Here is a 72089-nt window from a genome sequence, read left to right on the forward strand (position 1 = left end):
AACGTTCACCAGAGACCTCGAAAAATCCCAAATTTTGCATTAGTCAATACAAAACACACTGACTTTGTCAGAATTTCTCATACAATTGTCCTCTTCGCAGCCCCTGTTACAGCTGTGAGAATGCGAGGCGCTAAAACGCTTGACGGGAGACAAACACTGGACGCTGGAGTTGGTAGGTATGTCGTGGTCACGTGTTCTACAATGGCGAATCCGGACCCGGTGTTCCGGTGGCATTTGGGGACAGGACAGCTCCCCATTGCAATTAAGGCTAACAAGAGCGACCCTAGTTCCAGATCAGTACGTTTCCCTGTTACCAGAGACATGGACGGGACGACAGTAGAATGTGCGGCAAAAAACGATCTGGGAGATTGGGTGAAGGAAACAGCGTATTTGAGAGTGCTTTGTAAGTCTGACGGGTATTATCCCATTTTTATGCACTTTCAAATGTAATCACTTAAAAGGAGATATAAAAAGGTAACATAAAACGAACAGTATGGTTTAAAGAAAATAAAGAAAGATATGGCACAAGAAATGTATAAAAAAAGTCATTTATGAGGCATTTTTTAAATTCTTAATAATCCCTCTATTTCACTGCATACTCTCCGTCATTGGTCGGAAATATACGAAAATGACGTCATTGATGATCATACTTGGAGCCAGTTTAGCGCCCCGAATTCGGTCTCTCCACCAGCAAAGTTGTTTTAACAGTTATCACAGCTGTAGGCTGGACAGCAGGTTTCAGACTGACCACTGGGGCCTCAGAAAAACTGTAGTTTAAAGCCATTTTACGAGGAAAGTTGAGACGCTTATTTTGTGTTTTTATATGATGTATAAACCAAGCTGTTCATGTATCATTTATGTTGAGCATAAAATTATGATTTCTGAGCAATGATGGAATAGATGATTTTGGTATAGCATTCTACCCAGCTGTTAGTTGGAGCCGTGTTAAATAGAGATGACTTTTCAAACAACATGTCACGCAACACACCGGCCGGTACATTTACCTCCCTGATTAATATCATTTCATGCTGTTTATATCCACAGATAAAAAAAAACTGAGTTTGTTTACTTGTTATATTTGCTTCGTGATTTATGTAAAGGTGAACTATCAGAATTTCGTTCAATGATAAAATTTTTATTTCGCACAGTTTATAGATATCGCTTTTGTTTTTATAGTTTTTATAGTTTACACCCAGACACCATGACGTTAAAAAAGAAACATTAGTTTCCGGACATTCCGATTTGAACCCAGCAGTATGACGTCACAATGCATGTACAGTAAACTTTTACATTTCTACGTCACGCAAACAATAAAACACGACGTCATACGTACGTAGCTTTAACGTATCTAGGTCAGCTGTTTTGACCTAAGTTTGCCGTTGATCGGTTTAAAACGCATGATCTCTGTGGAGGGAGAAAAACAGAATGGCAGCGAGAAATATGCATTTTTTGCCACATTTTCATCGTTTTTGGGGCGTAGAATAGACCTTAACACCTTTTTCGTACCTCGTCAAATGCTACCTATTCTCGGGACTTGACTCGGTACGAAACAAGCTTCGAGTTAAACAACAAAACACCGCTATTACCGCAAGAACAACACCAGCAAAAGTATTGCGTTGCCATTACAGAACAGGTCTCTCTTATATAGCATAACCATCTGTAGCTGTAACAAAACCTGTTCTACTATGATTCAGAATTCGTAGTATTCTCTCGGTTTAACAGAATGGTTTTTAAAGCGCGGTGTTCTTGCGCCTTAAGCTCAAAACTGGTACATTGCTATATTATTATACACTTGCTATTCTGTCACAAGTGGACACCTGGTAGTCTTGATTTAAGATATGCCATTTAGCGTAACAGAATCACTATGGCATAAAATTTCTTTGGTTGTCGTTTTTTTGTTTGTTCTTTCTTAAACTGATAACTAACATTTTGTAGAGACGTTGTAAAGCCATTTGCACCAAAGGCACAAACTTTTTTCTGCAGATGCCCCAACAAATATCTCTATATCGGTTAAACCCAAAACTCTGACCGCTGTGGAAGGCGAACGCGTAATTTTGAGCTGTGACGCTAACGGAACACCGTCACCGGTCTACATCTGGGTGGCACGTGGAAAAGATGGCAGACGCAATCAGACAGTTTCTAATTCGCCCATCTACACCATACGATCCATCCGAGCATCGCAGGCAGGGATCTATCAATGTACAGCAATAAACAGTCAAGGGCTGGCAACACAAAGAGTCAAGGTCACAGTATTACGTAAGTCTTTCCAACCACGAGACACGGGTTCAATTCCGGTCTGGGACATGGAAGTTACAGATTCCCTCGCTCTCACTCTTCGTAGGGGCTTTCCGAAGACTTGATACTTTCGTTCAAGAGCATTTGTCTTCCACCAATATCGTGTGCTTATCTGTATGCGACATGTGGCAAAGTTCGTCTGTAACTTGCCAAAGGTCGGTGCTTTACCTCTGACCACACATGTTTCCTTCACTAATAAATGTGACCACCATCGTATACATAAAATATTCGTGAGTGTGGCGATAAATAATGGTCAAATAAGTAAATCAAATGTATAAATGTTCAATTTAGTGGTAGATTTTGCGGAGGCATGGTTTACAAATGCGGGGCTTCCGTGGCTCAGTTGTTTAGCTAGCGCAGCATAATCACCCAGGAGCCTCTCACCATTGCGTTCACTGTGAGTCCAAGTGCAGCTAATGCTGCTTCCTCCCCGGTCGTAAGTGGGAAGGTCTGTAAGCAAACTGCGGATGGTCGTGGATTTTCCCCGGGCTCTGCCCGGTTTCCTCCCACCATAATGCCCGCCGCCGTCGTATAAGTGAAATATTCTTGAGTACGGCGTAAGACACCAATGAAATCAAATAATAATAATACAAATGCATGTTTACAAGGTTTACTTTGGTGTTCAATTTGTCGCTATAATCGAAAATGTTCTCCTGTCAGAAATATTTAGCAACCAAATATCAAACGGTTGTTGTGCCTTTTTTCTGAAAAAACTGTTGATTTTATACACCAGTGCATAGTTTTAATGTACAGATGTATCTTTTTAGCTTTGCTGATTAGTTGGTTTATTAATGTTGTACACTTAGGTGTCATTCTGCGATAATTATTGTAGATCTGCTTTAACCGTTGTACCTGGATACTTGTATGTTGCTATTATTTAAACTGTTTGTGACTATTTGCCAATGATCACACTGCCTTTCATGTAGTTTTAGTCTCCATTCTGTAATCTGATATTATTTTGATTTTACAGACCCTCCCAAAGTTAACGTCACGTATGACAACACCACGAGAACGCTGACGTGTACAGCAGACGGAGGCCCCCTGGCGGTGCAATTCAGAGACTGGAAACAGGAGCTTGACGGCAAGATTGTTTCCACACATCCTGGGAGAATCCAGGGGCAGACAACCGAACTCCATCTTTCTTCTCTGACGTATCAAGACACTGGGTACTACGTCTGCACAGCAGCCAATGCCATCAAAACCGCACAGACAGCAAAGGTTTATGTCCAGCCCAAAAGTAGGTATTATGTTCATACAATTGTTTAAAAAATTGCTTTAAATTACTGTTAATTATAATGTATAGTTTTAAAGCGTGGACATTTTGCAATCATGACAAATCAAAAAGTCATGACACATTGCCTTACTACAGTGTTTTCATAGATGGTAGATAGATTTTGGTTGTTATGCTATGAAGAAGTTGGGGGGTGGGGTCCAGTTCAGTTCTGCCCTGAGATGAAGAAACGTGGGCTAATAAGGAATACAGTTAGGTTGTTCGTCACGATTAATTCATGTCCGTGTATCGTTCTTTTCAAGAGAGTTCTCAGTTTTATTAATTAACTGCCTATATATTTAAAGACACCGAACGCTACCAGCTGTGGCTCATTTATATGAAATATCCCTGACGTGGTTTGTAAAATTTGTATCTTAGTTGTCTCTTGTTAAGTAGAATAACACGAATCCCCGATAACACCGCATTGCCTTGCTGCAAGGGAATGGAGTCCATGGAGGCTGACAGCTAAATGTTTCATTCACAGGTACACGCTAAATGTTCCATACATACATGCACGCTAAATGTTTCACACATACATGCACCCTAAATGTTCCATACATATATGCACGCTTAATGTTCCATACCAACATGCATGCTAAATGTTTCATACATATATGCACGCTAAAAGTTTCATACATACATGCACGCTAAATGTTTCATACATACATGCACGCTAAATGTTTCATACATATATGCAGGCTTAATGTTCCATACATACATGCACGCTAAATGTTCCATACATACATGCACGCTCAATGTTCCATACATACATGCATGCTAAATGTTTCACACATATATACACGCTAAAAGTTTCATACATACATGCACGCTAAATGTTTCATGCATACATGCACGCTAAATGTTTCATACATATATGCACGATAAATGTTTCACACATACATGCACGCTAAACGTTCCATACATACATTCAATCTAAATGTTCCATACATACATACATACATACATGCTAAATGTTTCATACATACATGCATGCTAAATGTTTCATACATATATGCACGCTTAATGTTCCATACATACATTCAGGCTAAATGTTTCATACATTCATGCACGCTAAATATTTCCTAAATATATGCACGCTAAATGTTTCACACATACGTACATTTATGTATGTACTGAAAATTTAGCAGTCTACCAACAGCTAACTTACAGATCTCATCGATGTACACATCTGGTAGCAGAATTACTTTACGTTAAGACAATTCACCCCAAGACACAACTTGCTTAATTCAGTTCCTTCACTTATAGAGGGAGACAGCTTAAATCGTAGACAATGTTCCTACGCAACATGCGACATGCGAATAAAGACAGAGGCTATCAAACATTTGCAAATGTATAGCAAAGAGGAGTTGATGACATGAACGATAGCAATATATTTATACCTATAAGTAAGACCCTTGGTTGACAGAGCCGCCCTTTCATGTTTGGAACAAACAAGGCACAATTTAAATTCTCTTCTAAAAGAGAAACTGCCTGCTATGGATTATAGATGAAAACCGATATTGCCTAATGTTTTAAAAACTTTTAAAGTAAAATTCAACCATGCTTAAGTGAAGTTGAATGTTACGCTTAATATTGTTTTTCAACCAACCTCGTTTTGTTTTTAAAATGGTTTATGAATCTAGAACAACTTGAGAAATCACGTGATTTCGATCAACCTAAATTTCAATATACAAGGGGCGTAACTCGAAGAGGAAGTGTGCCTGCGACTTGGATCTTACGATTCCAGTATCAAAAATGTGGAGTACGTCCACATATGCGTACATTTTGGAGAGGAAAGGATTTCCGTAGGGTTTAATCGCTAGTACATGCAAACACACATCCTGGAGATAGATGTATGAGACTGTAAGAACTGTCACATGACGTTGTTCCAATAGATGTTAAGGTGGATTGAACAATAAAGTAATAGATATTTTCTTTTTATCATTGATTTTTTTCTATAGCTGCCTTGCATGAATTCATAGCCATGTATCACGGTTTGTCGTTTTAGCTAAGCCGGTGTTTCCTGTGGATCAGCCCACTAGCTACAGCGCTCGCCTCACCCAGCCTCTGGACGTCTCCGTTCACTACTACGCACATCCTCAACCTTCTATCGTCAGGTGGGACAAGTCTCGCGTGAACGGTATCTCAGATCGAGCAAGCCGACAGAAATATAGACAAAGGCAAGAGTCAGCAAACGTCACTCTGTCATTCCACGGCACCTTGGTTAGCATCCAAGGAACGGCCGCCATTTTCTCCTTCCGGAAGTTGAAGAAATCAGACGCCGGAAGTTACACGCTCACCCTCGGGAATTCTGGGGGACTTTCGGTGTTTCGGTTTTCTGTTTCAGTCACACATCCCAGACACGGTAAGCAAGAGGTGCTATTCTCATTGTCATGCATCATTTTATCCAAACAGACTGAACTGTTGTTAAGTACGACGTTAAACACTCACTCACTATTATCCAAACCGCTAGCGCAGCGTATTGACCCAGGAGCCTCTCACCAATGTGGTCACTGTGAGTTCAAGTCCAACTCATGCTGGCTTCCCCTCTGGCCGTACGTAGGAACGTCTTCCAGCAACCTGCGGATGGTCGGGGGTTTTCCCCGGGCTCTGCTCGGTTTCCTCCTGCCATAATGTTGGCCGCCATCGTAGAAGTGAAATATTCTTGAGTACGGCGTAAAACACCAATCAAATAAATAAATATGATCCAAACGTGTCACTGTTTGCGAATTCATTGAGATAGCTTTTTTTAAATATACTGCAATCTGAGTTTGGGAATTTTCTATAGAATCAAACAAACTGCTGTTTCAAATACAGGTTTTGAGTTTCATGACAGATAATGAACATACATGTGTACGATATGAGGGTGCAGCATTTCCCGCCTTAACTAGGTGATTCAAGTGAACGAGTGCTTAGGGTTTACCACCGTACGTAACAATTTTTCAGTCAGATGGCGACAAAGCAGTCCTTAGAGTGCAAGTAATGTGCCTCCTTGTTGCAGGCCGGATTTCCAGCGCTCGTTTTATCTAGTGCTGCTGCACTAAGATGACTTACCGAAGGCAAGTAAGCCACCCCATTCGAGCCACTATACTGATACGGGTCATCCAGTGGTTGCGCACTATTCCCTTAATGCTGAACACCAAGTAAGGAAACTATAGCTACTGCCCAGGATTGACCCTGGATCTACCGGCGCTGAAGCGTAGGCGATTAGAGGCTCCTGTAATACAGCTGTGCATCCGCTTCTTTGTTTTGCGAGCACAAAAATGCAGAAACATTGGCGCATTAGAGACAAGAACATAAAACCATGTTATACCGCTTGAACTGATTTGAGCCGGTGATGTTCCCCATTATTAACAATCGTCTTAGTGCCAAGAACGAGAAAATTCCTTTAAAAAGATAACTAAAAAAATCTTTGAGCGTAGTTATTTGCCGATGCTCTATTTCATCCCAATACCTCAATTTGCCTGGAGCGGAAGGCCTCCGTAGCCTGGTGGTTAGCGTACTAGCAGTAGCCTCTCACCAATGGGGTCCCTCTGAGTTGAAGCCCAGCTCATGTTTGCTTCCTCTGCGGCCTAACGTTGGAAGGCCTGCCAGGATTTCTTTCCACTATAATGTTAGCCGCCGCCGTATAAGTGAAACATACTTGAGAGTGTCGTAAAACACCAATTCTTTGAAAATTTAGTGTTCCTACTCTTTTCCACACAGGTTCGTCTGAGGAGGTCCCTGTGAGTCGCCTGGTAACTTACGCCCTGGCAGGCTTGGGTGCAGCAGTCCTCCTTATCGTTGTTGTTGTACTACTTTCTGTATGCGGAGTTATACCATGTCCAGGTATGTGAATATAGGGCCTGCGTGGTAAAAAAGAAGTACCCTCTCTCGGCTTGAACTTCATGGGTGATTATCTGTAGCATTCCTCACGTTTGCTATTTTGTTGCCAGATATTTTAGACAAGCGGATAGTTACTACGATGCAAATTATGTCTTTGACATGGCTTGCCACATGGCTATTTCAAGGAGGGTTTAAACTTGCTTACTGTGACGTCATTTTAGGAGCGGTGTGTATTCCAGATTGGATTTCAATCACAACTAGGTGAGCTGGGATACAGATGTTCTATCGCTGATGGTTAAAACCGTTACTAGAAATAAATGGTCGGTTTTATGAGGTTGTATTCAAGGCTTTTCTACAAAGTAACCATACCGGATTACGAATATTAGGCCCTCTTCCAGTCTAAAATTGATTGTTACCTATAAAAACCTGACTTTATCCTGTTGCGATTTAGATATCTTACATTTTATAATTGTTTGTAAAAGTAGTCCCCAAAAAACGTATATTTTGGTTTAGGTGCCTGAACATTGCGGTTTTGAAGGTAGTTAGGTGCCTGAACATTCCGGTTTTGAGGGTAGTTAGGTGCCTGAACATTCCGGTTTTGAGGGTAGTTAGGTGCCGGAACCTATCGGTTTGGGAGTAGTTAGGTGCCTGAACACATCGGTTTTGGGGGTAGTTAGGTGCCTGAACATTGCGGTTTTTAGGGTAGTTAGGTGCCTAAACATTGCGGTTTTGGGGGTAGTTAGGTACCTGAACATTCTGGTTTTGAGGGTAGTTAGGTGCCGGAACCGAGCGGTTTTGGGGATAGTTAGGTGCCTGAACTCATCGGTTTTGAAGGTAGTTAGGTGCGTGAACATATCTTTTGTACAGATACACCTATAAAGCATTATAAATATTTCAATAAATACAGCTTTCCCAACTGATGGAAAATATAATGACCAACCTGATAATATGTAAATGATTTATATCAATTTTTAATGAAGGTGCAATCGTAAAATCAAAGAACCTGAAATAGTTCTTAAATAAGTTTTATTTTTGTTTGCAGGTCGGAAATCGAAGTCAAGGTAAGATACAAAAATCTAAATCAATCGTTGACTCGAAAGTAGAATTTTGAATTTTATAGTATTATGAAGTTTCTTAGCCAAACCTTTAATTGTGTATTTGAAGTAAGTCATGCACTTATTCATTTTCTTTCAGACAAAGCTATTCTCCCCCGACGGCGAAAGCTAACCAAGATGCCTTGGTGGATTTGGTTAGACCACCTAAAGACGGTAAGAATATTAATTTATTTGATTTATTTATTTGATTGGTGTTTTACACCGTACTCAAGAATATTTCACTTATACGACGGCGGCCAACATTATGGATAGGGGAAACTGGGCCGAGCCTGGGGGAAACCCACGACCATCTGCAGGTTGCTGGAAGACCTTCCCACTTACGGCCCGGTAAGAATAGCTCACGTACATCTGGTTTAGTAAAAGCCTAATCTCTGTCTACTTTATGCTTCGTTAGCGTTTTATGCTGCACTACCGAACATTTCACACAAACGACAAATGTGAGGATTATGAGCGACGTAAAGCAGATAAAACAGCTCCCAAGTATTTGACAAACTTTCTGGATTGTGAGAGAGAGTCTCATATTGAGACAGTAATATGAGAGGCGTTTGTTGTCAAAAGAAAGGACAGCACTAGGCCAAAAGTATATATGCGCCGATAAAGTATCTCACATAAAGTGGTTTTAGTGATCATTACCGAGACATAAAAGTTCAAAGTAAGTAAAATTGAGCACAATGAAAAACTGAAGGTGTTTTCATGTTGTCACGTACTTTTAACCAATGGGGTACCTGCAGATTTTCCTCTCACAAAAGGCAGCTCTGGTGTGACATAGGACTTGCACAAGTCACAAGTCTTTTCTTGCGCGCCTCGAAACATGTTGTGTGCTAGGGTTTCATCTGTGTCGTATTTGGTCTGACCACTGTCACGTCGCACTGATGACGCTGCAGTGGAATGTCCAACGTCACTGAAATGACGTAAAACGTCCCACTTCGAACTTCTGCTTCGGTATCCCATTGGACGCGAGTTCTTTGTGTAACCTATGAACACAGCTCTTTCCGCTGACGTCACCTGAACCCTGTTTTACGTGAGATACCAATGACGAGACATCCTGTTTCCGATTTCTAACATGCCGCGCCACACGGCCTCATAAGAATTCTAGATTAAAGATGATGTGTAGAGTTACAAAACATGTGAGAAAAAAAATGACTGTGGCTATTAAGGGTTTCTTCCACCACTCGGCATAACTGAGGTTGTATCGTTTGTTGTCTTTTCTTTTAATGGGCCCAAGCCCTTGAACGAGGAGACCTAATGTCAGGAGGTTTCTTAGTTTTCAGATGAAGGGCGGTGGTTTCATCTAAGTTGTTTTCCGATTTGGAAGAAATAAGAACAGAAGAAAACATTGTTAAAGTTGTTATACCGTAGATTTTGAACAAAAACTCGATCAGCGCAAATTCAACTGAATTTTTGCCATTTATTGTTGAATAGCCTAAATAAGAATCGCTTACGAAATGTCAGCCCCGTATGTTCAAGTGTTGCCGTTCAAAATTTATAATCTGGGTGGCTTTATAACTTTTTCAAACTTTAGAATCATTTTAACACTATGAATAGTACAAGTTCGAATCTGACATTTGCAATAGTTTGAGCTGATCTTGGTGCATAGAGAAAATATGTTTTTGGCCAAAATTCTCGGGTATAGACTCTTTAAAGTTTGTAAATTATTGAGATTAGCGGGAAAATAGAGACATACTCTAACTACATGTACACAACGAACTGAGACATAATTCATTTTCTTTTTTTTTTCAGATACATTCCACGGGCTATACGTAACAGACTCCATGTTAAAAGGTGAGACTTAATGAAAAAAAAAACTCTGACGATTTAATGATTTTAAACAATCATGGAATTCATTAAAATAATTGGAATACCCAGTTATGGCCCGTGACCAAAATGGCCCGTGACCAAAATAAACATAGCACCAGCGGGATGTGATTCAAAGGGGGATAACTCGGTGGTATAAACCAGGCGCTATATCACTGGATAAATCGCTACATCAGCGAGTTATGTTACGTTATACACCATCTAGGAGGAACTTTGCCTATCTTGATTATAAGGCCTCCGTGGCTCAGCTGATTAGAGCACTAGCGCAGCCTGTTGACCCAGGAGCCTCCCACCACGGCGGTCGCTGTGAGTTCGTCCAGCTTATGATGGCTTCCTCTCCGGCCGTACATGGGACGGTATGTCTAGCCTGATGATGGTCGTGGGTTTCCCCGGGCTTTACCCGGTTTCCTCCCACCATAATGCTGGCCGCCGTCGTATAAATGAAATATTCTTGAGTACGGCGTAAAACACTAATCAAATAAATAAATATCTTGATCATGGGCAACAACTCAGTTATCTGGATACGTCGGTTTCATATGGACAGATCGTCAAGAGCCTCTGGTGCTCTGCTTCATGATTGTGTCTAATTCCACTTAACTCGGGGCTAGGGGAAGCATCGTGTTGAATTATATCGCCACGTTGAATATACGAACAGTTGCAATCCAAGCGCAGTTGAAATACGTATCTTGTGATCGACTACTGATAGTATTTGAATACTTATTTCACTCCGTGGCCTAGAACATACTTTATATCGTTCCAACATCATTGAAAACCGTTGACTGCTTTCTCTTTGCATGATTCCGTCCTGTTTTTGTACTTTATATATTTTCTTAGTTCTATGTTAGTTTTGTGTACACGTCGTTTATGGGAATTGGCCTTGCGATTATTGACCTGGAACGTCCCTGTGGTTGACGGCGGGTATACGAATATCTATCGACGCATAGAGTCATACAATCTTGCTAGGTTATGGGACTGTGACTCTTGATTCGTTTGTTGTTTTTCCTCTTCCAGACGACGTAAATGAAAACCATCAGCTGTAACGAAGACACCCGAAGTTATTCGTTTGTAAGTGCAGATGGTCTTTTGTGTTACTGTCAGTCAGCTATCGACTAAGCTTACACTCGTCCACGTGATCAGCTGACATCTGAACACTAACTGACCACAAGGTCCGTTATCAATGCTCATCTATCTCGTTCCATAAGAACTCCAGTCAGTTAGAAGCCATTGCCTTTGCGCACATTCTACTTTTAACTTACGTTTGCTATTGCTTAGCAAACGTGATTCCTGGTCTCCATACCTGGCCACTGAATTGTTGTAAAAGACTTAGGACAAGTCTCAAGTCGTAACCACGAGGATCTCCGAGAGGACTTTGTATTGTCGCAAAGGAAACTAAGACAGGCCTCGATTAATACGTTATCGGTACTACTGTATTGTCGCACAGGAGTTTGAACAGGTCTCAATATGTAACCACTGTATTGTCGCACAGGAACTCTGACAAATTTCAGTACGTTACCATTGTGCTGTCTCACAGGAGTTTGGACAGGTTTCAATACGTAACCACTGTATTTTCGCACAGGAGCTCAGACATGTGTAAACACGTAACCACTGTATTGTCGCACAGGAACTCGCACATGTCTCAATACGAAATCATTGTATTGTCGCACAGGAACTCCGATTAATAGGGGTGGTTTTCGATAACATCGAGAAGATCAACTGAGACGAACATCTTTGTAAGTAAATCTGTTTACCAGGTTCATCGGGTATCTTATATGTATCTCTAGTAGAGATCGCCAATGTAGTATTATCGCCATAGTTTGTTCTCATCTATGTGTATTTTTCTCTTCGCCATTAAATTTACTTGCATCTCTTATAGAGATCGTTCATGTAGTATATTATCACCATAGTTTGTTCTCATCTATGTGTATTTTTCTCTTCGCCATTAAATTTACTTGCATCTCTTATAGAGATCGTTCATGTAGTATATTATCACCATAGTTTGTTCTCATCTATGTGTATTTTTCTCTTCGCCATTAAATTTACTTGCATCTCTTATAGAGATCGTTCATGTAGTATATTATCGCAATAGGTAATTCTCATCTGTGTGTATTTTTCTGTTCACCATTGAATTACAGTCATGTATCTCTTGTAGAGATCGTCCATGTATGGTGCCAGGCTAATTCTAAACTGTGTATTATCACGACAGTGAATTCAAATACATGCATAGGTGTATCTTTCTGTTACCCGTTGTGATACACAGTTTTCGAGGTACATCATTGCAACAAAAGTGTGAGCTCCCAGCCAAAAATGACGTCGACACTGTACGACACGATAAGGCCCATCTTCTAACATGACAGTATTTGTGTTTAGATATTGTAAACATCTCTGGCAGAAATATCATTATTTTTGCAATGTTTGACACCGAAACTCACATATGAGTATAATTCAGAAAATTGATCTAATCTTCTTTAATTAGTTTGCTATATTTTATGTACCACCCCCCTATTAAACCTAAAAGATTGCCCTTATCGTTTCGTAAGACCACGACTCCACGACACAGAGAGATAGGATGTGCATCGTATCGCAAAACCTGCGTACCGGTATCGTTCCCAATTCTTGTAAAGAGCGTGCCTTCGGGCTTTCGAACTTTCTCCAACCGACGGCTGTCGACATATGTCCTACTTATCTTGTGATGGCGTCAAATTTCAATCAACTTCAATGTCATAGATCAATATATTCTGTCTTATATTCCATGAATAATGAATCGTTTAATACTATGTCGACCCTCCGGGTAAAGTCAGTGTTTCTTTTTGTGGTTGTCAGTTACTTGCCAGGACATCTGAACAATTCTTAGCAAATTACGGTAAAGTCTGCGTGTAGCTCCAGATTGCAAATGTTTTTTACTTACATGTTAATATCGTGTCTGTTGTTCAGCAGTCTAAATCAGCAAGCTCAAAAAATCTTCCATAATCTGCGTGTTGTTGATCTACTTGGGATGCGTTACTCTTCTAAACTGAATGTTCTGGACATTTTTTTCCCTACGTTTTAACTAATACCCCTCAAACACACCTAATTGCTTTGGATATGGTTTTAAGTCATGAAATTTGTCTGGCTGGTTATCTCCCCCTGACGTCAGATGGCGCTAAATGCTCTACATTCAAGGTGCCGGTACGCAGAATATGTCAAGGAGTGAGTGAGTGAAATTATAAATTTGGCGTTTTCCAAGCCCTGAAAAGGGATGATGCACGCCACAATATGTCAAGGAACCAGACTGGAGATTCTTTATGTAGGACTATACGTGGAGAAGAACGGTGACCACTTCCGGGCACTCCTGTTTCCCCCTGTCCATAGACGTTGCCGCCATAACAGCAGTGAAAAATTCTTTGGGATGCTATAAAAAAAACTCCAATTCCTAAGTTATAGCACAACATCTTCCTTTAAAATATGTCAGGCTGATATGATTAATTTATTTATTTGAATGGTGTTTTACGCCCTACTCAAGAATATTTCACATACAAGATGGCGGCCAGAACTTTAGTAATAGGATACCGGATAGATCCCGGGGAAAATCCACGACCCACCGCAGGTTGTTGCCTGACCTTCCCACTTACGTCCGGAGAGGAAATGCAGACATGATTCTGTTTCAAAAGGGGCAACAGCTCACCAGTTAAATGTAACACACACATATATTTATTGTTTCCAGTCTTTATTACGAGGAAACCATATCTGATTACCCTTAATTTTGTATTACACTCGCGAGGTAAATTTATTGGTAAACCAGCCTCGTGCTGACACATGCACGTACAATACAAGTACATAGTATTGTTCTCTCTCTCTACGACAGACCCATATAATCTTATGGTTCAGGCTCTATGGAAAGACACCTGTTTTTCTGGTACAAGTGGTAATTGACACAATCATTGTTAGCCTATAAGCACTCTCTACAAACTGAAAGCCTTCGCAGAGGCTACAAATTTTCATTGGTAGTGGAGGTGTGGCTTCATTAATATTTATGATTGACCAAGAAGTAAGACGTTGACCACTGAACACTAAATTAAATAAACTCATAGAGAAGCTGACGTAATTGTTTGTGAGAAATTCAGGGTTAAACAACCTGTGCAAACATCGGAGATAAAGTGTTCCAGGCATATTTTTCACGGAAAAGACATTTTATTTATCAATTCCGCTGAAGACAAAGTGAGTGAGTGAGTGAGTGAGTGAGTGCTTGGGGTTTAACGTCGTACTCAACAATTTTTCAGTCATATGATGACGAAGGAATCCTTAGGGTGTATATAATGTGCCTCCTTGTTGCAGGATGGATTTCCAGCGCTCTTTTATCTAGTGCCGCTTCACTGGGACGACTTACCGAAGGCAAGTAAGTTGCCCCGATCGAGCCATTATACTGATACGGGTCAACCAGTCGTTGCACTATCCCCTTCATGCTGAACGCCAAGCGAGGACGTTACAACTTCCTCTTTTAAAATCTTAGGTGTGACTCGACCCAGCTGAAGACAAACCAGAAAGCTCCTCTGCTTCACGGCACTGCAGAATATGGTAGTTTCAGCATTAGCAAACCCTCTTCTAACACACATGTAATCCAGTCGTTCAAACTTTTCAAGCCGACTTCTGACATGAAACAACAACAACAACCTTTTTTCGGCTCGGGGTTAGTAGGTTTATTTCCATTGGTGGATTAGCGATCTCCAGATCCCCCGTACAAGGATTTGCACGGTGTTTCAGCAGAGGTTGGTAGACTGTAAGGCCACGGGCTCTGCCTAAGAAGAGTAAGTATATAGCTGCTCGGGGTAACATTCCAAATGTATAAAATGTAATGAAGATACGTATTCATAGGCCGGAAAAATGCACTTCTTGGAAATAATTACTTCTCGCGTGACTCTATCCTCAGTCTAATGCCATTTTCAGGTAGTAAGAAGCTACCCTTTTTCATCTTAAGCGGGACCTGGAAACAAAAAGACAAATTAATACGTTATAAAATGAACCAAATTGAACCAAACTCAGCTTAACACTGCCAGTTTCACAAGTCTTCATATGGCAGAGCGAAGTGGCATTCACTGATATGACAGGGTTTCTTTCGGGAACGATGTCATCTTAAATGGCTATAAACCTATACTACAGAGACTGAATATATTAAGGAGAATATATTCGCACAAAGCTTGAACTTCATGGTATCGTACGCTTGCTATCAAAATGTGCTTGTCCAAGAATGGTGTGGTAAGGTTCAGCTCTCCCTCCAGAAAACAAAACAATTACGGTACTACAAATTATATTACATATTGTCAAAAATACTCTAGTCTAAAACAATTGCTTATTAAAGCTTATACAACCCAGGAACGGGAGAAATATGTCTAATGTGAAGGGGCGCACAAGTTAATCTAACCAACATGGCGTAAATACGTTGCCATAGGTAACAGACCAACAAAAATATATACTCTATCACTGGGATCAGGAACATACATGTACCTGTTAAGGGAAATTTTCAAAGAACTGTTCAACACATGAAATCAGCCAGCTAAATTAAAGAGAACGTACCTCAGAGTTTTAGCTATATCTACCAGTGCAAATCCAACTGAATATTTGCTATTATATTAGAATAGCCCAAATAATTACTTTCACAAAAATCCCCATCGTCTGTGAACGCGTTACCAATCAAAATTGGTATTAAAAGTCTTACAGTTACAAAAAGTCTTACAAAAATTTTACAGTACAGTTTCAAGCTTTAATTATCTTAAAGGTATAAATGATACATGTTAGAGTTGGTATTTACGGAAAGGCAATGATACATGCAATTCTTGATAAAGACAAAAAATTTGATTTCATTAGCTAATACGGATTTTTTGCCAGAAATCTCCAATATGGCCTCTTTAACGAACACTTTTCCTCACCTCCGTGTCAGGTGCTCGGATAAAACGGAATCTTTGTAACATAGCAACAACCGACATCTTGGCTTCCAACTGCGCGAGTCTCATACCCACACAGTTCCGGGGACCAGCGCCAAACGGAATTGATACGTATGGGTGGCGCGCAGCTTTCTGTTCCGGGGACCATCTGCAAATATCACATGTACACAGGTTGAAGAAAGGCTTAAGCGAATTGATAGATTATGTGGCATGTCTTTAGGTACGTTTCATCAATGATTCTCCGGATATGGCCAGTATGTCTCGTTGTGGAGGAGAGCGTATCCCATCAGTGACACAGTTGTTAGGAGGAATGTCCCACATCTCCAAGTGGGACCTGTACATACCCCAAGTCCCCGTCGCCTTTCTCCAAACACTTACCTCTCCGGGTCAAACTTCTCGGGATCTGGCCAGTAGGTCTCGTCGTGCTGGAGAGCGTAACCCATCAGCATCACGCTGGTATTGGCCGGGATGTAGATCCCGTTAATTGTTATAGCCTCTCGAGACATCCGAGAATTCCTGGAGAGAAATACACAGAAACAATAATGGTAAAATTCTGCCTTCAGAAGCTGTGGTGCATATAATTTCAAGTATGCGAATACGACTAGGACATGCCGACACCCACGACAAGAATAAGCTCGGGCCCACTCACCCACAAACAGGAATAGGACGGGCAAACTCACTCAGTCTCACGAACAAGATTAGGACGAACTGACTCACCCACGGACAGGATTAGGACGGGATTACTCATCCATGAACAGGATTGGACCGGGCAATCGCACTCGCGAACAGGTTTAGGACGTGAATACTCACCCACGAAGAAGATTGGGACGGGCTGACTCACCCATGAACTGGATTTGGATGGGCAGATTCACCCACGAACCGAATTAGGACGGGATTACTCACCCACGAACAGGATTAGGATGGACATACTCACTTACGAACAGGATTAGGAGGGGATTACTCACCCACGAACAGGATTAGGGCGGTTGGACTCACGCCCAACCTTGGTTAGGACAGTCAGACTCACCCACGACAAGCATTAGGACGGCATGACTCACCAACGATCGGGATGAGGACGGACACTCACCCACGAACAGGATTAGGACGGACACTCACACACGAACAGGATTAGGATGGGCAGACTCAGCCACGAATAGGATTAGTACGTTCAGACTCACCCACGAACAGGATTAGGACGGACAGGCTCACCAACGAACAGGATTAGGACGGACAGACTCACCAACAGGATTAAAGCGGGCCTACTCATCCATGAACAGGATTAGGATGGGCCAACTCACACACGAACAAATTAGGACGGTTGGATTCACCCACAAACAAATTAGGACGAACTCACCTAGGAATAGGATTAGGACGGACCTGCTCACTAACAGGATTAGAACGGGTTGACTCATCCACGAACGGCATTAGGATATACAACCACCCCTCAAACAACTTTGGAAAATGTAGACATAACCAAGGGCAACGCCATAACCAAGGAAAGTCGACTTACCCTCGAATGGCCGGATACAAACGCTGTGCCTCGCACAGGCACTTCTCCAAGTACGGTAACTTCATGACATTGTCGTATGTTGGCGCCCCCTGTGGGAGTATCAGACGCCAAAATGCAATTATAATACCTGGAGGGTTCCGTGGCATACTACAAACATAACAAATTTATAGCAACGTACAGTACAGCTGGATCCTAACCATCAATCCTACGCTCACTGTGGTCGGTTGATCCGTGTATCGTACGCCCATTATACGCCGACCCTGGCCGGACCCTGATCAAACACGCCGCCATCTTCTGCTTACCATCGGCGTAGGATTGGCATAGGGTCGGCCCACGATCTGTCGAGAGTCCGTACATGGGTGCGCCATGGTCAGCGTGTCATTTTACGACATTCATTCACTCGCTGGAGTTTGGTGTAACAGATATATATGTGCCGTGTAGGCCTTGTATTATTCGCGCGACTTTCTCTATCAATTTTTAGAACTGTATTACCGATTTTGAACGTAACACGCGCACAGACGAGACTGATATTTCGTGAAAGGTAATTATTTGGGCTATTCTAAAGCATCAGCTGGATTGGAATTGCGCTAATGGATTTCTTTTGACCGGTACCAAAAATCTCCGGTTCTGATTTTCACTTTCCTTGGTCTATTTTCATAATTTTACATGGATAGGCCTAGATAGAGGAATATTCTCAAAATATGTAATACGTTGTATAGCTTCATTTTATGCAAGATTTAAGATACATCTATATATATATATATATATATATATATATATATATATATATATATATATATATATATATATATATATATATATATATATAGGTTCGACAAATGTGAAATTGGGGATAACAATTTAAGGACTTCACCATAAAGGGTGAACATGCTGACGTTTATATGTATCAGGGGTTCGAATTTTATAAATTGTAGGCCCTGTGTGACGTACTGATATGGCTCATTTCATATACATTTTCAAAAGAGGTTTTGGAGCGTATATAAGCACGACAGGCTTACCCACATCATACAACAAAGTTAAATATTCCTGCACAATACTGTGTCCAACATGAAACTGTCATAAATTTACTGGTAAGCCAAACAACTTGAGTCCGTTTTCAAATTCTAAAACAACGCCACGTTTGTATAGGGCCGTCTTGTACATAGCGGACTTCAAAGAAAGCAATGTATTGCATATATATATATTTGTCGGCCATAAATGCTTCTAAGTAGGCTTGTTTTGTAATAATTAGTGTCGTAATTAAAATGAAACAAAATATCGTACACTCCAGACGCCCGGTACAAACCAAAAAAAAACCGAAACGAAGATCGTCCAAAAGAAAACAAAGTATTTGGTCCTAGTTACAGAAACGTGAACACTTATATCTCCTAATACTGTCAAAGATGAAGGATGGAAAAAATAATGTAAGCTTAAAAATTATTGAAGGAACGGTAAAAATTATGAAGATGAGAAAGCACAGAAGTCTGAACCGACCCCTTTCAGAGCTTCGTCAATTTCTTCGACCAGTTTGTCTTGACATTCCGGGTAGATGGCTAAGCTGTACAGCAAGTGGGACACGGCTGTAGCCGTACTTTCGAATCCCGCCAGGAGGAACACCAGTGACTGAGCAATGACCTCTTTATCTGTGAGAGCTGTATCAACAGACGGAAAGAAAAGTACATGTGGATCAATTATATGCCTTCGTATTTTGCGGCGTATAATCAAAAGGGAATCTCCCCTTATTTGTGCTTGCACAAAACACTTTATTTCCACCAATACTGCAACCCTGCTATACAAGGACTATAGAGTGGATAGTAAAACTACAATAGCAACGATAGTGACATGGGTTGGCCAATGGTCACGCGTAAACGATGAAATACGGCCCCTAGTTAGTTATCCGCGGCTAGGGGTTTATACCGCTGCAGCTTTCAGGACGTTTGTGTCTGGCGAAGTGCACTCCGCGCTCTGACAACCGTCGTAAAAGTGAGGTAACCAACGTTTCAACTGAATGGGTTCAAGTCCAGCTCATGCCGGCTTCCTCGCAGATGGTACGTGGGAAGGTCTACCTGCAACTTGTGGATGGTCGTGGGTTTCCCCTGGGCTCTGCCCTCCTTTCCTCAGACCATAATGCTGGCCGCCGTCGTATAAGTGAAATATTCCTGAGTACGGCGTAAAACACCAATCAAATAAATAAATAAATAAACATTCTGACTGAACAGTGGGGATGATTTGTATTTTTATATCTGGACATAGTATTTTCGTTCTAAAGAGACTGTGAAGTAATGAGTTTGTGACGTATAGCACCTGGGCGTATTTCTCGCTGAATCAACTTACTCTTCCGTTTGACGCCGTCCATCTTCAAGGCGTCCACATCCACATCTCTATCCGCTACAGTTTCCTTTAGATCGTCCACACTGCTGTCCAGAATAACCTGGAGGAGGTCCTTCCGGGGCTAAAACAACAACAACATCATCTCCATCAGTATAGTTTGTAACTTGTAATTGCGTGTGTGTCATCTGGCGCTATGATCACGAAGCGATCTTAAACTTAAATCAAAATTTCTCTCCATTTTTTTACCTGAAATTTTTTCTACACTTTAACTTACCCAGAATTTACGTTGTCGGGCAATATTCTGACCATGTCATGTAAAAGATAACACTTTTAAAGCGATTAGAAATTTTAACTTAAGTCTAAGATCGCCTCGTGACCCCGGGCTTTCGCAAACATCTCATGCATCAGCAACAGAGCATTAAGCTGTTCATTCGAAAGAGCGTTTATCTTGGCTCCGGTAGCGGACCCTAACCAATACCTTCACAGGCTTGAATCCAGTTCTTGCAGCTACGACTGCCGCCTGAAGTCAGTTGGAAGTTGGATACACGGCGATAAATATCACTGGAATAAACCAAATTCGACAAACACGTTGAAGTGAAAGTCGAAATTCGGTAATTGTCTCAAAAATTTCTAATATCAACCAAAATATCAATGCGCTATTTATCGATTTTCTAATTCAGACAAATTTTAATCATATAATCTGCAACTTTCTCAAATGTAGGAAAGTTCTAATACCGACAGTGTCGGTGAATCTACATTAGTTGGCGAGTTCTCAAAAATCTTAAGAGTTGGAATATAGTATGAGAATACATTATCACAGCTGTTAACAGCAAATCTCGAGTATGACAGTTTACTAACGTCCAAAAGTCTTCTTTCAAGTCGAATAATTCATCTAGGATTACTTTGCAAGGATGTTCTGCGTTTTCAGACACTATCTTCGTCATCTATACTTACTGAATTTTCTTAACATACATTTAATTTTTTATAGAAGTTTATTATAATCAATGTCCTAATTTTTCACTTATGCGACGGCGGTCAGCTGTACAGATGCAAGAAATCATTCTTTGTTTTATTTATTTCATATTTGAATTGAGTTTTACGCCGTACTAAAGATTATTTCACTTATACTTTGGCAAGGAAAGCGTGCAGGGCCAGGGGGAAATCCACGACAATGCGCAACTTGCTCGCAGATCTTCCCACATACCACAGCAGGGGAAGCCAGCATGAGCTGGACTTGAACTCATAGCGATCGCATTGGTGAGAGGGTCATTATGCTGCGCTAGCACACTAACCACTTAGCAAACAATTAATCACTAAGTTCCTAGAGTTAATCACCTTCTTTTCAGCAGATACCTGTCTTAACACTGAAGCCGAACTAGCAATAGTTAAATTCGATGCTTGAGGCCTCATTTGTCAGGGCAAAAAATGCTTTAACATTAGGCCTACAAGTGTCCCCATTTGCTGGTAATAAAAAACTGATAGTTTTGAATTGATCGGCATTGGGTGACTCACAGATTTATGGAGACGTCACTGCATTGAATTGATTTATTTGGTTATTAACTTGCTCTTTAACGATATCAAAGAATTTTTCGTCATCAAACAGTTTTTATTAGTGAAGGAAAGCAGAGTGCCTGGAGGAAGATATCTGACAAACCTTTTGACTTAAACCTGCAGCCCAAGGAGCGAGAGCTGGATTTGAACACGCGACCTCATTAGTCATGGATCTCACGTTCACAACAAGCCAGCTTTTTAGCCATCAGAGCCGGTGAGAACCCGTTATATTCACAAACAGACAGTACATTTCGGGATTTTAAAAGTGCACACATTTAAACAGACTTACCGAAGGCTGTTGTCGTCTTTCTTGTATTGTATGTTTTACCATTTTCGCAAAGAAATCCATAACTTCGCCTGAATCGGCAGTCATATTCAGGGCCTCAAATATAGGACGCATGAACGGAAAGAACACTGGAAGCACAAAGAAGCCATGTCAAACACATTTTTACGTCAAGTAATTGCATGCATGTACATCGATGATAAAGCCCGGTGTATATGACGCAAACCACAAAGTCACAGACACAATGTTCTGCTTTGCTGAACTGGGATGAGACTATTTTGATTGTCCAATCAACGACCTCGGAATCGAAACAAAAGTGAGGGCGGATCCTATTGTAGGCTAAGGTTTATGCATGTAAGTTAATGACACTGTCGGACACACTCTTTGGGCAGGGAATGAGAAAGGGACTAAATGTTTTCTAGGCTATAGCTGTGTTGAAATTAGATGTGTTCCTAATAGACTATCATAGGATCAAATTCAAAGAGACCTTTCCGAAACTTTAAAAAAAAGGTCTTTTAGACCTTTTCAGTGTGGGCTATTGATTTATAATGCCCGATATCGGTTTTAAAAGGTTGCGAAACAGCTTTCATTTCGACTGAACAAGGTCAACAAAGTACGAGGCTAAACTCACGGGTCAGGATGACTGGTATCTTGGTGAGTGAGTTAACCTGAAACACCCGCCTGGCCATGATCAGAAAACGGTCATTCAGATCGTTCTGAACGTTTGTTTCGATGCCAAATCCCACAGCGCCTATCACCTCCATGGTTAGACCTTCCATAACGCTGAAAACACAATCAGAGCGGTAAAAATAGTTTTACCCCATCACGTAAATGTTCTGTTCGAAAAATAATGTGGCATCCGACTGGCTCTGCAACATTTAATAATACGCTTTCTAATCTATACCTCCGTGAACTGCGGTGTACTTCAGTGCTCCATATTGGAACTAATTCTCTTTTGCTCTATATTCAACGATATTTCCAAAGTCTCGGCTCTGCTACGCTTCACTCTTTTTACTGATGACATGAGCACTATCTTTTCAATCAGTAACTCATATGACACACTCTATAATGTAACAACTGAGATAGAAAAAATGACGAGTGCTTTTTTTTTTCACAATCGCCTTTGGTGATAACATTGACCAAGATTCTGATCCTGTCCCCTTCTAAACGCAAGAAGGCAAAGTGTTTAAGTCTAAGTCTCTAGGCCTCTTACGTTTTAACTGGACGTATCACATTACTTATAAATGTAAGAACATTTCACTCAATAATGGTATTCTACAAGTAATGTCCAAGATGCAATCAACAAAATATACATATCTTTGTTCATCTTTTGTTATTCTTTGATATATCTCATGCCTCTTTCAAAATGGCGTTAAGCCATAATCTTTCATTCTCCCATAAAATGTTACGATCATATAGTCTCACTATTTCAACAACTAGACACCCTGCCATCATTGTATCTGAACGAATTCTCATTTTTCGTTCTTACACATAAATTCGTCCACCATCCACAACTAATTCCAACTAGCCTTAATAACTGTCTGATTAGACAAACTGATGTATACACTATCATAATACCCGAGGAAGACCTCTTAGCAGAAGTAGACAACTTTACAGAAGTAATCTATTGTATTTTACTCACTTTAAGTATAAATACGTGCCTAGGGAATGGAATAAATTATTCATAGAAACCAGGAGTCTTACCTCTACACCCGATTTTAAATCAAAACTTAAATGTCACCTCCTGCAGTATATGCCTATTACATAGTGTTCGCAATGGTAGCATAAATTAGATTATGCATATTTTATTTTCTCCTGTATTTCTTTGAAATACTGTATGGCATTTGAATGTATTCTATTATTCGCCTTAAACTGTCATCAGCTTTGATTCTAAGTTTGGGATGTCTCAAGCTATGTGGAGGAACTTTGAACTCAGAACATAACGGACGTTGCTCGGACTTGCTCGATTCAAACGTTTAAACGGTTGATTACTGTTGAAAGGCGAGTCACGAGTGCAGCCTGTGCCAGGTCTACATCTTGGATGACTTGGGGAATCAGTGTATACGAAAACACGTGAACGGGTTGGAGTTGCAAATGTAACTAACAGCGAAGCTGAGGCCTACGTACGAGAGCCCTTGCAGTTAGCCTACTCTATTTAATATTATAGTTTGCCCTGCAATCACTTACGGCTTGATGTCAATACTCCGTTGCTTTTTAACCAAATCGCCAAGGTTTTCGATCAGTCTGTCTATGCAAATCTGGATCAAGGGGACCATCTAAGAAAAGTAAGAAATAAACATGTTAATGATCTACACCACTAATAAACTGATAAATCCTGTGGCGAATATGGACCCAGGTGACCAATAAACGGATACATCCTGTAGCAAAATTCTCCTAACCAAAGTGACAACGACAGCGTGATAAAAGGTATTATCCTATGTCGCAGTGTTCTAAGAAATAGAACCCGAATTTGAGGTTTCGACCGCACTGAAACCTAATTTGATGTTTGTCCACATGAAAACCTAATTCGACGTTTTGGCCATGTAAAAACCTAATCCGACGTTTTGGCCATATAGACCTAATTCCACGCTTTGTGTCCAATAGAAATCTAATTCGACATTTTGACCATATAGAAGCCAATTCAAGGTTTTTGCTCCTATAGATACCTAATTCCACGCTTTGACCATATAGAAATCTTATTCGACATTTTGACCATACAGAAGCCAATTCAACGTTTTTGCCCATATAGATACCCAATTCGACGTTTTGACAATACAGAAACCTAAGTCGACTTTTGGCCATGCAGAAATCTAATTCGACGTTTTGGCCATTTTAAAACCTGCTTCGACATCTTGGCCAGTGTTTATCCATATGAAAAAAAGGGTCACTCACGATCCAGGTTAAAACATGTAAACAATATGATTGACTGAAAGTCACACATGCTCATTTACCCCTTCACTTATTCGGGGCATGTCATGGAGGAGTTCTCTTCTGTAACACAGTGGAAGAAGAAGTGATATATTTGAGTGTTACTGCCTCACTACCACACTAGGCCGAAGACACCAGATATGTAACATTCAACCTAGTCCGAGCAGAGTATAACACATAGCAATTCTTGGCACACCATAGTATCCCGATGACCGAGTTTACCAGGTTGATGTCTGACGCCACGAAGAGTGTGTGCTATTTCTTCACAGATAACTAGTGAACACTGTTGCTTGATGATGCCTTGTTACACGAAGTTCAATATATCCTTTTATATGACAGTTTCCAGCCTTTCTTATGGAGAATAAATTAATATGTTGACCAATGTGTGTCACTCTTTATACGATCAAATTGGGTCGAATTGGGTATCTATATGGGCAAAAACTTTATCATTACGCGTTTGTTGTTATCTGTCTGGAGTAAGGCGTAAATATACCTGACTGCAATCCCATGAACTATCCCAGAGTGTGGAATTATGAGGGTCGCATTTAAAAATTCTCTGAGGATGAACTAAAAGTACACATCAGTGCCTGAGTGCTCGGGGTTTAACGTCGTACTCAACAATTTTTTACCTTTTTGTTGAAAAAAAATTACTCTTAAGGAGCTTTGGGACTCAATCAGTTCATGGAAGGAACGTTTGCGTGCTCTCTACCGAGAAGATGGAGGACCAACTGATCACCTTTTCTAGTAAAACAAGGCAGAACATAAATCTGAAATGTCCGGAACATGCGTTTTTGACTCATTTTGATTTTGGTCCCATGAACAGAAATCTTAAAGGATGAAACTGAAATTTGGTCTGTATGCTTAGGACATAATGTCTTTTGAATGTGTAAATTTTATGTGTAATATCGGAGATACTGAGTGTTAAAGTACGGCCCATTTTTTCATGCCCACCGGATATAGTATTTATAAGGTGTTTTACCCGGTATTTACTGGTTGTTCTTACCTTTCGCATTTTTCCAGAGCTGAAGGCTGGAGATAATACACTGCGTACAAATTTCCAGTGGTCGTCCTTTAGAGATGTGATCATCGACCGTTGTAATGGCGACAGCGGCGCATGAATCTGTAACATAGATATCCATGACGTCACAGCACACAGATGTGGTCCGAAAAGGCCACCATATTTTATCCTGCTTTAAAGGCCTTTTTGTGGAGCAGTAAAAATTCTAATAATATAAAGATATAGTTTTGAGGACAGTTTTGTCCCGTATGTTAAATGACATGGTAAAATCGCTGATGTTCATTTTAAGAAAAAGTCCTAAAGGCCTGCGTTTTGCTGTATTACTACGCTGTTGCGGAAGTTTTGCCTGGGACAAATGACAACTGCGGCAGTGAATAACTTTTTTCCGATGCTGTTAAGGGTAAAGGGTCTCTGATTAGGAGTTAGTGACATGTTCATAGTCCAGTATGCTATTTTATTAGTTTTACTAGTTTCGGAAGATATTTCGGAAACTAGAACATAGCTTCTTGCAAAAAAAGTGGTTTGATGGGGATTTTTGGGGGCTTTGTTAATACATTTATAACATCAAAGACTAAAACACGGGAATAAAGCCAAAGTAGTGACGACTACGTGATAGTTTTCATTTGGTCATACGTAACACATAAAATCTGGCCTTTTAAGTAAATCAGATAATGAAATACGGTGATGTTTATTGTAATTTACTCTGCATAATTAAAGACGTACAGCATAGAGTTTTATTCTAACTGTTCATGTAAATGCATAAATAGTATCAATTTACACGCCCCCTAGCACTATGGCTTAAGCAGAATTAGGTCCAAAAAAAATGCACTGTGGAACATAATTATGCATCCCGAGTCTGCAGGATGTAATGGGGAAACAGTAAACTGAACTACGGTCCAAGGACCAAGATATGCATCTAAAGGTTGTTTAATTGGTCACAAGACTGAGTTATCTTCCCGTAGACAACATCCAGATGGCGATATGCCCATCTTGGTCATGGGCCGTAACTCATCATCTTTTTTTTCTGTCGGTCGATGTGTATTGCTGATATGGAATCGTGTTTACACGCGGTCACGTAACAGTAACGGAGTAAAAATAAAAACTCGCTATAATTTTGCTGATTTACCGCTCTATTGGGGAAATTCTGGAACTCCTTTACGCAGATCTGCTTGACAAGATCGGGATCGGAGACGTAGATCGTTGGGATTCGGCCAGTCCAGCTCCTGGTAACAGCAAACACAAGACGATTACACATGTACGCTCCAAAAATAATCTGTTTATTTTAACTGAAAATCTATTGCCTGAGTTATGCTAGAATGCATTCTGTTATTGTAAGATAATCCTGTGTCATAATCAACATACTATCATGTCAGTCTAATGCAATCTTTGTATCGAATTAATAGAATATTTTTGCTATATTTAACAGAAGGAATCTGCTGCCAAAACAGAATACATTCTGGTATCACTCAGAAAACAGGGTTTCTGTTAAATTTAAGAGACTATTTTATTTTCAGAGTACATGTATACGGCATATTAAATTTCATATACATTTAGTTGACGAAGACTTAGCGACACATTAAACAATGTTTCACTATACAAAGGCGGTCAGTTTTATGGGTGGGAGGAAGACAGACTGCCCGGGGAAAACCACTGATCATTGGCAAGTTAATGGCAAACTTACCCACATATGACGTACAATTGCATGCACACCCTATTGCCAGAAGAGTGAGTGAGTGAGTGAGTGAGTGCTTGGGGTGTAACGTCGTACTCAACAATTTTTCAGTCATTTGACGACGAAAGAATTCTTAGAGTGCATGTAATGTGCCTCCTTGTTGCAAGATGGATTTCCACCGCTCTTGTATCTAGTGCTGCTTCACTGAGACGACTTACCGAAGGCAAGTAAGCCGCCCCCCTCCCCCTCCCGAGTCTTTATACTGATACGTGTCAACCAATCGTTGCACTATCCCCTCCATGCTGAACGCCAAGCGAAGGAGTGACAACTTCCTCTTTTAAAGTATTAGGTGTGACTCGACCCAGGATTGACCCTGGATCTACGCTCTACCAAATGTGTTATCGGGGCCGGTATACTGCCAGAAAACAAGACCATACCCTTGACTGCTTATTGTTACGGAGGCCTCACAAACTGGGAAAGACGTGGAATCTTCAAATTATTTTCCCAAGTCAGGATTTGAACCCGCAACTAGTCTGCCCTAGATACTGAACGACAAGCACCACTACGCCACGGCCTTAAGATATTTAGTAGTTTACCTGTTTATTTGCAAAACAGGTAAGTTTTAAATTTGAGAACTGCTAAAAGACATGTATTTAGTTGATTGTGGCTTATGGCACCATACTCAATAAAGTTTCACTTATACGACGACGTTCAGATTCATGATGGGTGGAAGAAACCTAAGTGCCGTGAGTGAAGGATGAAAGAAACTGAAGTGGCGTGAGTGAGGGTGGAGGAAACTCAAGTGCCGTGAGTGATTGATGGATGAAACCCAAGATTGGTGGAGGAAATAAAAGTACCGTGAATGATGTTTAGAGGAAACATAGACACCGTGAATGATGGAGGGAGGAAACCTAAGTGCCGTGAGTGATGGAAGGAGGAAACCAAGTGCCGTGAGTGGTGGAAGGCTGCTGTCACAGAAGAATGCTTTACATAAATGGGGCGTGCAATTCACATAGGTCTAGAAATTGAAAGTAGAAAGATTTTGAATACTTACATATAAACCCTTCCATATTTCTTCAGGTTGCTCATATCTGTTGGTATCACGCCCTGAAGGAATGAGATGTGTTGAGTGGAAAATTAGAAACAGCAATTGTAGGACTGCATCTAATTTTTTGTTGCTTTTCTCAACACCAAGCATCGGTCGCCAAACGGGAAATTTATACGGCCAGCATTATGGTGGGAAGAAACCAGGGCCGTCTTCAAGAACTTGAAATCAGAGTGACCGCATTGTAGAGAGGCTCCTGAGTCATTGTACTGCCTACAGTATATACAAGTTATGTGGAACAACCCACCATTCGTATAAATATAGTCACAAGCTTTCGTATACGTAAGGGGTTTTTTTTGTTTGTTTGTTGTTTTGTTTTTTTTTTTTTGTTTTTTTTTTGTCTATGTCATAAGAAAAGTTACCTCGAGCCACCAGGAAATCACGTTTATACTTACATGTTTGTAGACTTCTATCAAGTTTCCAAAAAAGACTGTTGGTTTTGGGCCCGGTAATCGTATCTGAGACGTGAGGTAGGGCCACACTCCATACCTGTACAAGCAAAGCGTGTTACAGTAATGTGCAACTATATACGCAGCTAATCCTACATTCCTCACATGTATTTATATGCATATTTATTTATTTACGTCATTGGTGTTTACGCCGTACTGATAATATTTCACTTATACGACGGAGGCCCGCATTTTGCTGGGCGGAAACCGGACAAGGTCCGGGGGACCCACCCACGACCATCCGCTGGCTGCTGCAGAACTTCCCACGTACGGCCGGAGAGGAAGCCAATACAAGCTGGTTTTGAACTCACAGCGACTGCATTGGTGAGGGGTTCCCGTCTCATTGAGCCACGCTGGCGTGATAACCACCTCTTCCACGGAGGTGAACAAATTACATATCGGTTTATAGTAAGTACAAAGGTAAATACAATTCTGGGGGCAAAACAATTAACACCTCAAAATGGACATATATTGATAAAACATACATGTATTGTGTCACATGAAATTTTCTCCTAATCTCAACGTTTTTATTAGTAAACAAGATGTTGACATAATTGTCCTTAACAAAATAGTACCGTTCAAAACTATGCCGTTTATGCTCTCGTCACAGATTAGTTGATACAAACCAACGTTTGACCATCTGCCCACTTCCGCAATCAGAAAATGGATTCGAAAGTGAAGCAACGCAGAATGATAGTCTCTCAGGTCTTTTTCGATTTCAGGTTGTTTTATTCACTGCAAGGTATAAGTTAACTTTGGGGGAGTTTCTCTTTTGTCCTCCGTCCACATCTGTGTACACTATATTTTCTCAAGAAAGTTAGTGGACAATTTTACGTCTGCCTGAGATCGATAGTAAACCTGAAAATAGTATTCAGCTATTTTCACATTTTTAAACGGCGCTCATGTTCCACCTCATATTCCAGATGAATGGACGTTCATAATTCTTTAATACTTAGCATCAATACACAAATATCCTTCTTCAGCAATTAACCATGCTGATAACACCTACTCGTAAGGAAGGCTAGTAGCATAAATTAAACGCTTATTGTGACGTCACTCTATTCAGTAAACCGTACTTTCTTCGTCAGGAAAGTACGGCCTCCGTATATTCCTATATTCGTCTGGCAGATTAGATAATATGTGTAATACATTCTTCGTGTAAGACGAATCAATCAGTGTCTCATATTTAACTTGGTTAGGTAGACCACTGTTTTCACCCAACTATCAACACCCATGTCGTCACTGGATGCTCGGGCCAAGCTAAACAATCATAACATACTGAAAAAATATCTTACGGAAATCTAACATTGTGGCTTCGCAAAACCGTGGGCAAATAAAAGCAAATAAGAATTGGAGTCAAGCATATATTGGCCATATCGTCATACAAAAAGAATCAGAGCTAAAACATAGCCCCGTACTGTATGCGCACTTCGCACTCCCTCCCACCGCTAAACACAGAAATCGTTTATTATGTAATACTAACCGTTTAAGTGGAAGAAAGACCTATTCACTGTACATTCCTGGACAACAAAGTCCTCGGCGCTTCGCGCCTTGTACTTTCTTATCCAGGAATTAGTTTCCTGTGGAGGCCTTTCTCCACACCAGAAAGGTTAATTGGCGACTGGGGCCAATGTCTTTGGGACTTCACATATGTCCCCAGGGTGTTTGGAGACATACAACAGTTCTGGGCCTCTTTTCAGAGATTCTAAACATGTGTGACTGTTTTGAAGCTAGGGATAAACCCGCGTTGGCCCATGCAAAACCTATATCCTTGTTATCTCCTCTGTTCCTACATTCTGCACGGGTGTATATTACACAAAAGTTATCATAAATTTTGTCTGTGAGTGAATATATATGTGAATAATATATAAGTATATATAAGTAATAAGTATGATGTGATGTCATCCGTTTTAGAAACTGACATACTTGAATATTTCGAAAATTATATTAAAATACCCGGTATGGTAAGACTGCATGGAAACCGCCCCAATGCAAAGAGTTCCACCTCAAGAAACGAAACTGACTATAGGCCCAGCGGTTGACTGACAGCTATAGACACCTTCGAAAGGCCACTTCTCTTGTCTGGCAAGGTTATAAACGTTTTAGAGCTGTAAAAGTCTTGAAACCGAGCATGGAGTTTCTAGTAACACTGAAATATTAAATGCTCAATATTAAATGCTGTACAGTGTTGAAGTCAATCTACCAGAAATGTAACCTTCAGCCTTATAACAACAACAACAACATAGTGTGTATTGTAGGACGACCCTAGCTATTGTACTGTTTACGTGTAGGCCAATGTATCCTTAGTAACAGGCTTGTACGCGTGCACGTATTTACGTGTACAGATTTATCTATAATCCCATGTACAAACATTAAAGGCTTAAAAGAGACATATACAGATAGACTTACAGGTAAATCAGCAGAATGAAAGCGATTAAGTAGCCGAGCCAGGCTGGAACCCAGCTTACGACGTCCGTGAGCCCCATGAGCAACTCCCGCGTTCGCCTGCGAACGCCTGGGTCGTCTGCTGAAGAACCTAGGCGGATCTCACCCGCTTGTCATCGAGCTTAGCGTACGACTAAGAAAAGCTTTTGATCAAAACAGTGCAGAAGAGATTCAGATGACAGTCACACCTCACTGCTTCGGACCGGATCCTGTATGTCCCACTGTGGTTAGACAGTGTACTAACTGTGTTGCGGCCGATGGCTCTATATATAGGCCTAGTCTACGTGTAGGCGGGCCTATTAATATGTAAAGACCTAATGGTCATCGTGAGTGTGTGTATATGGATTACGGATGCATGAGCCGTTGGGTATAACGTACACATAACGTCGTCTTGTCTTACTTAAATATATATATGAGTCAATTCTCACATCCTTCAAACATTAATCGCTGATTTCTTCAGTCAGTGGATGAATGTATAACTAATTCGAATTTGTCCTTTTTTAAATCTGATAATCTAGTCGGTTAGTTCTTTTTATTCGTTCAATAATGTATCAGTTATTTTCTTTAATGATTCCGTGATTGAACCTCAGTTATTATGAAGAGAAATTGTGAAGTAACTCCTAATAATGCTGACCTTCAGGTCATTATGCATATATTATGTGTATGGGCTTAAGCCAGACCTATGCAAGATGTCTCATGTCTCGATAATGACTCTGAATTCAGTCCAAAAGTTCAATCAAAATGGCATCATATTGCTCGTCACAACCAATAAATTAGTCCAGGATGTCCCCAGTCACACAACAAACAACGGTAGACCATTTCCTCATTAATTCATTAATTACACACGATCACGCCCTTTATTGAAAGGGCGACGCATAGGACAACTTAGCCAGCGAATGATCCAGGAGGAGTGAACCGCTTGATCGTTCGATACGCCCAAAGCATGAATGCGTCCATGCGCGCATGTGTGCGTGTGTGTATGTATGTATGTACGTATGTATATATGTATGTATGCATGCATGCTTGGCGTTTTACGTCCTACATACGACGACGAGGAGTCATTAGGTGTGTCTACACTAGTTTATCTTAATTCTTATGGCCGGGCGAATCCATGCCGCCAAAGCGCTTCTGCCACTGAAGTATCATACCAAAGACACCACACATGACACTCCATCCATAGTACGGCGTTAAACACCAATCAAATAAATAAATAAATAAATCATGAAAAATATTAAAACCCGCCTGGCGGGTCTACTCATGTATTCAAAACCGTAGGCCGCCATTATAGCCAAAATGATGACGTCTCTGATGACGTCACTACATGACTCTTCTCACACAACCCCGAATGTTGTGTAGTCACGGTTCCATAACACAAAAAAGGGCTATGTCCGGTTTCTTTCAACTATAACGCTGGCTGTCATCGTTATAAATATCATAATACACCGATCACCTATATTAAATATATCAAATTTTGTCACGCACGCATGCGGCTAGCAGTGATAACGTTATCCTCCAGTCAATAATTTTTATCAGTTTGTTTTTATTCATTTAAAACTATCGACTTTTTTCATTGTGATTTTCTTACAACTCTTTTCAACAATGTTTTTAGCTCCATTTTCTGGAACTCTCAATTGAACGTTTTTCATCATTATCTCGGTAACTTCATGAAGTACGATGCATACTTGTAGCAATTCGATCACCACACGTGGAGCCTTCTCCATGACCAACAGACCAATCATGCAGAAACTGGTCTACCCTGTTACCTTCAATTGATCAAGTTAGCCACGTCCAGCATCATCTATCTTGATTCGTTGTTCACTCCTTGTTCAACTCCTTCAAACCCTGTTGACGGAGAACTTTCCCTCATTCATATGCATTCACGGTCCACAATCAGGTTCCAATTTGCAAAGGTCGACCGACTCACTGTTATACTAAGGTGGGTTTTATCAACGGTTTTGATGATGTTGAATAGCACTGTTATAAGTTTTTGTCGTTAAACTGCCAAAGGTCGAGACGGAGCTTTTGTGTCTTCTCACATCACATCTTTCTTCATCACCGTAATCCCAGTGAGCTTAACGTTAATAAAAATTTGTGTACAAATTTCACCAGTGGTGGCAGTGATGTAAGGCTAACAGAGAGTGGCGCATGCGCTGTGAGGAGTATGTAATCGCACGTACCGCGTATTCCGCGTATGCTAAAAATAACAGTTGCAGGGTAACCCTAGGTTCAATAAATAGGTCAATATTTCCAGCCATACACATTCTAACATGGACAGTGACTTAAAGTAAATTTCATTTTGTTATCTCTCCCGAAGGCCTACACCGCAAACCCAACTCGCCAGGTCATGTGACAGGCGCAACCTTCTGCAAACATCGACTTCGCTGTAGCTGGATGTAGGTCGTGTTGCACCATCGGGTGACAGCCTGAGACGGAGTACATATAACAGAATCAAGCAGTGCTACTGAGGAAATTCATCCGCCATGTTTCTGACAGATGTGATCAGCTTTCTCCCGGGCTGGCTTCTGTACCTGATTCTGTTTGGAATTGCCCTTTATTTGTAAGTATGCTTGCAGTCACAAGACATGGTAGTACGAAGTCAACACATCCACAACTCTGCCACGACTTTATAAACGTGGTGATCTAAGGGCGGGTAACTCTGCTGAATGAAGTCAATTTTTGGCGCACTGTACGAAACATGTCTAGAAATCAGATGTATATGTCTCATATACGGATGTGCCATGAAAACGGTCCGCAAAAACACAGTTATGTTTTGGGGGTTTTTTTCTTGTATGATTGCTACATATGAAAGCTGTAGTTAGCAGAGGCGTTACGTCGAGCGTTCTCCATGCAGCATTCAGTGGTAGACCTCTAGTATAACCTCTGACTTTAGTGACTGCCATGTACTGAAATAATGTGAATGTTAGCTTTCAGATAACGAGTCCCACCTAACTAGATGATATAAGATCTCCTAGTTTAGCAACAATAGGGCATCTTTTCCGATTAAAGTAATTTGGGCCTAAGTTATGTAGTATATTGTTCATTTCTACGATTTAATGTGGGCAAACTGGTAACGTATGACACATGCGCACAGTAAGGGAACAATAGTCAATCTGCCAGCTTGCTTCTGAATGGCCAATGCACGTGAAAAGGTATCCCGTTCTGCATGTTTAACGTAAACTGTGATTTTGTTTGGAGAATATCGTTGAATATCCACTCGAAGTCTTTACATACCCTTATTACTTTCTAGAATCTGATTGATAGTTCAGTCTTGTAAGCCTCTTACCTATTTACTAAAAGAGGTCAGCAAACATAATACATTTATCTGGGCATTTGTAAGGGTTTTCAAATACTTGTAAGGCTTTGATGGTCAAACTTTCTTTGGGACGTTTTATTTGCTGTAGTAAAACTATTTGTTGGTGCTTAAATATTGGTTATTCGATTGCTGCACGGTTTAGTTTCTAAAATATAAACAAAACACATCTTGGGCTCAGAAGACATTTATGTACTATTAATAATTTTACTGACCCTTGCATCGTCATAACTTTTTCTTAGGTACGGAATATGGCCATACTTCACAAACACGGTTACATTACCAGGACCGAAGCCAACAGCTTTTGTGGGCAATCTTGCCGACTTGGCCAAAAAGGTACGTTATCCTTGCGGAAATGACCTTGAAATGTATAGTATACTCCCTGTATTGTCATTATCAAAAGTATTAAAACAATTCATTATGTTACATATTATGAAATGTGAGTGCACTATGTACGATAACTCGCAGTAATATTTTTAACGGAATCGCTTGTTCTCTTGAAAAAATCTCTTAAATACTATAATAGTGATTATTGTTTTCTGTTGGCATAAGGGACCTGTGGAAACGGATGTGGAATACGTGAAGAAATACGGGCCTGTTCATCTGTAAGTTAAGCAGTGTGTTTAGTTTTAGAGTATACCAAGAGTTTTTGTCAAGAGTATTATATTTATTTATTTATTTTGATTGGTGTTTTACGCCCAACTCAAGAATATTTCACTTATACGACGGCGGAGAGCATTATGGTGAGAGGAAACCGGACAGACCCCCGAGCAACAAAAATATTATAGTCATAGTGATAAAAACATTATATCATCAAGGTCATTATTTTCGGGAATATGCCTACGATGTCTCTTAGAAGCTTGTAGACCAGGCGTAAATGACAGCGTTATGTGAAATCTGCTTCTTCACTGTAATGACATGGCGAAACCACCAGTCAAGATGTGCTTCTTCACTGTAATGACATGTCGAAAGCACCAGACAAGATGTGCTTCTTCACTGTAATGACATTCCGAAAGCACCAGACAAGGTGTGCTTCTTCACTGTAATGACATGTGGAAAGCACCGAAGAAGATGTGCTTCTTAACTGTAATGACATGCCGAAAGCACAGGACAAGATGCGCCATATATATGCATTTGTCAGTCTGAAAGCCTTAGGAATGACCTGCCTTAGGAATGGCCTACCTTAGGAATGACCTGCCTCAGGAATGACCTGCCTCAGGAATGACCTGCCTTAGGAATGACATGCCTTAGGAATGACCTGCCTTAGGAATGACCTGCCTCAGGAAACCTTCCCACTTATAACTTAGGAAACCAGCATGAGCTGGACTTGAACTCACAGCCACTGCATTGGTGAGAGGCCTCTGGGTCATTACGCTGCGCTAGCGCGCTAACCAAAGCCTTAGGAATGACCTGCCTTAGGGATGACCTGTCCTCTGGCTTACGGGATATACATGTATTGTTATATCGGTTTTATGTGAAATCCTTCCGAAAGTCACCTATGTCACGTGAAGTCAATAAGTCAATCAGTCAGTCACTGAGTTAGAATTCCATTAAAATAACTCTCCTTTGGTGTGCTTGAACTGTGAACCTATCAGATTCGGTTATTAAAACAGCTCTTCCCATCTAAATCGTTTGTGACTAAATTATGTCAAGAAGTTGATTTGTTGCTTGACGACATTTCCTGGAACGTCCATTATTCTTGTTGCCTGCATGGAACGCCCAATATTCTTGTTGCCTGCATGGAACGTCCATTATTCTCGTTTCCTGTATGGGACGTCCATTATTCTTGTTGCCTGCATGTGACATCCATTATTCTCGTTGTCTGCATGGAACGTCCATTATTCTCGTTGCCTACATGGAACGTCCATTATGATTGACGATTGTCACATGAATGTCTGTGACGATATATTGAAAGACTATTTTCAATTCACCTCAGTTATGACTCTATTCTATGCGTTCCTGTAAATGATTGTATAGTAGCAAATTACACGCCACCTAGAACATTGACTTAAGGGCTATACGACACCTTTGTAAAGCATCGCGCATACTCATCAAGTCAATTTTCTCTTCATCAGCATTTGTATTCTCTGTCCGATTTATACTCTTCTTTAGAACCTGGATGGGCCGAGCTCCTTTCATGCACATCGCCGATCCGGAAATGGTCAAACAAATTTGCATCAAAGATTTCTCAAATTTCGTCAACAGACCTGTGAGTTTTCCATTCTTTCTTGCGATCTAGGTTTACACATTTTTTTGTGTTACATATTTATTTCAGTGAAATATAACGTCTGTAAATCTGTGTACTATACTTTAGTTATTTTGAAAATTGGCATAATTTTAATCAGTTAAAAGAAGTGTAAGACAGCTCTTCTTTAAGCATAGTTTATAGTAGTGCGTCGTTACGACTCCGGGTAAAGTACGTTAGAAGACAATTAATGTGCTTGTAGGTTTGCACAAAAAATATAATTAAAGACTTACAGCATAGAAGGTAAAGCCTGATAGTTGATATATAGTCACACGTAACCGGTGAAATACGGCCTCTTGTAAACTTAGCCCAGTTAGGGTTTAATTCTGACTGTTCATGCAAAATGCTTAAACAGTAGCAAATTGCCGCAACCCTCCCCCACCCCGCCCCCCCCCCCCTCACTCTTCGCACTATGGCTTCCGTGGTACTCAGTAAAAAAAGGTGCGGTTATTAAACGTCTCTGGTCTAGAATTACTCAAAATGCTGTGTTGTCATTTGGAAAGGCAAATGAATGGGCTTGTCATAGTTTGGGTACTAATTACATCTGTCAATGGTATTTTTCCACAATTGTTCACAGAATGCCGTCCCTCTCTCAAAAGACCAGAAGCTTTTTATCTCCATCATCGAGGATGACCACTGGAAGTTTGTCCGCAGCGTCCTGTCGCCGGCTTTTAGCTCCGGCAAAATGAAAGGGGTAAGTGCACTGAAGAAACAGATGTTTAACATTTAAACGCATGATAAACATCTCTGTGCAACAGATACACGTAATAAACGTGCTTAATGATTAATTGTAATATACTTAAAAATGTTTATTCAATAACAGATAATAATACCGCTCTATAATGTTGGTCATGTACATTGAAAACTTTAAATCACTCCGTTTAAGCAATAAAACCATCCAATTTACGACATAAATGATTGCATTGACACAATAAATGTAAGTATTTATAAAACACTGCATGTATTTAGAAAATAAATCCATGTATTTATGAAAAAACGCGTGTATTAGAAAAATAAACACATCTTGAACATGTTAAATGTTAGCAGTTATTACAGTGTTCTCCAACAAGGTAAAGGTGTTGGAGTATCAGAACACAGTTTCTGATTTACTCTTACTTTTCCCCCGAAAGTGTACTGGACGTAATTGCGTTAAAGTCAGGTCTTAACAGTGTAAAGTTTTGTGTACAATATTTATCTGTTAGAAGTAAACGAACTGAAACATATGCCTCACAGCGCATGGGTCGCTCTCTAACTTTGCTATACATTTCTGCCACCAATGGGAAATTTTGTACAGGAATCTTGAACGCCGAGGTAACTGCGGTCACGGTGATGAGGCAGCAACGGATGTCAGAAAACATAAAAAAAATCTGTCTCAACCTTTGATTCTAAAAGTATTTTGTACGTACACATTGTCTTCCTCTAAATATGTACAGAGTGATCCTAACCAAACCCTGAAACAAATTTATTTATAAATACTGATTAAATAGTTCCGCGCATGGACACAAGTGCTGAGACTAAGCCAAAGAAACCTACGTGCGTCTCACAGGCTCCAAAGGTCTAGCTGGTCAAGTGGTAGCAGTGATGTAAAGCGAACGTAGAGATCGGCACATACGCTGTAAGGAGTATGACACGGACACACTAAAGCCTTAGATGACTGTGATGCATACTGGGTTCGGTTTACGTTTTAAACGTGAGACTTGACATAATACTGTTATTAGGTAATAATCCGAGGCAGATTCCCTGAAAACATTTCTGACAATAAGACAAATATTTCAAAACATTATCACAACTCTTTTTTTGTATTGACAGTTGACATTTTTATACTTTAAAACATTTCGAAGCCTTTAAAAATGGTACTTGGTGCTGTCTCTCTTAGCGCTTAGCACTGAGAGTTTAGACCCAAGGGAACATGATTGGTTGGCTAATGTGGCTGAGTGGGATGTCATGTCTGGTGTCTTTGAAATGATACTTCAGTGGCAGCAGCACTGCCGGCATGGACTCACCCAGCGACAAGATGACACAGTATATGTGCACAACCCTAAGGAGTCCTCGTCGTTTTATGACTGAAAAGTTTTTAAGTACGACATTAAATCCCAAGCATATATACATGTATACTTTAACACTTTTAGATAGTATTTATGATATGATTACAATTTTAATTTCATTTTTAAAATCTTAACTCACGTCAGAAATGGCCAGATCCTTGATATCCCGTTAGTCTGAAAAACGAAAGTAAATCATTTCAAAGTAGACAGTGGTGTCCCCAAAAATAATATTTATGATTTTGTATAATCAGATGGTGCCCTTGATCCAGAACTGCATAAACCGTCTGCATGACGTCCTGTCCGCCAAGGCGAAGTCAGGCGAGAGCTTCAACATTCAACCGTAAGTGGTATTCCACGGGAACTCCTATGCTTTGCCGTGCTAGCCCATGCGCCTGATGGATGTTCCACGAAGATAACTAGCTGATTGGTTGTTTGGGTGATTCATTGACTGATTGATTGGCGTTAAACACCCATTTTCAAAAAGTTTTAGTCATGTTGTGACGGCAGTGAGGTTTATGGGTGAAGGAAACCGAAAGGGTCACAGTAACGTTCGCCCAGTACCATATAAACCCTTTAAAGCTGTTGCCAAAACAGCGAGAGGTAGATTTGAACACACGACCTCATTCCCCCTTTTCGCTGAATGGTTCCCTTGCGACCTTTAGTTAGAAGGTTTTTGTTGTACCTGACAAGACTTTGTGGTTACCTTCACGTATAATCCTAACAGCCATCATGAAAGAAAAATATTGTTAAGCACTACGTGAAAGATCAATCATACAAATAGCACTATCATTCCATCCTCCCCTCCCTCGTGATGGTTTTCCCGCAACAAAATACTAGAAAAGCTATTTCTGTTCGACTGTGGAAAATATACGTAGATATCAAATGTAAAGATTGAAAGACTGAATTGAAAGTGGTATAGCGAAAAGCGAGTATGTTGCCAGCGTTAGAATTTGCGGGATAACAACGCCTCCCAAGCTACAATCCGAGGGGGAACTGCTTGAAGCCCGTGTACAAAGCGAGATGTTTCCCTTCATTCACAACTGATGTTGTATTTTTTTCTTTTTTTTTTTTTTTTTGTTTTTCGTTGAATTGATATTTTGTTACTGTCAAGGATTTTGGAAGCCCTATCCCTTGAAGTGATCAGTGCCACAGCATTCGCCATTGACGTGGACGCCCAGAACAAGAGAGACGAACTTTTCCTCACAAAGGCAAAGAAAATATTTGATCGCAATGTGTTTGCGGTGGCACCATTGTTTATTGGGAGTAAGTACACAGAAGATTAAATGTGCCTTCCTATCTGATCACCAGTATCATTCACCAAACTTTTTATGGCAGCCAGGGGTAAAAAAAATCAGATTATACATTTTGCCAAAATAAAAACTGCTGTAAATATACATGTGATATTATATTCGATGTAACAATCATGATTTTAAATCGCAAATCGTGTATTAACGCGTTAATTAAGCATATATAACGTAAATCGTCAATTTGGCTTTATAAGATCAGTTAAAGTCCAACTCTCCGGTCGTAAGTGGGGAGGTCTGCCAGTAACCTACTGATGATCGTGGGTTCCTCCGTCTTTGCTCGGTTTCCCCCAACCATAATGCTGAACGCCGTCCTTTAAGGGAAATATTTTTGAGTGCTGCATAAAACACCAAAGTAAATAAATCAATAATAAATGAAAGATGCTACCATAGTTAACTGTCGTCATGTATTGCTGAAACATAGATGTCAGGGAAGACAAATATATATACATAATAGAGGATAAGTTTCTCATTTCATAAAAAAAAAATTCACGCATTGGTCATTTTCTCCTTTCAGTGCTTTTTCCGTTCACGATACCTTTCTTTGAGGCTATCGACTGGACCATCTCTGTCAAGGACTCCTCTAAATATTTGCAGGAAGTTTTGGCAAACTCCATCAAGGAGAAAAAGGCAAATGCGTCGGTTGGTATTAAGCTAGTCCTGTTATTTTATCACGATCAGGCATGCTCAGCTGGAGATATTAATATATGTTGTACGTTGAATGTGATGACAGCACAGCATTTTGAGTAATTCTAGAACAGTGACAGCACTGCATTTTTTAAAACTAATTCTGCTTAAGCCATGGTGCTAGCGGGGGAGGGGGTGTAACTTGCTGTTATTAAGGAGTTACGTGAACACTTAAAATGAAACCCTTTCTGAAGTAAATTGACAGGTGACCGTATTACGTGTAATTATTTGCCAATTATCACACTGTTGTCGCCCCAGTGCGGTGGGTCTGTTATTATACAGTTCATGCTGTAAGGGAAAACTCACCAAATTCATTACTGAATACTTTTACTAACATACCTTGACGTTTCAAACTCACTGGATTGTCTTGTGTCTTGCTAGGAGACGCTTTCGACGAAATGTAGTTCTTGTGTTGACAGTTTGGGACAACTTCTAAACCAGCATGGTACACGATTTGGATACCGATTTCGTATATGTTTTTCGTAGGGTCGCAAGGACTTGCTTCAGATCATGATAGACAATAGCGTGGACAACCTCAAAAGAGGCACAGGAAGAAGGCGACGTAAACATGGACGCGCTGAAATAGAAGACCTGAAAAGAAGTAAAAGTGAGTATAGAATGACCATCCTTTTAGAAATCAGACAGCAAAGTGTGGATGGTCACAGGTTTCCTTCCGTTACTGCCTGGTTTCCTCCCACCATTATGCTTGCGGCCGTCGTATAAGTGAAATATTCTTGAGTACGGCGTAAAAAGCACTAATCAGTCAAATCAAAAGAAATCAAGAATATCTGTATTCGATCCATAAGAAAGGCTGTCGAGAATAGATCGAGCTTCCCCAGTTAAACTATGAAATCTCTTTATTTTAAAATGAATTAAAGAACCACCTCATGAATGACATGGATAACAGAGACTTTTAACAACCAAGTAAACCGTATTTTATATCACCAGCCACCCTTGTTTCTTGTCCTAACTACATATTTTTCGCATAATATTCCCGTGTCCGTGATATAACAATAATGATGTACGATTTCAATATTGCACTGGTTTATAAACAGTCCGAAATTTTGATTGATCACCTGAAGTTTTATTGACAAGCTTATTCAATGAAGAAGTACATCTGCCCTGCCGGACTACTTTTATGGCGATTGTCTATTGCCGTGAAAAAGCCATGCTAGAGTTCACTTACCACACCGTGACTATGGTTTCTTGTCTTAGGCATAGACAAATATTAGGAAAGGCTGTTTAAAGGAAGCAAAGCGCTCAACAATGTCAACATCCCTCAATATCACATTACTATGACGCGAAATTTACACTTCTTAAAGGTTAGTAAGACCAGCAAATAAATTTTGATGTGAATTTTAAATTTGAATATTTCGTTCAGCATGATTTTCGAAATCGCTGCTCCTCGCGCCCTGCACGTCATCGCGTGGCGTCAGTTGTCATAGAGATATGACCTTGATTTAGGTCACAATTTTGGAGCCAACTGTTTCGATTAATTAGCAGTCATGAACGCTGATATTTTCGAAAAAATGAAGTTCATCATCTTATCGCACACTGATGGACTGTGTTATATTTTCCGTTCACAGAAATCACTGATTTCCTCAATGTTTTTAAAAACTATATTAAGTGAAATGTGTCAGTCGGTCCTAAACGTTTGACATATATCGAAATCAGTACGCATCTCATTTACATACTCGTGAAAACAAACAAACGTTGCCTCTTTCAACCACCTAAACCGTTCAAAAGAAATTATGAGATAGGTATGATATGCAATTCGTGACCCATTATTTCAAATGTATTTAACTCGTGATGTAATTTTCAATGAAAATATTGATATAATTGGTCACTCACTGCATATCCTCTCTGTATACACCTGTCTAGTTACGTTTTTAGATATATACAGCCATGAATGTACATATTTACACTCAAAAGGATAAAAGAAGCCCACCCGGTTTTTATCCCACCCCACAGACACTCATCTATCACTCTACAACTGCCTATTGTTATCTTCATTATTATTATACCTCATAGGGTAATTTTCGGTTTCCATTCGTCGAGAGAAACAGGATGTACAACTATCACGCGCGCCAAGAAATGCAACGTCACGGTCACAAAGTGTTATCCCACGTTCACGTAATATCCAGCGATGTTGTGCGTTTATTCCACAACAGTTAGCTCTCTTTGAGAGCTCTCTGGCGTCTGCTTGCTCGTAAAGTAATTAGCCCAATGATGGTTATAGCTCCCTTATTGACGTACATATTCGGCGAATTAAAGTACAACTCTTAAAAGGTACTGTCTTTTCGGTATAATAAAACAAATGGTGCGTACGGTGTCAGCTCTCGAAAAAAGTTACATTCAACTCGGGCCTATCCCTCGTTGAATATCACTTCTGTCGAGCTGACAATTCCTGATGTACCACCCCACAGCAGGCACTATTTGTATAATGTGTTTTAATTGTGATTGTGTATTCTGATTGATTATGGCTGGTGAATATACTATATGACAAACAACCCGTTTGTGGTGACCATGAATGTAACAGAACATAGGCCTGTGTTGTTAAATGACTTTCACAAGACTACGGGCAATGGACCACTATGTATGGTTTGCAATGCATCTTGTCGCCAATGTCTACACGTTCACAAGGGCATAAGATCTCGCTGAACGTGAACGATGAGAAGACGTTAATACTATCTGAGGCATCAGACAAAACTGTACCCAAAACTGTTTTCATCTCTATATTTAGAATTTTTGCAGCACCGTATGAAGCATGTAAAATAGGGTTACATACGGTGGTCTTTATGGACCATGTCGAGGTGATGTGACGTCATATTACTTCATGTCTTTCCATTATTTTGTCCACTAAAGATGGCTGAATTTTCAAATCACCTCGGATAATCCTGATAGTCCTAAGGAGGATCATCCTAATCGGTTTTAATTTATTTTAATGGATTTCCACGCGCTCAAAATAATGTGTAAAAAATGTGCTCTGAAAGGTTCATTTTAAAAATATTTACTGTTCTTTAAAAGTACCATTTCTGGGTAATACAAAATTATGTAAAACAATAAACTGAAGTTTTTCCTGGACACATTTTTTTCATTACTTTTCATTTCAGATGCATTTTTTTTAACTTTATGGACACTTTGACGCATCTTTTTTGCAAAGTTCCTTGTTTGTTTGTTCGCTCAATGAAATCAGTGAAATTACAAAGTTCTTCTCAAATGTGGACAAACAGCGATATAAATGGCGGTTGGTCGGTGAAATTTTTGACATCCTATCTTATGACATGAACCGTTCAGTTAATCAGTGGCCATGAGTGCGACATAGTGTACTCTTTTAGAGAGATACCGCAGCTATTTCAATTGTCTTTGTTTTCTATACTTCTCAGAGCTGACAGATGATGAGATCATGGCGCAGGCCGTCATCTTCTACTGGCTGGGTACAAGACCACTTCCTCTCTCATGTCCTTCCTGTCTTACAACCTAGCTGTGTACAGTGAATGTCAGGAGAAACTCATTCAGGAGATCGACGATACTTTGAAAGGGGTAAGTGTTTGCGATTTGATGCATTTATTTACTCAGTATATAAAAATCTTTTTATAATAATATAAAAGACTACAGTGTAGAGAGTAGTTCAGAACGATGACGACAATGTGATAGTTGGCAAACGGTCAGACGTATTACCGGTGAAATGTGATAATCAACATTCTTCTCAACACTATTGACAGTGGTCTCCTTTAAAACGATGGAATGAAGAATGATTTAATGAATGATTGATGATTTAATGAATGAATGATTAGGGTTTAACGCCATTTGGGCAATATTTCAGTCATAGCTTGACAAAGGTTATGAGTGTAATAAGAACGATTTATTGCCTTTCATAGTGTGAGTATAATAAATTCCGAACTAAACGAATTAAGACACCTTCAAAAACAGCTAATGCAGAACTCAATTTTCTTAAACCATATGAAATATAGTTCTTACACAATATCCTAACATATTTAAAACATTTATTTTCGATATGTATTCGCACACGGGAAGGTCTCTCGGCAACCTGCGGATGATGGTCATGGGTTTCCCCTGGGCTCATATTTGTATTGATAAATGTCCGATTCGAATGATTTAATATCTTTTGATTGCAGGAAACTCCAACCTATGCTACTGTAATGAATATGCCCTACTTGGATATGTGTGTGCAGGAAACCCAGCGATTGTATCCCGCCATAACCGGGTAAACCTACAACCAGTGATAATTAGATTATTTGAAAATTTAACCTGCTAGTGTTTTAGACATTGTGCTAGATATCTTAACTAGAAGACAGCTAAGTATGCATAACTCTCGTCTATGCAAATTTACAAATTACACCGATATATGTCCTATCTGGCAATGATAAGGAATCGTGTTTCAAAGATCTGGATTTTCATCTCAGCCTCTAACATTTAATGAACTCGTGGCTGCCAAGACATGCCATACATTTATCCAAATCCGTCCCTTACTATTTGCGTAAAGTTGTTGACAGTCAGATAGAAAGACAGACACATGCCTGCAGCAAAAACTTCTGTGGGGAGGTAATGATCTTTTTACAAGAAAACGCACTAGCTTTATACATTGCTTAATGAATAACACTGTTGACAACAGTCAGCATGGCATACACTTTATCTTTATTTTATACCTTAGGCTGGCATGGCTTAGATTATACCTTTGGTATGGCATGGGCCTCATGGTATACCTTAGGTTTGGCATAGCCTTAGGTTTGGCATGGCCTTAGGTTATACCTTTGGTATGTCATGGCCTTAGGCTCTACCTTGGGTATGGCATGACCTCATGGTATACCTCAGGTCTGGCATAACTGAAGATTTAAAATGGTTTGATGTGGAAGTCTAACATGTGTACACTGATTCTTGAGTGTAGATCATTGTACCAACCACAATTTGAGTTCTTTCTTGTTCGGAGATTGGCATTTTAAGCACTTGATATTCAGGACTTCAGTCTTAAGTACTTGATAAGGTACGAGCCCTGGGCCCATATTTATTAAACGTCTTGAAACTTAAATCAAAAATTCAATCATAGCTGCAGTTAAAATGTTTTGCTGTAGAAAGTTTTAAAGCTGGTACACCGATTGTTTACTGCTGACCAACGTGCCAATCACAATTTGACTTATTACCTGTTCTGAGTTGTATTTTTAAGCACTTACAATTTAGGATTTAAGTCTTAAGTTGCTTAATAAATACAAGCTCATTTATTATGGAATTGTCATACAAAGGGCTTCAGTACTTCCGAGTAGGAAGGGCTTAATATCACAGTTCACATCATATACCGATCATACAGCCAAGATGGTGTACTATCTGCGTGTGATGGGCGTAGGATCCGCGTGTGATGGGCGTAAGATCCGACCATCAACCGCGTAGGATTTTACGACATACACATGAGACTTTGATCGACACCAAACTTGTTATAGAGCAGACGATGTTGTTCCGGCGTGATTACACGCACATAATCATAATAATACGCTGATCGAGTTTTGAGTGTTTTGTTTATAATCATAACAGAAATTATATATGGTGATTTAGGCAGCGCGAATGGCTAATTTGTAATTGTAGTACAGCTTTTGGCGAGAACTTACGTTGCTTCGGTTGCCCTTGAATGCGGTTGCGATTTTACATTTCTGCTGAAACTAATAACTTCGTCGAGAAATGGGAAGGCGGAACTCCAAAGTCATAAATTGGGCTAGCTCACCTTTTTACTGGCTTGAATGAGTGAAAGTTAGGCAAATGATAAACCATTCACTAATACTTCTCACGTCACCACACCTGCCTTACCAGGTAAGCTAACTGGAGATACATCGTGTCATGTTTACAGCTAACGTGTGGGCAAAAGCTGAAGTGCCATAAAACAGTCTAAACGTAACTACATGTACCGGTAGATCAAGACCCGCGTAAATTGCGACAAGGATAGTGCCAGTGTTCGAAAATGGGCCGCCCATCATGGCCGTTTGATCCACGTGGGATCGTCCCATATCCGATCAAGATGCGCGTAGGAGCGGCAGATGATACGGGTTGAGTATATCGTTAGGATCGAGCAGTACTGTATTATAACTATACGTGTAGCTGTACAGTTAGACTACTGTTTAAGGTGTCCCAAGTGAGAGAAAACATTTGGACTGGAGAGACTGTACGATTTACCGTTGTTGTGTTTCAGGCTTCACCGAGTGGCCAAATCTTCCACAATCATTAACGGTCATTACATCCCTAAAGGCATGACAGTGAAGCTGCTCGGGTACATCTTACAGCGAGACCCCCAGTACTGGCCCGACCCAGAGACATTTAATCCTGAGCGGTGCGTGCAATGAAACTCACTTTGCCTACTTGGTGGCTTATTTCTCATTCACAATGCCTGGTTAAACTGTACTCAAAAATATAAGCGCACAAAGCAATTTTATATTGTTTTCTCTCAGTATTAAACAACGCGTTAACTCAACAATTAGGGTAAGTATTCATTATCAGTTGTGGCTTTATATCCACCAGATTTTCACATTTTAGGGCAATAACCCATGAGGTATGACAGTATGAAAACAGTGGGTAGTCACAGTTCACGCCCTTCGTGATGCTAACGGTGGACGCACTTGGTATACTGAGTGTGGACTGTGATTACCGACCACTCTGTTTTCACGCTGCCGAAGCTCCTCGATTATTGCTCTAAAATGTGAAAATCTGGTGGATATTGAAGCCACTGTTGACAATGAATACTTACCTTAATTGTTCAATAAACACGTTATTTAATACTGAGAGAAAACGATATAACATTGCTTCGCGTGTTTATATTTTTGCTGAGTATTGTTTGCATTTGAGACCACCAGTAATTTGGCACTGATACAATATTCCACATAACGCCAGATATATTGTATGTGAATGATATGATTCGTATAAAAGAATACAACATTGAATGAATACAACAAATCAAAGGCCGTGACAATAGTTGGCGAATGGTCACAGGAAACCGGTTAAACGTGGCTTATTGTCAATTTACCTCATTTGGATTTTTTTAACTGTTCATGTTAATGCTTCAATTCCAGTATAGTACATGTATCTATGTTTGTGTGTCCGACAAGAAAAGGGGCACGTTGCGCTCACGTTGTGTTCACGTTGTGATCGTAATCCACAGATTTACGCCAGAAGAGAAGGCCAAGAGGAACCCTTACGTGTACTTCCCGTTTGGCCTGGGGCCCAGGAACTGTGTTGGCATGAGGCTGGCTCTGCTAGAGACCAAACTCTCTATCGTCTCAATTCTACAAAAATTCCGTCTGGTCCGTTGTCCAGAAACACAGGTTAGGCGCAACAGCAAGTGTGACGAAGTGTTTTATTTATTTATTTATTTATTTATTCATTTATTTATTTGATCGGTGTTTACATCGTAATCAAGAATATTTCACTTATTCGACAGCGGCCAGCATTATGGTTATAGGAAACTAGGTAGAGCCTGGGGGAAACCCACAACCATCCGTAACTTCCTAGCAAAACTTTTCACCCTGGAGGTGACAATAGTGTGATAGTTGGTAAACGGTCAACCGTTATAGGAGCCTTGTCGTTTTACATCGGTTAGTGTTTTACTCTAACTGTTCATGTAAATGCAATCCTAGCATCATGGTTTAAGCAGAATTAGATAAAAGAAAATGCAGTAATGTTACTGGCCAAGAATTACTAAAATGCTTCGTTGTCATCACACGAAGTCATAAAAAGTTCTTTGAAGGATAGCAACCTAAGCTAAGATCCTATGTATTTTTAACAATTTGTGGATATATATGTGAAAACTTTTGTTTTGGCCACCTGGTTTTTCAAGGCTTTGTTTATGAAGCCTACATGTAAATGCACATTAATGTCTTAATGTCTGTATTAATGTTTGAACCCTTCTAACGTTTCAGGTCCCCATCAAATTCAGAGCCGTGGATCACTTAGAGGCTGAAAACGGAATCTGGGTCAAGGTGGAAACACGTGACCATTAACATCCGGGCATCCAGCGTTCGTCGCTGAAGGAAACCATAATAACCGAATGTGTATATATTTTTTTTAAAAAGGTCAAATGAGTAACAAACCATGTTCACTAAGACATTGAAGAATCATAACATGAATCATATAAGATGAATCATTTACCTATCAAGGTTGTGGTAGACATGTATGTTATCCAGTTCATATATTCACCCGAACGAATTTCCTGTAACCTCAGTTTTCACCTGTACGTGTACCAGTAGCCTAGACTTAATATACGATTATAGATCCTTGGTGACAGCAATACAGACTTTCGTGAACCCGTGACAAATAAATGTTGACCAAGAACAAAGACTGTGTTGAAGGAAAGTTATGGATCGAAAGACGCAGAATGTATGATGTCATTTTGTGACGTATTTGAAGATTTAACCACGCGAAGATTTCACATTCGTCAGTCGTGTCTCTGACTTGGCGCTTAGTGGATATAGTGTCATATTTGGTGTCTTCTGATTTTACCTGCATGTCAATATATTATTTTAGATTCGTTTGTGTGTTGTCAGATTAATTGTTTGATTAATCTAACTGGTAATCTCACTCGATAATATTTCACTTATACGACTGCGGCCGGCATTATGGTAGGAAGAAACTGTGCAGAGTATGGAGCAACGTTGCTACATTAAATGTAATGTTTCGCTCGGGCTCAAAAGATATGGTCAATCAGCATATTCTACCTACACACGCCGGCTCCAAAATGTGTAAAAACACACCATTTTCCGTTGGTACGCTGCTGTGCTTTGGGTCCACCTCTTCTCTTTACGATTTCAGAGAATAACAAAAAGAGTACATCATTTGGGCCTATATACTAGTATGTGTTTTAGACCGACGATGGTGATAGTTCGCTGTTTGAAGTATAATTTACACCTTTTTTTGGTTGTACTCTTTAGAGTTGTACTTAAAACTGTTACTAAGATGCAAGGACAATCAAATCCGTTCTAGGGACATCATCAGACATGAATACATACATGCAGTGTTTATGCTAAGGGAAGTCGTTTTGAACAATTTGTATTGCTGTGTTTGTGACATTTATACTAATAGCTCGTCACTGTATACCAGGCACAGTTTGTGATCATTACATATCAAACCGCTTTCATTTAGTGATTAAGTGAAATATTATAAGTGATTTTTATGTCATCGTCGCATCGTTATCATGCGGACTTAATTTAATTTTAATTTCGAGTACTTTATTCTCTCCAATATTTCAGAAACAAGATATTCGTTATGATTTCGTGCGTATTTATTATGCATGCCATAGCGCTGCTGGCGTTCTGAGTTTGTTATAAGGCCAAAAAAGTGATATGTGTCCATTTATTTTGGAATATGTAGACCTATCTCACTGGTTCTATTTAGATTGCAGATTGTCATTCCGTGCGTAGCACAATGATATTTCTATAGCTTATCCGTGTATCAGTAATTATGTTTAGCCTTGTTGGTCACTGATATGTTGTTTTATATTTTCGTATCTATCTTTTGTATCGTGAATATTGATTTATCAAGCGTTTATAAAGCACTCATTTAGTATGTTTTTGTTCCATCAGTGTTTTCCGTATACATCGGCCATGGCAGAGGCTGGGGAAAAATCAACCACATCTCCACGGGTACCTGACAAACCTCTTCAAGAGATTGGAAGTTCTGAACCGATAGCTGGATTTGAACGCGCTGCTTTCTACATCCAGAGCTATTATTGTTCATATTGAAAATTAAATACTATATGGATGTATAGGCATGCTTAATATTTATATATTTGATTGGTGTTTTAAGCGTATTCAAGAGTATTTCAGTTATAACACGGCGGCCAGAATTATGGTGGGAGGAAACCGGGCAGAGCCCGGGGGGAAGTTAGCTAATCCACTGCCTAAATGTTAATGAAAACCAATGTGCTCATGTAACATTCAGAGCACGTGTAAAGGGGTTAATGTTTGTAGCTGTTTTATGAACTAAACGGTATTTTTTTTATTTGTCATGTGAAAAGTTGTATTTTCTGAGAAACAGCTACACACACTTCTTTAGATAACAATTATTCCACAATATCGCCGACAATGCCAAACAATTCATCTATTTCATTGATGTTTACGCTGTACTCGACAGGATTTCAATGACATGTATTCCACAATGCGCTTCGCTTTGGCTCAGAGAGTTGAATCGCTAGCTCGCTGTGACTGACAGACCCTTGACAAATACGGTCACGTGTGCGAGTAGAGCTCGCGTTGGTTCGGCCGTGGCTTTAAGTCAGCAGGTTTGTCACCTGGGTCAATCCGATTTCCAAGCTTCACCCACAGGCCTGACCACGACCATCCACACGTTACTGATAAACCTCCCATGCACGTGAATACGGCGTTTAACACCAATCAAATAAATAAATAAAGAAAATATTTGAAGACAATCACTTTTGAGGGTGGAAGAAACCACGAAAAATAATGTAAATGGCAAATTACTTAGCATGGAAACTATATCTGAAATCGAAGGAAAACCTCATTTGTTTAGGGCTGTGGGAAGCATTTAGCCCATCAGCCAGTGAGGTAGATTCCACAATAACAATATTTATTGTTTTGTTTGTTTGTTTGATTTTTGTTTTGTTTATTTTTTTTTTTTTTTTTTTTTTTTTTTGGTTTTTTTTTTTTGGTTTTTTTTTTTTTGTGTTTTACGCCGTATACTCAAAAGTGTTTCAGTTATACGACTGCTGCCAGCATTATGTTGGAAAGAAACCGGACCGATCCCGGGAGAAATCCAGGACCATCCATAGGTTTCTGAAAAACCTTTCAACGTACGACCAGAGACAATAATAATGATCTCTGTCTTAAATTTATACAGGTAAAACACAAAAAGCATTCTTATTAAGTAAACTGTAAAGGATTTTGATCTTGAACGGAAGTTCTTTAGCTTAAATAAATCGTTATGATTGCGTTAAACATACTTTAGTTATTTTGTGTACGTGTATGTAGTTTGTTGCGAATATAATGCGATAAATAAACCGCACAAACCTAAGCCGTGTAAAATTAGGTCAAAACGCCGGTTCTGTTCAGAGATTGGAACGTCGTCACGTCAAACTGGTTCTGGTTCATTTATCTGACTGTCAACAACGTCAAGAAACTTTTACACTTTAAACGTGAATCACTGTGACCATCAATAACGTCACGAAAAGACAAGAGATGTACATTTTCCGTACAACTGTCCCATTGGACAATTATTATGATTAATATAATAATATTTAATGAATTATTGCCACAAAGAAATCTTCGACAATATTATACGATAACACGAGAATATAAAAGACTCACAGGATAGAGAGTAAAACCACGGCAGCAACGACATAGTAGCCAAACGGTGGTACATGTCCGGTTAAAGATGGCCTCTTTTTAATTCGCCTCAGTTTGGGTTTATTCTAACTGTTCGTGTAAATGCTGAAATAGTAACAAATTTCACGCCCCTAGTACCATCGTTTAAGCCGAATTAGGTTAAGAATATATTGATGTTAGATGCCATATATAAGACTTCACTGGTGATTTTTGACAACATTTTTTTACGAAATTTGAAAACGTTTTAAGTGGCATTTGAACCCGAGAAAACGTTTCAGCCAATACCCAGAAACAAGCGAGACAGTGGCCTTGTTACATCTGAAACAAGATTTAGTCACGTGACTCGATTCGAAGCGGGATACCATGTTCTGCATGAATGAATATCACCCTCTTCAATGCCAAGGGCACCCGCATTACAAACATAACATGAAACAGAAGACAAATAGTTGGGAGATTTTGGGGGCGTCCGATAAAGCAGATAAACATACATATATAAACCTAAACGCTATAACCAAATCTGTCCAATTGTCGGTACATTTGCTGAAGATTATACGCCAACACAAGACGCAAACTGTGACAAAATCTGTCCAGTTGACCAGGTATATTCACTAAAGAACATAAACCGACAATTCAAAGACGCAAACACTAACCAAATATGTTCAAATGTTGGTACGTTTGCTTGAGATTATATGCCGACGAAATACGCAAACACTAACCAAGTAAGTTTAAGTGTTGATTCATTTGCTGAAGACTATAAACCATCAAAGATACAAACACTAACTAAATCTGTCCCTTTGTATATTTGCTGAAGCACATCTGTAAACTAAAACACATCAAGTAAGCATGGCTTAATTTGTGTAAAGTGTTTATATTAATCGTAGAAAGGTGATAAACGTGTAAACGTGGTTATTTTAGTAATAGCAAGCATTTGACATTTGCTATGTAAACATGTCGTATGTTTACCACAGTAAACATGTTTACCAATTTGTAGGATTCTTACACTTAATATAAACACAGTCATGTTTACAAGAATACATTTGATTAATGAAAAATCCACATGTGTGGACAGATCTGACATCTTTATTATAATGAACACATCTTAGTTGAAAAAAACAACACCAGGACGCGCTCCGAAACCTTTAAATGTCTTTAAATGCGAAATACTTCTTTTTTTACTGGATGATACAAACACTAACCAATGGTTTGACACATTCATGACGTAATCTCGGGTCCATATATACATTTTAAACGGGTGACACAAAAACTGTACCGTACGTGGGAAGGTCTGCCAGCAACCTACGGATAGTCGTGGGTTTCCTCCGGGCTCAGCCCGTTTTCCTCCCACCATAATGCTGGCCGCCGTCGTATAAGTGAAATATTCTTGAGTACGGCGTAAAACACCAATCAAACAAATAAATAAATACACAAAAAGTGTAAAAATGGAGTCGTGCACAACACATGTCCCTTATAGGTTTGAATCGTCAGAATATTTATATTGGGTCTATCAAAGTCAACACCAGAACAGAAACGAATACCATCGTTGTATTGAAAATGGACAAAACAGCCCAAACCTGGAATGCAATGAATGGGTTTGAAAAACAAAGTAAGCTCAAGTTGGAATATGAAAAGTAAAATTTGTAAAAAAAAAAATGCCATAATTTTGTGGGAAGTGAACGAAATGCCCCCAGCCTGATACTCGAGGTGTAACTTGTCATGAATTCAGCACGATGCACTGTTATGAAAAAAAGTGTGGAATAAAAACTTTTTTCCTGAATGGCGGACTGACAGTCGTGGGGTAAACGTACATGTATAGTTCCCTCTTGCACTGTTATGAAACTAATAATGGAATTGCCTCGAACAAGAATGAGCACAAAAGCAATATTGAAATTAGCTATCGTCTCACCTCAGTTTCCGGAGCCTGGATAAAAGGAAATTTCTGTAAAATAGCAGCAATCGTCATTTTGGCTACCATCTGCGAAAATTTCATTATGATACAGGTTCGGGGCCCAGCCCCAAATGGAAAGTACACATAGGGATGACGTGAGGCTTTCCGCTCTGGGGACCATCTGCAAATAACCTTATATTAGTGCATATTCTTGAGTTATGATGAGCACAATGCGTTATGCGTAAGATAAAGTACTTTGTTATAATATTTTCAATGTAGTGTGTCCCATCCAGTATATGTCGGCGATCGAGCTGACCAATGAAACTACACGGAATTCTGTTGAAGTGTGAAATTTAGCTTGTGTCGCATGGTTTACTAGGTCACATGACATAACCTTTTGACCACGATAAACGGAAATATCCGCCCAGTGTGTCTGCAACTGTATTGCGAATTTCGCCAGGGTAATTTAAAAGAATGAAAGGACCTGGTACGGTATCGGTCCCAGAGATTTACGATAAGAAAGTGCAAATTTCAAAATCCCGGCACAATTCTGTAAATTTCGGAATCTTATAGTATAAAACTTGGCCGAAGCACTCATGAAAGTTGTAATACCATAAGACAGATGGTTGCTTAGTAATAACGCTCCAAAAATGCTCTCTCGACCAAAAAAGCCAATTTTTCGTTTCGTTACCGTATGAAGATCAGCGTTAACCAGAAAAATATTTTTGCTGAAACCTTCATGTTTATATTCCTAATTGGGTGACAAAGTTTCATTTAGGTTAACGTTTGTCTGCTTAAGTAAAACGCAAACTTTATAATGTGATCAGTTTTGTCATATTTTAGCAAGTTTAAAATCTGTATTTCTGCCATGTCTATCAGGCATCCCCCACAGTACAGTGGACTAACGAATTCTCTGCAGACCGCGGAAATATATTCTTTTGTGAGTAAAGATAAAGGCCGTCTTGCATTAAATAGGTAATGTAATTCTTGTTTTGTTTTAGCGAGGGTTCCTCACAGCCCAATGGTCACTCGGGGGTCTGCTTGACAACATATAACATATGTATCGGACAAACCAAAAATTAGTCATAAATACAATTTTAAAAAATGATACAGACAGACAATAGATAAAATAGACTGTACATATGTGTATATAATATAGGCAACGGCAGAAATGTTTACAATACTAACAAATAAATAATATCATATACAATTAATAAAATGATACTGTAATAGAAGGACATAATGACTACTTGCTCAAATAGTTTTTAATTTTTTTTTTAAATTAACTATTTCAATATTTGCCGTTAACTGAAAATATCTTTCAGTTTGCAATAAATTTATGTACGGCTTTAAAGATTATTTTGTTTTCATCATGATTTAATTTATCACAACCAAGTAATAATATATTACAAATATATTATGAACACGAAGGAATACATGTAAATATTATGTAGTTTACTACCTGGAGATATGGTTGATGTACTTTGTTCGAGCTTTCTTTGAGTGGCACATGCGGGGCATTCAAAGAAATAAAGAAATAATGAAGTACATTTTCACATAAATCATTACAAATCGGGCACGAGCGAACACTACTCAAACTGTACTTTAAAAGAGCGGTATTCACAGCACTAAGTACCATTCTCATTCTGCATTGGGTAACAGAGTAGTAAGGATCGGAAACGTTGTATAGACGAGTTATTTCTTCACTTATCTTGAAAATTGCTTTATTATTCCAACTGAGGCATTGCGAACATGAGACGGCCAAATATTCCAGTCCTTCACAGTTTTGGGGAAGAAAGAGGAGAGAAACAACTGTATGCGAGTTTTAAAAAGTCGAACATTTCCCCTGTTTCGAAGGTTATGTGTTTGTATCAACGACATTTCTATCGTCTAGTATCTTTTTTAGATAAGACAAGATTTAGATAGGATAAGATTTACAATTTTGTGGAAAAGTAGAAATGACATGACATGCAGTATTGCACAGCTATTACCATTCACCAACATATGAAATAAAAACCAACCAGTATGCAAATTTCATCCAGTTTAAGAAGTGGGCCGTAAAGCTCAATCATACCGATGGCTCCTTTCGTCACTGGTCAATCATTTTACCTATCATTGGCAGAAAGAAGGCCTTGCGATGTTTGGTGTCAGACGTAAAGTGCAGCGCCTCTAACAGTGGTTTCATGAATGGAGACAAAACTGCAAAGCATATAAGAGAAATTAATTTCATTTAAATAGACTTTTGTCTTCAGTTTTTAAATTTTTCGACATCTACATAAAATGATATACACCGCTTCGGTGGCCTGATGGCTTGAGCGTCCGTCTCGAAGTCGGGAGACCAAGAGATCAAACCTGGGCCGGGTTATATCAAAGGCTTAAAAAATGGTACTTGCAGCTGCCTCGCGTGGCGCTCATTAGACCAAGGAAACAGGACTGGTTGGCCCGGTGTGAGTATAATGTCAGGTGTCTTCAGCATGATACTTCAGTGATGGTAGCATTTTGGCAGCATGGACTCACCCTACCACAAGAAGACACAATATATGTACACACACCTAATGACTCCTCGTCGTCATGTGATTGCAAAATGGTTAAGTACGACATTAAACCCCAAGCATCCATACATACATAAATACATACAGTCTGTAATTAAATTTGGACAATTCAAACAAGGTGATAAATATACATCAATTACTGAATTGCAAAACGTGCACACATTTTTACGGGCGAAAATTTTAGAAAAATAACGGATGACTCAACTGAGTTAGAGATGGTACTGATAGTAAATTATATAATGCGAGCAGGGCATGGGGTATATTTGTCTTAATGTTAGGTAATCGATGTAGACTTATTGCGGTAGTAAATTAATTAAGACATAATTGCTTTGGTCAGACAATGTTTTGTTTTCTTTTTTCAAAGGTTGTTTGTCAACAAATGTGGGGCACTAATTGTGCGACATTACAGTAGAACCATTAAGTTACAGTATAGTCATTATTAGGGATTGCACTTTCTGAATATAGCGCAGATTCTAGTGCTGAAAATTGGCTGAGACCACTGCGGGTTTCGAACCAGCGACCTCGGAGTCTGGCATCAAATCGTTAGCAAAACATCAACCGTCTATACCACTCTACTACTGCTGGCGATTTCCTGCCTGACACACAATGGAGAAGCAGATTGAGGTAAAACGGTAAATTATTTGTTAAAAATTAATATTCGTCAGCTTTCCTGAATTCGGAATATTCATTGTCGTGAAACTTGTCCCTAAATTTATAGAACTGTTAAGCTATGCAGACTGAAAATGTTAACTGTACACAACGATGCGGAAAAACAGTAAAGCAGTCTTACCCGTCAGTATAACTGGTATCCTGGCCAGGGAATTGATATCATAATTCCTTGTACCCATGGTGAGAAAAGGGTCGTTAAGATCTTTCTGGACGTCTGTATCAATACCAAATCCTACGGCACCTATCACTTCCATAGTCAGGCCCCCCATCACACTGGGGATTACAGGTAAACATTCGTTACATGACAAGACGTTTCGATTTTTATTATCTAATTCATTTGTACATATGTAATATCTCTAAAACCTTCGGTTTATTTGTACATATTTGGAAAACTTTCGTATGTATGTACAAAATATTTTGTTCATAAGTAAAAAAAATTAATTTACACAAACATGTATATATATTTCCATATGTATGTCAAATAATTGCATACGTCCAATAAATATTTATTCCACCCATTCACAAAACCTTGTGGACAATGTAAATTTAGAGAATAAATACCAAAATGTCTTGCCACATTGAGGGCATTCTGCAACATGTAATACATCACTCATAATAAATAAGTAAGACAATATCCACGGCGTGGCTGTAAGAAATATTCCAAAAGTTATACACCACCCAAAACTCAAAGACTGTCTGCTGAAATTTAAGCTCAAGTGACATTCATGTGCATACATACATATTCACTAACTTCTGGTCCCCCAGAAGCCTGTGACCAGTGCGGTAGCTGTGAGTTCAAGCCCAGCTCATGCTGGCTTCCTCTCTGGCCGTACATGGGAAGGTCCTCTAGCAACCTGCGGATGGTCGTGGGTTTCCCCCGGGCTCTGCCCGGTTCCTTCCCACCATAATGCTGGCCGCCGTCGTATAAGTGAAATATTCTTGAGTACGGCGTAAAACACCAATCAAACAAATAAATAAATAAATTTGTGGTGCCAGTATGTACTTTTACGGATTACTCGTCGCTTTATAGACTCTGTGCTGTCTCGAAAGACAATTGGTTTTCTCATAAGCTTGAAAAGTGATGTAACACGCTCCATACGAGCAAACAAGTACATATTTTCATTGGTCTAAGTGGACGTGTGTCTCAATTTAATATTCAATTAACTTACACACAGGCAGGGTATCGACTACCGAGACTAACGATGGTGCACCGGTTTGGTACGTTAACTAGCCATATGAATTGGATCTGTGAGCCCCTGGAGGTAATAGACGGAAAGCTACAATCCTCTAAATGAGCAGAATGAAGGGGAAGGTGCAACTTACCAAGTTCTTAATGTTTGTTGTACATCTAATTGGGGTTAAACGCCATACTGACAAATAACTATGGAGAAGATCACCTCAGGTCACCAGGTACACGACAAACCGACACGACTTAAAGCCACAGCTTTGACCAGCACGCGGGAGCTTAGAATTCAGTCGAATGCGTACTCATCAACTAAGCGCTAATGGTTATTTATTTATTTATTTGATTGGTGTTTTACGCCGTACTCAAGAATATTTCACTTATACGACGGCGGCCAGCATTATGGTGGGTGGAAACCGGGCATAGCCCGGCGGAAACCCCCGACCATCCGTAGGTTGCTGACAAACCTTCCCACACAGGGAGGAGAGGAAGCCAACATGAGCTGGACTTCAACTCACAGCGACCGTATTGGTGAGAGACTCCTGGGTCATTAAGCTGCGCTAGCGCGCTAACCAACTGAGCCACGGAGGCCTCAAGCGCTAATGGTGTTGGATGTAATATAAAATATAATTGAAAACGTACAGCGGAGAGAGTAAACAAAGCATAATATTTAAGCATCTGTATATATGAAGAGTTAGAATAAAATCCCAAATGAAGTAAACTGAAAAGGGTCGAATTTCACCTGACCATTTGCCAAATATCACACTGTCGTCTAGTTAACATTTAGTTAACATTAAAAAAAATATTTTAACTGCATTTTCCTTGCAATAATATAAATGTACAACATAGCAATGCGTAGAGCTTGTGGTATTACGTGTCATTAACGAAAGGCAATATTGGCAGCAAAGTATGATTTAAGACACAGTTGAATATAGGTGACTGGCTAAAAGAAAGACTATAGTACTGTTGTTAATGCTGTAGATTTTGGCTCTATTACGTTGTCAGTTGTGTAACAGATATGCACACCGTATTAATGAAGTGGTCTTCTGTTCGCTTTCTTTTTGCTAAATTTTGCCGCAGTCATAGCTACTTTTGCCACAGTCAAAGCTACTTTTGCACGTAAGCCAATTTCGTTGTTGGCACACAGACTGCATTTCGCGGGAGATTTCTTTACATATAAGTATTCAGTGTGACGACAACTAAGCACTTTGAGTAATTCTAGATCAATGACGTGTAATAAATTGCAATTAAGATTTATTTTTTTTACCCAGTACTCCTTAAGCCATTGTGCTAGGAGTTGGGGGGGGGGGGGGGGCTTGTGCGTTGCTACCTTTTAAGCAATTACACAAACAGCTAAAATAAATCCTTAACTAAGGTAGACAACCAGCTGGTCAATTACCAACTATCATACTATCTTCGCAGCCTTCGTTTTACTTTCCATACTGTAGACTATTTATATTTTTTTAAAAACTGTTCGATGTATACGTACGCTGCCCTACATTTTGGAACAGCGAGGCGACTTTGTAGGATCTGAAGTAACACAACTTTGGACTGTAGAAGCCGACACTCAATGATCGTGTTGACCAACAAAACTTTGTTGACTGTGAACACATCTTTCTACAAACTGAAGGCTAGGGTCAAACAGACACTTAACAGCCAGAACAAAATTAAGTTTGTCACCCATCTTTCCAGAACTGAAGGCGGGCGTGAGAACACTGCGCACAAATTTCCAGTGATTGTCTTATGACAATAAGCATCGACTTCTGGACGGATCCCATTGGGAAGAAAATCTGAAATAGCAAAGCCTTCCTGAACATTCTATTTGCAAATGAAGAGCAGCTCTTTTGCGAAGACGCTGCTGTTGTTGGGGATGGTGTATTCTTTTAATGGAGTACATTTTTACAATGCACATGCAGCTAATATCTATGCCATACACTTCGTACCTGATGACTGTACATTGGTCTCTTCTTTCTTGTTGTTCCAATTTTCTTTTTCATTTGACGCATCAACATCAACGTTTCACAGGGCCATTTTTGTGAAAAGTGGTATGATAGATTTCAGCCTCATAACTTGACGTCAACTGCGGACCCCAGTTGCAAAGAATAACGCCATTTAAAAAGAAAGAAAAAAACGTTATTTATCGGGTTGAACAAACCTCAGTCACTTTCCGAGTTCTTAAATTACCCGGCCAGTTTTCACAATTAAATATCTAATTAACATCAGTTGTTTATGACGTCATTTCAATCCGTGTACATACGGCCATTTGCTGTTTATTTATTTCACATCGATATGGTCAAATTCACAAGTGTCAAAACTGCCAACACCACCCTAGCCCTAAATCTATATCCCTAAAACCTTCCACCGAATTCGCTAAACACAGCTTTTAAAGTTGAAATAGCTCTTATATTACCCACAAATAAAGGATTACTAAAATAACGTTATAGGCTGTATAGATGAATACAAAGAAAAAGGTGATATGACGTCAACGTATCGGGCCCCTGGTATTGTGGTCCACCTGACAGTTCGAATATTAGAGTGCATTTAATTCAGTGAATAAACATATGAAAAAAAAATAAGCAAACATAGTTTTAGAGAGACTGTTTATTATGACCTTTCTCCTGACGCAAGCATCGGCCCCTATAGCACAGTTGGTAAAGCGTCCGCTTTGGTTGATCCAGGATCAATCCTGGTTCTAGTTATACCTAAGACCTTAAAAGAGGAAGTTGTAACTTAGCGTTCAGCATGAAGGAGATAGCGCAAAGACTGATTGACCCGTATCAGTATAATGGCTCGGGCGCAGCAGCTTACTTACCTTCGGTAAGGCATCTCAGTGAAGCAGCACTAGATAAAAGAGCGGCGGAAATACGTGCAGCAAAAAGGAGGCACATTACATACACCCTTAGGATTCTTTCGTCATCATATGACTGAAAATTTGTTGAGTACGACGTTAAACCCCAAGCACTCACTCACTCACTCCACACATTTGTATCAAGAAGTTTACATTTATTTGATAAAACACCATTTTTATTTAATTATAGGGCGGAGGGGGGGGGGGGGGTTCATGCAACGATACTACGCCATTAGTCATCAGTAGCCAGATTTGAACTCTTTACAATGAGTCATTTCTATTCGCCGTTGTACAATCACTTCAAGTGAGATAAATATTTCACCATACAGTAAATCACCATTTCTGGGTCAGATTAGGCCGACACCTCACCGGCATCTTATTAGAGATATCTAGACCACGGTCGCACACATGTGGAAGGTCAAGTGGGAGAATGACTCAAACAAGCCTTTGACAAACGTGGGACACGATGCTACGTTACACGATGCAATGTACGAGTGTTTTGCCACCGCATGACCTAATTGCCTTGTTTACATATGTATATATAGGCCCACATGTGCAGGTCAGTAGTTCTACCCGCGTAGCTTCTCCGATCCTTTCTTATTAGCCGTCACTTCATATCAAACTGAAGGAAGCAGACTGCGGACCCTGGCAGCCATGCCGTTCACGGACGCTCTAAGCTGGATCCCCACTTGGGCCTGGTGTCTGGTTATTATCGCTATTCTACTCTACCTGTAAGTGTATATGTACATTTATCTCTATGAAACACTGACACGAGGTATTTTAAGCATATTCAGACGCGTGGGTTGCCGTTAAAAACACAGCAGGCATCTGCTAGTTACCTGACGCTGTCAGTACTTTGAGTCGTAGCCTCAAGTCTCGTCGAAATCTCATTCTCGTATGAAATGGCAATGTTCGAGACACAAGATAAAAATGCTATTTCGCTCTGCATATGGTCATTTGATTTTATATTTTTTATTTCACTCTTATGTTTATTTTATCGGTGGCGAATTTTTCACTTATTTTACGGCGGTCAGGTTTAGCGGTGAAGTAAACTGAATTCACCTGTTTAAACCGTCGACCTTCATCAGGTACCTGACAGACCAATTGATGTAAAGCTGCAGCCGCAAAACAGCGACAGTTGGATTTGAACAAACAACCTCATGGGTCAAATTTCTGATAGCCCTAGTGAGTCACCGCCTTAATCACCTTAATCATCCGTATTTTTTTTGAGATTACTAGCTGCTGACATCAGTAAACATCCTGCAGTCACTCATTTCCCAGCCCTTCTCTTGTATTATTCGATAATCAGCAGTAAATTGATGATGTACATTGATTGAACTAAGAGTCGAGAAAGACCGCATCACTTCGCCGTTACAACGTCGCAAGATGTAGTTGCCGAAGAAATATACATTGAAAATCACTGTCATACTGCTTTATATCGACAATTATTCGACAATTTCTGTGGCGTGCACTAATCATTTCTTCAAAGCGTATGTAACTTAGGGTAGGCGCAAATGTCACCTGTTCCTGTCAGCAAGGTTGATATTTGATATAAGCTTCGTAATCACCCTTGCTTAAATCATGCCACAGATGGACAGAGTTCAAAACTGACAGACTGGAATTTGTGTATATACCCAATTCACACTATTCGTGGGGCCTAGGTACACGATCGAAGACTCCCATATAGGTGTTTGTGCAGGGTTCATTCGTTAAAGAAAAATAAAAATAAAATATGAAGTAAGGTTCATCATACAGTCAACTAAACATGTGCGTAAAAATACTTTCATTTACTTTTTCCTATTTTTTAAGAGTGTTGAAAGGCATTCAAATATTTGAAAACTATGATGGGCTTAATGAGCCATACTGACGGTTTCTAGGAACTTTCCTGATGTTCACCAGAAGGAAGGGATTTGTGGGAACGTTATTTCAGTAATCTTTCACCCATGGGTAAAAAGAGTTATTCTGACATTCATTGTTGCGAGGTGGGGGGTGGGGGTTCTCCTTGGCTCAGTTGGTTAGCGCGCTAGTGCTAGACAGCTCCGAAAAGGTGCACCGTCATCCGCATCACGATGGGATCACCGCTGAGGTTATGGTCACTTCACCAAAGAAATCTCAGAAAGTTGTGATGTTCTGACTTGACCCTGAACTGGAAGAACATTTGTTGAGTATCACCGATAAATGCGACTGAGTCTTGTCTGAATCTGCACAGAACGCCTGTCAGTGAATTTGTAAGATCTGGACCTTTGCAATAGACGATCATTCAATGTCTGGCCTTTGTAGTTCGCGCTGCAGTCAAAAACTACGCGAATTTTGTTCGGCCTTTTCCAGTGGTATGCTCCATGGTGTGGGATATACCAAACTGTGCCATTGTTAAGTTCCAACTCGCTCTCTGGAACTGGCTCAGCAAACCGCTTGTGAATGATATTACGCATATTACGTATGTATGGTGTCTGGTGTCTTCGGGATAATACTTCAGTGGCGACAGCACTTTGGGGTCATGTTTTCCTTGCCCAAAATTCTCAGTTCTGATCCGACCCGGGTTTGATCACAGGTCGCTCGGCTTCGCGGCGGACGCTCTAACCATTAGGCTCGAAGCGATCTAGATGCTCATTAAAGGGAACTACAATGCTCGCTTTGTCTATTGTGGTTGAAGAGCAGCGTATGGCCCCAAAGGTCGATGGTTCAAATCTGAAATGTGTTACCCCGTCACATATAGATAATCAGCAAATAAATATTTTCTCACCGTGCATGTGTATATCTCTCTCATGGTCTCATTACTTGCAGGTATGGAGTATGGCCGTACCTTACAACGCCTATCAGTCTCCCTGGACCCAAACCTACACCTTTCGTCGGGAACCTGTTAGAGATGAACGCTAAAGTGAGCATCGAGCTATTTTGCTGTACCAACATCACAGGATTTTTCTCTTAACGTTTTTAACCACCCTTGATTGTTTCATAGTGATATTTCCTCTCCGGTTGAATGTGGGTAGGTCTGTCAGCAACGTACGAACGGTGGTGGGTCTCTTCAGGGATCTGCCTTTTTCCTCCCTCCATAATGATGGCTGCCGTACTAATAATGAAATATTCTTCTGTGCGGCGTAAAACACTATTTATTTATTTGATTGGTGTTTTGCGCCGTACTCAAGAATATTTCACTTATACGACGGCTGCCAGCATTATGGTAGGATGAAACCGGTCAGAGCTCGGGGAAAATCCACGACCATCCGCAGTTTGCGGGTAGACCTTCCCACATACGGCCGGAGAGGAAGCCAGCATGAGCTGGACTTCAACTCACAGCGACCGCATTGGTGAGAGACTCCTGGGTCATTACGCTGAGCTAGCGCGCTAACCAAACCGAGCCACGGAGGCCCCTCACCAATCAAATACATAATTATAATTTGTAGGCCTATCGTGAAAGTTCTATTTTGTATCATGTGGATGAAGCCAGTATTTAGGTTTAATACTGACCATATAATTAATTTTATCTGAGCATTCATTAAAATTCCTTTAATAAAGGGGTTTGTCAGCCCATCATTTTCATGCAGAATTGTTTAACAACGCTTTCCATTTTTTAGCATTGCGTTTATAGTTGTTTCTTATTTTTGTTTTAAATTTTTAATATATAATTGACTTTTGTGTCCCCGCCTTTACCATTGTCTGTAACCTTTCCATGGTCTCAGTACTCCATTTATATTTTGAGTAATATATTAGATTTTCTAAATTTATTTCTGTTTTCCAGGGCATCCTCGATACAGATGCGGCACATGTCAAAACGTATGGCAGATGCCACGTGTAAGTAATGGGCGAGACAGTTATCTTTATCTCAGTGTGTTTTTTTTTGGGGGGGGGGGGGAGATGGGCATTGGGGTGGCGGTGTGATAACGGAGCCTAATTTTAGCATGCAGTCTGGTCCTTGCTGGAACGCCATGCTAATTCTAATGCTAGACCACTGACGTGCAATTAACATCATTGCATTTATTTTCGCCTATTTCTGCTTAAGCCATGCTGTTGGAGGGGGGGGGGGCTGTATAAGTTGCCACTACTTGCAGATTTACATAAGTTAGATTAAAGCTGGGATTAAGACAGACGTCTGTCGTAGTCTTAGATTAAGGTAAATTGAAAAAAAACGCCGGACTTCACCGATTATAAAACTATTTGCAAACTATCACGCTATCTTCGCTTCTCTTGTTTTACATTCTGTGTTATAATCCATACATTGCAGAAGCTCTGAAAAATATATATCCACCCTCGGTGAATTTGAGGAAACTACAGACTGCAGATCGTACATCTTATCAGAACCTATATTTGTACAAAGACCAAAGCGGTTTGCTCTCTCGCAGACATTACAACAAGAGGGATAGTTCCAATTTTTAAATTGTAAATTACCCTTACTTGGACAACAGTATACCGAAGAGCCCTGCAAATGGCGTGTACATACCTCGCCTTGTGGCATTTGACAGACCCTCTATGTTAAGTGACGATCCCAGTCAACGTCATAAGTCCTTACTGCAAAAACTAGTGTGTCAAGGTTATTCCATCAAAGGTCGGCACTCTAAGTTTCTAATAAGTTTTGCATTGAATAAATGAATCTCTTGTAAGTAAATAGGGGCAAAGTGTCCAGAGTCCAACACTGATCCATACGTCTGTCAAATTCCGCTTAACCCGGGGCTTGGGACCGTATATTCATCGTGTTGAATTCGATTGCTTCTTTAAATTTATGAACAGTCGCAATCAAAGTGTAATTGGGATACGTATTTTATTATCAACAACTTATATACCCGAATGATACAAGATGTGAATACAGATTTCACTACCCTTTGCATTATCCCGTTCTAATTTCGTGCTTTATATACTTTCTTATTTGTTTGGTGGTTTGTGTTAAACGTCGTTTTGGGAATTGGCGTTGTGATTATAGATCAGGAACGGCTATATTGTTAAACGGCTGGTATAACAATACTTCTTTCGATGCATGGATTTATATTGTGTGGTGTCATACCATTCAAGGCCTAACGTGAAGTTTTATTAAAATTAAAGGCACATATCTCAATCTCTATAGCTCGACAAACCCATACGCAAAGTTGACTTTTTACGTCTAGTTTTCATACGTAAAACCACCTTTAAAGCCCACGATCGCGTTTGAAGTAGAAGAAACACATAAAAAACCTAAACGTGTCTGCAGTTTCACCGCTTCCAAGCAGTCTTCACCAATAGTTTTCAGCGTGTTTCCGCTTCAGTACAGAGCAACCGTCGACCAGCAGCACAGTATTAAGATAAACAACCCGATTTGGGAAATCATGGACAGTTAACTAGGAAGTGAAAGAGCATACAACTGTCTAGTAACCCAGTAAGTTTAATTTAAATGAATGGGCCTTATGATTTCCCTCCTATTTTTGTACTTCATATACTTTCTCAGTTCTTTGGTAGTTTGTGTTAAACTGTTGCGATTATATACCTGGAATGCCCTCCGTGGTTGGTGGCTGGTATACGAATATCTTGCTCTTTCTGAAATAGTGTGTTGTCATTTAAACATTTTTAGAGAGAAAACTGTTGAAGGTAGCTTAAAACGTTTCACCCCCCCCCCCCCCTCCACTTCCCCCATCACAAAAAGAGCATAAACTTATAGGCTGATTGTATGTCCAAAGTATAACAGATTCGAAATGACATGCCTGAAATAGGCTGAAATACTTCAAAGTTATATCAAAATTTTAAAAGTTTTCATCACGTCATGTATTCGATCAACGATGAGTTTCTAAAGTTTTTAATGGATTTTAATGTCTTCTTCAACTTTTATATAACTGGTATCGCTGTACATGCATATCAAACATTGGAAGCGACCCTATTCGCCCTCGAGAAGAATGTTCAAGGGATTTGCTCGAAATCCATAATGGCCGCCAAACTAAAGTGGTCTAAAGAAACAAACATGAAAACTGTAAAATAACATCTACTGGAATTATGTTGGCAAATGTCGAATAGCTGCCATATGCATTTTCTAGAAAAACGACAAAAACGCTGCTCGAAAAGGATTTTTAATCGTCTAAGCGAACACTTGGGCTTCCAGGCTTCCAGCTTAGAACCTTAATTAAGTAGGTATCATCATTAAGACATTTTGTTCTGGACATAATTCAGCATCATACGTCTCGTAAAGGTCTGGACAGCTATGTCTCGTCGAAATAGAGAGGTCATAACCTAGTGGAACTGGTAATGTATCTGATAGTGAGCTGATAATGATAATGTATATGGTAATGAGGTTATATAATGATAATGTGGATCACAACTTCCGGGTCATCTCTGTGATTTGTCTTTCAGCACCTGGATTGGACGGCGTCCATTAATCAACATCGCCGATCCTGACATAGTCAAACAGATCTGTATCAAAGAGTTCCCTAAGTTTGTCAATAGACCGGTGAGTTCGTGTTCTCTTTACAGGATTTAGTTGTGAGCATTCTAATATTTAAAAATGCTCCCCCACCGCCATAATATTTTTCTAGTTTTACATAAAATCTCTGTCATAGACCTGTTCAGCATGGTATTAGTTAATGCAATGTGCATTATACGAGAATTATAACTTTTGCAATAACTATACTAGGTATACTTTGTTGGCAATGTCTAATAGTTGTTCGTTTTACTTTGTTGTTGTACAGAGCTCTTGCGTGTACATGGCTGCTTATCAATTCCACACTGCAAACTTCACTGACCTTTGCAACTCCAACCCGTCCTAATATTTGTATACTGATTCCCTAAGTAGGGAATCAAATGTAGACATGTCATAGGTTGCCTCCGTAACTCATCGGTAAATAGTAAAGTGAGTGTTGTTTTGAATTCGAACTTCCGGCAAGGTTCGAAAAATTCTACAAAAGGGACTTTTTGTTGGGAATTTATTTTGTTCTGAATTTTATTTTTGTTGTTTTTTTGAACTCAGATAACTTGTCGACTTAATGCATTACAAACATAAGAATATAGACCTTAGTTTAAAGGATTGTGAAATTTTCCTCCTGGGCGACATACTTCCACGAGACTTCTACTTCGTTAGAGACAACTTGACTTCCACCAGTCATACCAGCATGGTGCTAGTACGTCACACGTGGGAAAGTTCGTCACTAACTCACCAAAGGTCAGTGGTTTATCCAGGTAGGTATATCCTGCAACCATAAAATTTACCTCTTCCGCCATACTTATCGTTGAGTGTGGCGTTAATACTCAATACTCAACAATCAGATAAATTAATAGATACTGATTTATTTAAATTGGCATCCTCATGTTGCAGGTTCTCGTGCCCTTGTCACCTGTCCAGAACGCTATGGTCTCCGTTCTTAAAGACGACCACTGGAAGTTTGTCCGCAGTATTTTGTCTCCAGCTTTCAGTTCGGGCAAGATGCGCAAGGTACGTCATAGATTTCCAAGTGTCTGTTGTTACTCAGAACTGCATAAGATGCAAGCAACACGATGATTGGTCATTTTGTAGTAATGTGGCACGATGTGGCCAAGCTCGCGGCAAAAATACAAGCGCCTTAAATCAGGATAAATAAATGTTTTCTGAACAGTTGCTTGTAATTAAACTGGACGAGATCTGCCACACGAGGACGGTGCAAATAGCGCGCGAGTGTAAATAGCGTCGTTCCTGTCGCAGGTCTTTCTTCGCTAGTCGCGTGAAAACATGTCATCATCCAGCTTCCACACGTTTGCTGTTGTAAACAGGGCGGCACAAAACGTGGTACAGCTTTGGATAAAAATGTGATTTATGTGAAACAGTGTTGTTTGTAATTGCTGATTAATCTGGTTTTTCGTTAGACGCTTCGTGTTCATTGTCATGCAGCCGGAGCGTTTTCAGGTCATTGCAAAACCTAACCATTGCATACACATATATTAATTGTCGTCACAGATAATTTCGTACACAATTGTAATTACCGTCGAACATGTAACCATTTCGTACACAATTATTAATTACCGCAAATGTAACCATTTCGTACACAATTATTAATTACCGTCAATCAGGTAATCATCTAACACAATTATTAATTACTCTTAAACATCTAACCATTACGCACACATTTATTAATTACCGTCAAACATACAAAATAATAAGTGTGTTGTTAATTAGTGGATAAAGCCAAGAACTTCTCAAACTTCAGATGGTGCCTCTCATCCAAATCTGTCTGGATCGGCTGACTGAAAACTTGACAGAGCTCAGCAAGAGCGGCAAAAGTTTCGAAGTTAAATCGTGAGTGTTATTCTTATGACGATTTAGCCCATCCGGTTATAACGGTATTGTCTATTCACTGACTAATGGAAATGCCTACAAATCGTGCGTGTATTATGAACATGGTAACAACGTCCTACTTTGTATGACTAGTTACTCAGGAAAGAAAGGCCTTTACCAACAGTTTATTTACTTGTTTCTGTAAATGATATTCACCATCAGGTTATTTATTTATTTATTTATTTATTTATTTATTTATAATGTAAATGATAATCAATGATTTTCGCCAACAGTTTATTTATTTACTTATTTACTTATTTATTTATGTAAATGATAATCAGTGATTTTTGCCAACAGTTTATTTATTTATTTATTTATGTAAATGATACTCACTGATTTGTACTGATGACTGTGGGTAAAGGACCGACCTTTGGTAGGCTAATGACGAATTTTCCCATGTATGATGTATAGACTGAACGCCATATTGGTGCAGGAAGACAAATTGCCAAATCAACTAAGGTAAGACAGGAAGATGGTCGGAGAGGCTGTGTCCGCTCGTGATCAATGCCCTGCAATGAAAAACTGTTTTAAAAGATCATGTATATTTTGTTTCAATTTCTTCCTACGCTAGCGTAATGGGAGGCCTATCCATGGAGGTGATAGGAGCTGTGGGATTTGGGATTGAGACGGACGTTCAGAAAGATCTCAACGACCGTTTTCTCACCATGGCCAAACGGGTCTTTGAAGAAAACGCTTTAACAAAGATACCAGTAATGATGTCATGTGAGTCTTTTTTCTAATTTATTCCCTGTTTCTAACTACGACATTGTTAACATCAAGTCTATGCGCACATGACATTCTGGGAGACAATTTGACAGTGTCAAAACAATTTATCGTACCAAATCTAATTAATGTGGCATAAAGCTAAGGAATAAAGCAAGGTTTTCCAGAGGAAGAAACGAAAACTATGGGTAAAAATACATTTATTTTTATATTTAGTCCCTGTGCTGTTATTTTTGCATACTCTGTGCCTCAGAGGAATTTTTCGTTCTCATACCTTTCTACGCTTTATGCACATCTGTTACTCGTTTATGTCTTTATTTCAATACTCTCTGTGTCAGAAGCCCTGCAACAACTTTATGCCTTTATTTCAATACTCTGTGTGTCGGAAGCCCTGTGACACGTCTATGGCTTTATTTCTATACGCTATGTGTCAGACTGCATGTAACACGTCTATGGCTTTATTTCAGTACTCTGTGTGTCAGAAGCCCAACAACACGTCCATGTTTTTGTTGCAATAGTCTGTGTGTCAGAAGCCCTGCAATACGTCCATGGCTTTATTTCAATACTCTATATGTCAGAGGCCCTGTAACATGTCTATGCCTTTATTTCAATACTCTATTTGTCAGACGCCCTGTAACGCGTCTATGCCTTTATTTCTATACTGTAATACGTCTATGCCTTTATTTCTATACTCTATCTTCTATACTATGTCAGATACGTGGGAAGGTCTGCCTTTGATGCTCTGTTTGTCAGAAGCCCTGTAACACGTCTATGCTTTTATTTTTATACTTTATATGTTAGATACGTGGGAAGGTCTTTGGGTTTCCTCCGGGCTTTGCCCGGTTTCCCCCCCACTATAACGCTGGTCGCCGTCGTATAAGTGAAATATTCTTGAGTACGGCGTAAAACACCAATCAAATAAATAAATAAATCTCTATGTCAGACGCCCTGTAACACGTCTATGCCTTTATTGCCATACTCTGCGTGTCAGAAGCCCTGTAACGCGTCTATGCCTTTATTTCTATACTCTGTTTTTCAGACACCCTGTAACACGTCTATGCCTTTATTTTTATACTCTGTGTGTCAGAAGCCCTGTAACATATCTATGCCTTTATTTCTATACTCTGTGTGTCAGAAGCCCTGTAACACGTCTATGCCTTTATTTCTATACTCTGTGTGTCAGAAGCCCTGTAACACGTCTATGCCTTTATTTCTATACTCTGTGTGTCAGACACCCTGTAACACGTCTATGCCTTTATTTTTATACTCTGTGTGTCAGAAGCCCTGTAACATCTCTATGCCTTTATTTCTATACTCTGTGTGTCAGAAGCCCTGTAACACGTCTATGCCTTTATTTCTATACTCTGTGTGCCAGAAGCCCTGTAATACGTCTATGCCTTTATTTCTATACTCTGTTTTTCAGACACCCTGTAACACGTCTATGCCTTTATTTCTATACTCTGTGTGTCAGAAGCCCTGTAACAGGCCTATGGCTTTATTTCTACACTCTTTTGCGTGAGA

The 72089-nt window shown here is 39.8% G+C and overlaps 4 protein-coding genes across 6 annotated transcripts in view; 3 read left to right on the forward strand and 1 right to left on the reverse strand.

Moving 5' to 3' along the window:
• Positions 1-12218, forward strand: part of LOC135476267 (hemicentin-1-like) — a 15635-nt gene extending 3417 nt beyond the window's left edge. Inside the window, exons 3-11 of one of the 3 annotated variants that reach the window (XM_064756244.1) lie at positions 101-403; positions 1984-2256; positions 3266-3532; positions 5574-5930; positions 7271-7393; positions 8433-8451; positions 8585-8658; positions 10246-10287; positions 11332-12218. In XM_064756244.1, the coding sequence (XP_064612314.1) occupies positions 101-403; positions 1984-2256; positions 3266-3532; positions 5574-5930; positions 7271-7393; positions 8433-8451; positions 8585-8658; positions 10246-10287; positions 11332-11360 (1487 nt within the window). In that variant the 3' untranslated portion in view covers positions 11361-12218. The remainder of the gene's footprint in view (positions 1-100; positions 404-1983; positions 2257-3265; positions 3533-5573; positions 5931-7270; positions 7394-8432; positions 8452-8584; positions 8659-10245; positions 10288-11331) is intronic. The other 2 variants (XM_064756245.1, XM_064756246.1) reach the window with 2 other exon arrangements.
• A 2759-nt stretch (positions 12219-14977) lies between these two features.
• Positions 14978-31690, reverse strand: LOC135476901 (cytochrome P450 3A8-like). The gene is made up of 14 exons (XM_064757045.1): positions 31492-31690; positions 29029-29122; positions 28583-28635; positions 26983-27079; positions 25842-25958; positions 24098-24186; positions 22542-22693; positions 21917-22041; positions 20080-20197; positions 19240-19397; positions 17746-17834; positions 16614-16751; positions 16221-16383; positions 14978-15277 (listed from the first exon to the last, which is right to left on the reverse strand). Exons 1-14 carry the CDS (start codon positions 31566-31568, stop codon positions 15197-15199), a joined length of 1551 nt encoding a protein of 516 aa, XP_064613115.1. The 5' UTR covers positions 31569-31690; the 3' UTR covers positions 14978-15196.
• A 2265-nt stretch (positions 31691-33955) lies between these two features.
• Positions 33956-50508, forward strand: LOC135476902 (cytochrome P450 3A8-like). The gene is made up of 15 exons (XM_064757046.1): positions 33956-34084; positions 35080-35173; positions 35390-35442; positions 36950-37046; positions 37660-37776; positions 39379-39467; positions 40239-40390; positions 40949-41073; positions 41605-41725; positions 44505-44515; positions 44548-44661; positions 45258-45346; positions 47315-47452; positions 48278-48440; positions 49035-50508. Exons 1-15 carry the CDS (start codon positions 34008-34010, stop codon positions 49113-49115), a joined length of 1521 nt encoding a protein of 506 aa, XP_064613116.1. The 5' UTR covers positions 33956-34007; the 3' UTR covers positions 49116-50508.
• An 11696-nt stretch (positions 50509-62204) lies between these two features.
• The window catches only part of LOC135476332 (cytochrome P450 3A9-like), a 19511-nt gene continuing 9626 nt past the window's right edge, over positions 62205-72089 (forward strand). Inside the window, exons 1-7 of the mRNA XM_064756331.1 lie at positions 62205-62319; positions 64373-64466; positions 65328-65380; positions 67895-67991; positions 68853-68969; positions 69718-69806; positions 70417-70568. Coding sequence (XP_064612401.1) covers positions 62243-62319; positions 64373-64466; positions 65328-65380; positions 67895-67991; positions 68853-68969; positions 69718-69806; positions 70417-70568 — 679 coding nt within the window. The 5' untranslated portion in view covers positions 62205-62242. The remainder of the gene's footprint in view (positions 62320-64372; positions 64467-65327; positions 65381-67894; positions 67992-68852; positions 68970-69717; positions 69807-70416; positions 70569-72089) is intronic.

The sequence above is a fragment of the Liolophura sinensis genome, chromosome 10, assembly GCF_032854445.1.
Source record: "Liolophura sinensis isolate JHLJ2023 chromosome 10, CUHK_Ljap_v2, whole genome shotgun sequence".
NCBI classification, from domain to species: domain Eukaryota; kingdom Metazoa; phylum Mollusca; class Polyplacophora; order Chitonida; family Chitonidae; genus Liolophura; species Liolophura sinensis.

Bases quoted from the DNA above. Each gene is read 5' to 3' on its own strand.
- LOC135476901 (XM_064757045.1), bottom strand. From the start codon at position 31,568: ATGGGGCTCACGGACGTCGTAAGCTGGGTTCCAGCCTGGCTCGGCTAC. The intron at 22,042-22,541 runs GTGAGTTTAGCC...TTGTGCTTCCAG, and splicing joins GATACCAGTCATCCTGACCC to TGTTCTTTCCGTTCATGCGT. The intron at 20,198-21,916 runs GTAAGTCTGTTT...TTGTTGTTTTAG, and splicing joins AAAGACGACAACAGCCTTCG to CCCCGGAAGGACCTCCTCCA.
- LOC135476902 (XM_064757046.1), top strand. From the start codon at position 34,008: ATGTTTCTGACAGATGTGATCAGCTTTCTCCCGGGCTGGCTTCTGTAC. The intron at 37,777-39,378 runs GTAAGTGCACTG...TTGTATAATCAG, and splicing joins GCTCCGGCAAAATGAAAGGG to ATGGTGCCCTTGATCCAGAA. The intron at 45,347-47,314 runs GTAAACCTACAA...GTTGTGTTTCAG, and splicing joins TTGTATCCCGCCATAACCGG to GCTTCACCGAGTGGCCAAAT.